This window comes from Aedes albopictus, chromosome 1 (assembly GCF_035046485.1).
Source record: "Aedes albopictus strain Foshan chromosome 1, AalbF5, whole genome shotgun sequence".
In the NCBI taxonomy this organism is placed as follows: Eukaryota; Metazoa; Arthropoda; class Insecta; order Diptera; family Culicidae; genus Aedes; species Aedes albopictus.
The window spans coordinates 154,095,786-154,167,874 of record NC_085136.1 but is presented as its reverse complement, the minus strand read 5'-3'; the positions used below and the strand labels follow the sequence as shown (position 1 = coordinate 154,167,874).

The window sequence follows — 72,089 nt, the reverse complement described above, 5'->3', positions numbered from 1 at the left end:
TGGGACTATTAAATTACTATCACAGATTCCTCCCTAATCTGTCGATAGAACTGCGTCCGCTGTATAATCTTCTAAGGAAGAACAGTCGATTTGTTTGGTCGCCAAACTGCCAGGTGGCGTTTGAGAAAACTAAGACAATATTGTCAGAAAATGATTTACTCGAGCCTTACGATCCTGCGAAACCGATCGTATTGGCAGTCGATGCAAGTCCTTATGGCCTAGGGGCTGTCCTGTCTCATGTGGTCAATGGCGAGGAAAAGCCTGTGTGCTTCGCTTCCTCGACCTTATCTCCGGCTCAGGAAAATTATGCACAAGTGCATAAAGAAGCCTTGGCTGTAATTTTTGGAATAACAGTGATAACAGTGCGATTAAAGAAATTTTCAATCCAGTTAAAGGGACGTCTGCTATCGCAGCTGCAAGATTGCAAAGGTGGGCTGTGATGTTGTCTAATTATGACTACTCCATTGAACACCGACCAGGGAAGTTCATGAGCCATGCTGACGCCCTTTCCCGTCTTCCATTAAATGAGCCCACAGATGTGGAGCACATCGGCCTTGGTCTCAAAAATTTGACCGGTTCTGTAGACATCGTAAATTTAGAACTGGTGCAGAAACACCAGAAATCTGATCCAGTTTTGGTTAAAGTTCGTGAATACGTCTTGCACGGTACATGGTACATGGTACATGGTACAAGAGCTGCAACAAAACACGCGAGTTGGGAACAGCTTTCATCGTGATGGGTGATATGCAGAGGCGCGTGATCGGTTGGTGGCCAACCGACGAAAGAATGTGCAGGTTGAGGATCAAGGGCCGATTTTTCAACATCAGCAAAATAAACTTGCACAGCCCACACTCCAGAGGCATTGATGATGAAAAGGACGCATTTACGCGCAGCTCGAACGCGAGTACGACCACTGCACAAGCCACGACGTCAAGATCACCATAGGAGATTTAAACGCTCAGGTAGGCCAGGAGGAGGAACTCAGGCCAACGATTGGAAAGTTCAACACCCACCAGCAGACAAACGAAAACGGCCTACGACTTATTGATTTCGCCGCCTCGAAAAACATGCCCAGTCAACCAGTGATCGTATAAGATTGTAGAGCCGTGCGGTCACGGCACTGGTCTTTTTTCGGATTCACCGCACGGCTCTACAAGATGTTGCATAAGACGATAAAGTGGAGGCGATATACGTACATTTTACATGCGCCTAAATGGAGGCATGCACGCATATGGCCTCCACTTTATCATCTTATGCAACATCTTATACGATTACTGGTTGTCTGGGTGGCCATACGTAACACCTTTTTCCAACTCAGCCTCCCTTATCGTTACACCTGCAGATCACTACAGCAGACGGTATCGCAAATCGACCACGTTCTGATTGACGGACGGCACTTCTCCGATATTATTGACGTCAGGACGTATCGTGGCGCTAACATCGACTTCGACCACTAGGTATCTGGTGATAGTCAAACTGCACCCAAAACTCTCCATCATCCACAATGTACGGTACCGGCGACCGCCATGGTACAACCTAGAGCGACTGAAACAACCGGATGTCGTTTCAGCATACGTGTAGAATCTCGAATCTGCGTTGCCAGATGAGAGCTTGATCGATGAGACACCTCTGCTCGAGTAAAATAGAGAGCACCGTCGGGTATGTAGAAAGGAATCGACAGAACGAATGGTTCGACGAAGAGTGCATAACGGTTTTGGAGCAGAAGAATACAGAGCGGGCGGTAATACTGCAGCAAGGGACCCGACAGAACGTTGGACGTTACAAACAGAAGCGGAAACAATAGACCCGCCTCTTTCGGGAGAAAAAGCGCCACCTAGAAGAAGCGGAGTACAAAGAAATGGAATTGCTGTGCCGTTCCCAAGAAACACGGAAGTTCAACCAGAAGCTTAACGCATCTCGCAAAGGCTTCGTGCCGCGAGCCGAAATATACAAGGATCAGGACGGAGGCCGCTTGACGGACGGACGAGAGGTGATTGAAAGGTGGAATCAGCACTTCGAACAGCATTTGAATGGCGTGGATAACGTAGGCCTGGGAAGCCACGGCAACGGAGGAAACGACGACACCAGTCCGGCGAAGGATGGAAATTAACCAACTCCCACGCTGAGGATGCCATTCATCAGCTCGAAACCAAAAAAGTAGCTGGTAAGGATGGTATCTCTGCTGAATTCATTCAGATAGGCCCAGAAAAGTAGGCAACCAGTCTGCACCGGTTGATAGTCAGGATCTGGGAAACCGAACAGCTACCGGGAAAGTGAAAGGAAGAGGTAATCTACCCCATTCACAAGAAAGGCGACCATTTGGAATGTGAAAACTTCAGAGCGATCACTATTTTGAATGCTGCCTACAAAGTGCTATCCCAGTTCATCTTCCGTCGTATGTCACCTAAAACGACTGATTTCGTGAGAAATTATCTACCCAGCTTCATCGACGACCGGTCGACAACGGACCAGATCTTTACCATACGACAAATCCTCCAGAAATGTCGTGAATACCAGGTCCCAACGCATCACTTGTTCATCGACTTCAAAGCAGCTTACGACAGTATCTCGTTGGTGTATTCGACTGTGTTACGAAACTGTTTCGTGGGGACTTGTCAGTCTTGACAAAAATAAAACACTACAGTCAGGTTTTTTTTTACGCGGGGGATACATACCGCGTAAAAAAAACCGCGTAAAAATAAACCGCGGTTATTCAAAAATCCGCGTAAAAATAAACCGCGTTAATTCAAAAATCCGCGTAAAAATAAACCGCGTTAATTCAAAAATCCGCGTAAAAATAAAACGCGTTAATTCAAAAATCCGCGTAAATGAAAACCATGTTTTATAAATTTAACTCAATAATTTCCTTCTTAATTTTATATTAAAAAATTAACTCAACGAATTATTTTAAGACAACATTTTAAGATTTTTGCCTGTCACTCAAAATTTCTACAAGTTACACAAACTGCCAAGCTATTGTTTAAAGGTTTAAAGCTTTTAGAGCACCTTTAACGGTGCGCTTCTATACCCCGTTTGGCAGCCCTCCATCATTGCAGCAAACTTTACCGGTCGCTGCTGGATGCGCTCGCAAAATAGTAGCGCTATGGGTGGGTGACCAAATATAGTAGCGGGACAGTTGCGCTGCTAAAAATTCTATGGAAATATGACAGCCCTGCCGATACGAATCAGAGTGACTAATTTGATTGCTACCGGTGTGGAAAAGGGTGGTTAAGTCAAAATGGTAGCGCTGCGCAGGTTGCTCGAATAGTAGCCGCCGTTAATGTTGCTCTTACAATCATTGATGACGTCAAACCCGACATCAACCTATCATTCACCTATTTTTATTTTGGCCACCAAACCCAACATGGACCCAATACTTGGTCGATGTTGGTCCAACAGTGGCTCAACATTCGATAAAAATTGACCCAATTTTGACCCGACATTCGATATTTTTTCAGTCTGGCGGAATTTTGCAGGGTTTTCTCGTGTTTCGTGCCCAGCTACTCATTCGAGTGACAATGTATTCAATTGACAAGGATTCGCTTCTCATTTGATAGGTGTCCTGATTGAATGAAATCGTTTTGAACATGAATAGAAGGAACAATGTTTGAAAAGATTTGTTGGTTAATGTTCAAATGAATGAGATGAAGTTTTGCAACACTGGTTGTCAAGACTCCATCTCACAGTTGTCGCATAAGTGTCGAAGTACAGGCAGTAAATTATGTTCACTTAACCTTCCGTATCTCGCGCGGTTGCCCACCACCGTCAACACCACGCTAATTACTGAATACGAAAAGCGAGATTATTTCAACATGTTGTACAAAATACAACAGCGCGATTGCTCGAGGGTTGATAGTTAAAGGTCACAAAGCATTCTTAGAAAAAATTGGGATATTCCAGGTAATCCTAAGTGTTCTGGAACTCAGTTTTTAAAGTCTATGGCTATGATAGTAGTTTCTCAAGCTAAAAATAGTAACTATACATTATTAGACAGGGAAATCAATAATTATTCCAAAATAGCTTTAAAATATTTCAAATCAGCCAATTGAACAGCCAGAAATAGACATAATAGACATAATTATCTGATAGATAGATACAATATTAGATATAATAATAATCTCTGGACATAACAGATTACAAATCGTAGATTTGTACAATGAAAAAAGTTCATGTAATCTCAAGAACGGTTTGGATGTCCTTAGACATCTCAACAGATCTGATGCTGTCTATTAAACTTTGAGATGTTCAGTAAGTCATGAAAGATTACAAGTCGTAGCTTTGTATTATGAATGAAGTTACCGGTACACCCGTAGACTTTAGGATCTAATCTCCAGAATATTTTGGATGACCTAGGATATCCCGACTGATTTGAAACTGTATATTGAACTTTCAAAAGACTTACTGAGCATAATAGATTACAAATCGTTGATTTGTATGATGCAAGAAGCTACCGCTGCACCCGTAGACATTAGGATCTAAACTCCAGAATAGTTTGGATGACCTAGGATATCCCGACTGATCTGAAACTGTCTATTGAACTTTCAAAAGACTTACTGGGCATAATAGATTACAAATCGTTGCTTTGTATAATGCAAGAAGTTACCGTTACAGACGTAGACTTTAGGATCTAAACTCAGAACAGTTTGGATGTCCTTGGATATCCAGAAAATTATCCTGCATCATATTCTACCTTTTTAATGCTGCTTAGCACCAAAACTACAGAAATATGTAGAAAAAACTCTATAATAATGCTTGGAAAAAATCCGGCTTAAAATTAAAAATCCACGTAAATGAAAACCGCGTTAATTCAAAAAACCGCGTAAAAATAAACCGCGTTAATTCAAAAATCCGCGTAAAAAAACCGCGTTAATTCAAAAATCCGCGTTAAAAAAACCTCGTAAATGAAAACCGGGTAAAAAAAAAACCGCGTAAAAAAAAACCTGACTGTATTTAATTTATTCGGTCCCAAACGGACCGAAACGTCGAACAAAATAAATTAGTGTTTCATTTTTGTTAAGACTGACAAGCCACCACGAAACAGGTACGGCAGTATCGACCACACAGAGCTATGGCGAATCATGGATTAAAACGGCTTTTCTGGGATGCTGCCTAGACTGATTAAAGCAACGATGGACGGTGTGCAAAACTGCGTAAAGGTCTCGGGTGAATTTTCCAGTTCATTCGAATCTCGCCGGGGACTGAGACAAGGTGATGGACTCTCATGCCTACTTTTCAACATCACTCTGGAAGGTGTGATGCGACGAGCCGGGCTCAACTGCCTGGGAACGATTTTCACAAAATCCGGTCAATTTGTGTGGTTTGCGGACGACCTAGAAATTATTGCCAGAACATTTGGAACGGTGGCAGAACTGTACACCCGCCTGAAACGTGACGCAGCAAAGGTCGGACTGGTGGTGCATGCCTCAAAAACAAAGTACATGCTGGTAGGCGGAACCGAACACGACCGGATCCGTCTGGGTAGTAATGTTACGATAGACGGGGATACTTTCGAGGTGGTGGAGGAATTCGTCTACCTCGGATCCTTACTGACGGCTGACAATAACGTGAGTCGTGAAATTCGGAGGCGCATCATCAGCGGAAGCCGGGCCTTTTACGGGCTCCAGAAGAAACTGCGGTCTTAAAAGATTCACCCACGCATCAAGTGCACCATGTACAAAACGCCAATCAAACCGGTGGTCTTCTACGGACACGAGACATGGGCAATGCTCGAGGAGGACCTGCAAACACTCGGAGTTTTCGAGCGAGGCGTGTTATGGACGATCCCAGCATTCAGAAGGTTTCCAAAGCCGGAAGATACGGTGGACAGGTGATGTTGCAAGAATGCCGGACAACAACCCTGAAAAGCTGGTGTTCGCTACTGATCTGGTTGGCACAAAAAGGCGTGGAGCGCATAGAGCACGATGGGTGGTACGTGACCTGGCGAGCATTGAGCGCGACCGAGGATGGAGAGCGGCAGCCACAAACCGAGTTTTGTCTTAAATGTGATGTTGATTACACAAATATATGTATGTATGAATGAACGTGTAATTTTATGACTGTGGATTCTACACTTGATAGGAATTTCTTGGCTCTGGCAGTCTGAGTGGGTGGCGAAAGGCTGTTTTGCTCCTACATCTGACGTTTCGGTTATATTTGTTTAACCTTCTTCAGGGAATCTAAAATATTTTCAAAAATAATTTCCTAATTTACAAAACCTATTTTTGAACTTTTCTCCCATAGTGCTACTTACAGGAGTTAGCTTTTTTGTTAAGTGGTGTGAAGCTCTACATTTGTTTGTTCTGTAAATGTCATGGCGGCCACTTTTGCTATGGCTATGAGGGTACAAACGAGAGATTAACATTTATGATTTATAAAATAATGTGCAAAAAATCTTACTACATAGGTGTCAAGTAGCTTGAGCGGCACTGTAGTTTGCTGGTGCTTTTATAGCAGCAGTTTTTTGAAAGCTCGTTTTAGTTGCTTTTGAAGCTAATGCCGCTCGAGCTACTTGACACCTATGCAGTAAGATTTTTTGCACAATATATAGAGAGTCAGCCCTGTTTCGCTTTTTTTCCCTCGAATGACAAATGATTCTTCATTTGTCCTTCGAGGGAAAAAAGCGAAACAGGGCTGACTCTCGGTTGACTATCAGCTGGGGAGGATATTCTCGTAAAATCAGCGAAACAACATATCAACATAACAAGCGTTAGAGCCCATTTTACCGCCAGCTTTGAAATTCCAGTACAGCTTGTTCATCGACGACTACGACGACTGCCCTAGGACACTGCCCCGAGATCATCGATGATTGCGATGCACCGGGTCATCTCTGGTACTACATGCCCCATAATGCGGCATTTCGTTCATCGAGCTCCAGTACAAATCTTCGTGTGGTGTTCGATGCATCAGCCAAGGCTCTGCCATCTGACGTTGCTCTAAATCAAGCTCTTCTGGTGGGAGCAACAGTGCGATTCTACTTCTTGGAACGATTGTTTGTCAGAGATCCAGATACGCTCGGCATGTACCAGAAGTTCGTTTACGAATACCAAGCTTCCAGACACATGGGGCAAATTGATCTCAACGAGTAAGACAGCAAACCTCGAAAGAACAGCGATACCCGCTCCGTTACGTATTTAGCTTTACATTTATACATATAGAATATAACTTGGAGATTTGTCGAACACCAAAAAGCAGAAAATGCAATGTTTGCTACGAGTTGATAAGTAACGTGATTTCAAGGACGCCATTGAGGCGGTCTGTTCCCTAACAACTTCTTCTTTAATATGATGCTGAAATCGCGGTTTTTTTATATGCACATTCGCACACACTTTATATGTATATTTTTCATTCCCAGTCATACTGGTTCTTGATTACCTTCTCGAATAGCGTTGTAACTATAGCAACCAGTAGTACGAGTACGATAAAGCCTGATAACACCCAAACGGTCCAAAGAATTAACCGAGCGAATGTAGATTTCTCAATGTTCCTGATGTAGAGTTCTGCATTATTATCTTGGGGCATCATCGTGTCTTCTTACGTACGTTCACAACGTATAATCAATCTGTAGCACGAATATTTCCGCGAAATGAAAATCTCTTGTTTATATTACGAGATCACAGCAATAAATCACTAATCTGTGCACTTTATTCACCACGCGGAATCGGACGCGATAAGGGGCACGAAGGTATAGTTGTTTACATTTGGAAGAAAGAAAGATTGACGACTATTCGGAACCCGTCCGAGTGAGTCTAAGGAGCGTAATCGACTGATTAAAGCCTGAGGCTGTTTGTGAGAGAAAGCCTGTTTAGTGGCGCTCAGTCTTGTGAGATTTTTATTTGTCAAAATTGAAGAAAGCATAGGGCAAATGTTGAATGATTTATTGTACAAAACAATTTGAGCATCATGTTTTGGGAGCCTTCTTCTTCACAACGGAAAAATGCCCAGAAATAGGGGTGACTTTCACTGACAGCTTTTGGCAAATGCATGTTTGTATGTACGAAATCTTGTAACATTACGCTAAAAAATATGAAACTTTTTGCACATGAAGATGCCCGTGCATAAAAAAGGCGACAAGGGAGGGTTTTTTCTTAATGTTGGCAAACGGCGGAGAGGCGCCCAGTGTATGGAACATCGGTAATGGGAGTGGACGAACCATCTTCTGAATGTCTTGGTTCGTTGTAGAGTGCAGCGAGCTCGTGGTTCATCCTTCCCGCCACATACCGTTCTCCTGCACACCGCCGAAGGTACACAGAAAGAAAATCTTAAAATTAGGCTGACCCGAAACTCGGATATCATGGAAAGCTGCTTCGCTTAATCGAAAATCTAACGTAAAAATTTGCGAATGTTCATGTACACGAATCAAAACGAAGAACTTCTTGAAACTTCCACGGTTTTCTGAAGTATTTGTGTGGTTTCGCTGAAGCTCCATGCTGCGCTTAGAACAGTAAGCGAGAGATGTCTGAATTTTACACGAATTACCTACGTGTACATAATCACTCTTGGCGGCGGCACAGGCTCAGCAGCAGCAGTCAGCCATATTGGCAAGTGTTTATTTTGTGTTCGCGGGGGGGTTGATGGGGGGGTATTGTTCGGCTAGGGTTTGTGAAACAAATATATAACGCGCTTTGCGACGAAACAATTTTTCGGTTATTGGCTTTCTTTTCGTTTCTATGGGAACAAATTTACTGTCTATTGTTTATTTACTTTGGTTATATATTCAAAGCTTATATTCACACCCTGTTCTTATCTTCTATTTCATGATGTTTGCACTTGCTAAATCCTGACCACTTCTTCTCATTACTTTCAAGAGCTCCACTACGTGCGACACCACGATACCTCGCTTAAGAACACTTTTCCACAGAACCTTATCAAGAAGAGAAGAACCCCGCTCCAAATAAGTAACAGCTTCCGTACTGTCATCTACCGGCTGAAAATGAAATGCTCCCCACCGGAAAATGATGGTAGTTTCATCAAGGTGTAAGGCACCCTACAGACCACTCAAATGGTTTGACCAACATTGACTCCGCCCCCAGGTTGGTGGTTGAGTTGGTGCTGTGTTTGACCGTGTGTGATGCTGTTTGACGAACCGATTTGGCAGTTCGTCAAACCGATTTGACGGTTGACGGTTTGGTCGGCAAAAATCAAACCAGTTTGATTTTACTCAAACCAACGGTGGGCGGAGCCAATGTTTGACGAACCGATCGTACCGTGTGTAGTGTTGTTGCACAAACATAGTGCGATTTCAAATGGGGGATGATGTTGGTGCAACCAAAGTGACATGTTGGTGCAACACGATTTGGCAGTTCGTCATACGGTTGCAGAAACATTCGTTGGTTCGACCAACCTGGGGGCGGTGGCAATGTTGGTCAAACCGTTTGACTGGTGTGTAGGGTGCCTTAGGCCTTAGGTTGGTGGTTGAGTTGGTGCTGTGTTTGACCGTGTGTGATGCTGTTTGACGAACCGATCTGGCAGTTCGTAAAACCGATTTGACGGTTGACGGTTTGGTCGGCAAAAATCAAACCAGTTTGATTTTACTCAAACCAACGGTGGGCGGAGCCAATGTTTGACGAACCGATCGTACCGTGTGTAGTGTTGTTGCACAAACATAGTGCGATTTCAAATGGGGGATGATGTTGGTGCAACCAAAGTGACATGTTGGTGCAACACGATTTGGCAGTTCGTCATACGGTTGCAGAAACATTCGCTGGTTGGACCAACCTGGGGGCGGTGGCAATGTTGGTCAAACGGTTTGAGTGGTGTGCAGGGTGCCTAACGCTAGCTCAGCAACAGCAAGACAAGGAATCTAACTGCCTCCTCTACGATAGCTCACGACGCCTGTGTGGAGCAAGAATAATTCCAAGGATGCCAGTGAAAGAAGCTACTGGACAGTTATTTACGGACCTAACTGACCAGCTAAAACGTTGGTTTGAGCACTTCAAACAAGTTTCGACGTCCGACCAACCATCAACGTCTCAGCTACGATTGGTGCTGAACTGTCAATCGTCGTTCGAGAAAGATCTTTTTATTTGCACGACCGCTTCCCACTCTGTTTCGCACGGTATATAAGTGTACTGTACTGTACATGTGTTCGTACTTGTGTTTGAAACGAACTTTGAACATAAATACACGTTTGAGTACAAATTTGTGTGTTGTGGTTCAAACACCAAGGCAGAGTATAAATACAGCAGTACTTAGCGAGTTTGGTGTTCATTTGGGAACACTGTTACAACGTTGTTCTTCTAAGAGAGCTGGTTGACAAACTCCCTTTAGCATTTAAGCTTGATTGGGCAAAGCATCGACGAATTTTTCCGACTGTTCATCTTTCCGCGTTTGCTGATTGGCTCTACGACCTCGCTGAAACTGTGTGTCCAATCGCATAACTTTCTGGTTCACGAACCGGCAAAAAGTGAACAGGCATTTCTAAATGCAGTGTGTGGATTTGTATCGCGAACCACTGAGTGGTCCATACTCAGCAAGTGATACATTCGCGAATACTTATAACATTTCGTGAACCGACATGCTCGGAAACGCTCCTCGAAATGCTGTTCATCCTCTTGTCCGGTTCAATACGAGAGCGCAATCAAGAGAGAAGATGCTCGATGACGCTAATGAAAACGATGCATTCGGTAAGAATATTTTATTGTCATAATTCTTTTTTATTGTGACTACACAACCTGCAACGTCATGAATACAGTTAAATTAAATAGTAGTTCACGTTTTTAAAGCGAAAACGCAATAAATACTGATAAAAATAACGATTATTCACAGTTGACCCAAGCCAACGATGAGAGATCATCGGTAAGTTACATTTAGCGATGCCCGCTCATCGCCGCAGCTTGTCTGTATCGGAGTATCTTCTTTATGTTCCTTCGTGAACCATGCGACTCGACGAGAGAACATACACCGCTTGGTAGTTGAAACAGCACCAACAGAAGGGAAGAAGGACTGCCGAGTGGTTCACTTATCACTTTTTCGTCCAAACACTGTCTAAATGCGCACAGCGCAGAACCTGGCTCCGTCCCTACGCCAAATTGTAGATCCAACACGTCTATTATTTCTACGAAAACGTGTCCAGCATGTAAAGGTAACTGCTCGAACCTCGAAATGTGTCAACGTTTCCTGGATTTTGGAGACAATGCTAGGTGGGTAACGATTAAAGAATCCGGGCATGCCGAAAATGTTTGAAAACACATAAGGGATCGTGCAAACTTCAACAACCTTGTGGGACAAGTGACTGCACGTTCAAACACCACCCACTACTCCACAATAGTCAACGCGGTGGAGCAGCGTCCTCTCAACACCAGAAGCGAGGAGAGAGCTCAAAACCAAAAACTGCAGATGAAAAAAACTGCAATGCTCATCACAGCTCCAGCTCCATTACAAGGACGTTGTTCCGCGTCGTTCCAGTTATGTTGTACAGTCGCAATAAAGTCCTCAAGACGCACACCTTTCTGGATGACGGATCGTCATGGACTCTAATGGAGGCAGGACTCGCCATTGAACTGGGAAACCTAGAACCAATTTGTTTGAGATGGATCGGAGAAAATACTTCTACGGTATGAAAATACTTCTACAATACAGGAGGAACAAGTGAAAACTCCAAATGGTACACCTTGCGAGAAGTTCACACGGTTCTGAACGTCGGTCTCTTCCACCAACCACTCTGTATGGATCATCTAGTTTGCTAGTACCGTCACCTCAAAATGAATTCCTGCTGAATCGTAGGACAATGTACAACCACGTTTGCTCATCGGGGTGAATAACGCTAATCTCGGGCATCCACAAAAAAGGTGAGAAGAAGGCATGGGCGATTGGATCATCCATGGTGGTTCAGATGGCAGCGAGTTTACAGGACATCATAGTAGAACTGTAAGTGCATGTAACGAAGATAGTAATGAAAACCTGCAGAATACTTCTCATTGGACGACAGTCTAGGTATAGACAAACTAGAGCGTCTTATCATGTCTGCGGAGGATCAATGAGCATAAGACGTTCTTCGTACGATGTTCTGGACAGAGAGCGGTCGAGTCATTACACGCTTGTTGTGGAGATTTGATGAATTTTGGCTTCCTTATATTTTGGGCATGTGGCGGTGCAAACTCAAGTGTCAAAATTGTGCCTCAGAGTGCCTCGGTGTGCCACACAGCGTATAAGACGGTGTGCTTGACACCTCTTGGCACAATGTTCCAAGCGACTAGCCCCTTGGTAAAAATACTACACTGCTATCGGGCTATAATCCGCTACGGGAAGACACCAGTGTTCAGCTTCACACCTTTGTAGACGCTAGTGAGTTCGGGTATGCAGCTGCCATATATCTACGTTACGGGTGGAATGTGTGATTGTTTCTGTCAAAGCAATTCTTTATAGGGCACTGCACTGTTTTGAATTTGTATGGTATTTTGACGTTTCTTGGCCTTGTTGTTTACCAAATTTCTGTAAGAGTGAAAGATAGAAGGGGAGAATTTCATGCAGTTCCCTATTGCACCAACGAACCTAACCTCAAAACGACTGACAATTCTCAGGTCATTTTGACAGATGTAACATGAGCATGAAAAGGACGACAACAAGATCGATAAAGTAGAATATATGTAAGATTCGTCCTTTTCGTGCATGTGTGTGGTCTGTCAAAATGACCTGAGAATTGTCAAGCATTTTCATGACTAGCTTTGTTGGTGTAATGAAGAATAGTCGCACCGCTGCGGTTTATCTCCATTCCACGGCTAGAACTACAGGCTGCTATGATTGGGTCGAGGCTGGCGGACACCATTGTAGGTTCACTTTCTTTCAAAACCGACAAACGCTTTGTTCTACCGGACAGAGTCACGTGATGTTCTGTGTTGGATCCGATCCGAACATAGACGTTACCCTCAGTTGGTTGCATTCAACGTAAGCGAACTTCTCGAAACTACAACGGTTTTCAGCTGGCGCGCCATGGCGGTGGGACTGGAGTTTCTCTATCCAAATTCCAAAAACTGGCCAACAAAGCCTTCGCATGACAGAACGACAAAAGGGGAACTACGCTTACATCTATTTCATCCCGGTATGGGGCCGATATCCGTAATCGACTTCAACTACTACGATATATGGGAAAAACTCCTTCGTGTGAATGCTATATTGTTCAGGTATGTGCATAATCTCCGCCAAACTGTTGTCGGGCAAGACCGTAAAGGTGCCCAAGACTATCAAGGTCAGAACTACAACGCGCTTCGCACTGCTTCTACCGTCAAATACAGAAAGAAGTGCATGCAGAGGAGATAGATTTTCTGGCGAGTTCTGAACAGTATTAACAAACTTCCTTAAACCAGACCTATCTACCCGTTTACGCCGTTCATAGATGATCACGGCATAAAATTAGAATGCGAGGTAGAATCGGAAACTTCGAGTTTGCTACGATGGATGCTAAAAACCATATAAATAATTCTACCAAAAAAAAAAAAACATTGGGAAGCTGAACTACTCGTGTTTAGAGAAAATTTTCCGTTTTCCGGAAGAACGAAAAGCTACCGCAGCTACTGAAGCTACTGATTTTCTCTGAGGCATCATTGATTAGCCCAAGTGACGCCTTAGATACGACGCCGATGATTATTGTTTGTTGTTGGTTTTCAGTGCAATAATAAAATTTTCACCTTGCTAGCACACTTTGATTTGACCATCTTTTTCAATGATGGGATGATTTTTATGGCTGCGGTAGGACTTTGACAGCTGCGGTAGAACTCGGCGGCTACTGCAGAGTGAAAATTTTTCAAAAAATCATCAATATCATCATAGCAATCACGAAACGGTAGCTACGTCAGGAATAGGGCACTGCACTGTTTTGATTTTGTATGGAATTTTGACATTTCCTGGTCTTGTTGTTCACAAAATCTCAATAAGAGCGAAAGAGAGGGAGAGAATTTCGTGCAGAGCCCTATTGTACACTGCTTACTCTCATAGAAAATTTGGCGTTTGAGAGGTGCCGACACCGCCGTGCAGTAATCCATAGGGCATTGCATGAAATTCTCTCCTTCTCTTTCACTCTTACAGATACTTTGTAAACAACAAGGCCAAGAAACGTCAGAATCCCACACAAAACAAAACAATGCAGTGCCCTATACCGTATTCCACAGATAAGAGTCTTATACAAAAGCGTGACTCTGGCTGCCAAGTATGTATTGTTCGTGCAGTTGAAAATCGGACGTATGTCGGACGTACGCCGGGCAATGTGCGCTGGATAGAGTTCCAGATCCGCTGCCCAGCGCACTACGTCCGACGTAAGGTTTTACGTATGGATTATTAGAAATTTCGATTGTAGGGTGTCGGGAATCTTCGGGTTTGAACCGCGATGACTGTAAAAACCTAAAGGCTATTCCATCAATGCAGTTCTATCAACGATGCCATTAGAAACCGATATCAACAGGAATTTGAGAACGTGAGAAGTGGGTCAGTAACTCACTTCAAAATAATGGGGACGTAATCTGCAAACAATCGTTGGACTGCAATCCAGCAGGGCACGCAGCAGAGGCAAACCCAGGAGCTCGTGGAGACGAAGATTCAATAAGCAAATTAAGGAAGTCGATAGGAAGCTGACCTTGACCCTGGTCAAGGCTAAAGCGAGCAGACGCCCAGGATGGAAATCTTTTACGTTGTACCCCCAGGGGTATCAGGTATCAGAAGGCCGGCTCCAGAGGCACGTTATCCTCCATTTGGGACATTTGTGCCATCGCCATACATATGAGCCTATTTCATCACCCCCAGGGGTGCTCAGGATACATGAATGAGTGAAATTTCTTTCAGTAAACCGGATGGACTTTATGGCATACAAATTTTATTGCAGAATTACACTTAGCAAATACAATCATATGTTTAATTGTATATACATACATATAACAAGAGTTTCAAATAATTTCTTTGGCGGACTCTAGCTTATCAATGACGTACAAATGATTGAGTAATTTTTATTCAAAATCCTTTATAGCGGATTACCATACATTTGCAACATGAAGGTATCATGATTTTTGCCTTGTAAATTTTAAAGCTAGTTTCATTGAGGGCATATAGAGTTTTTTCGTGGGATATTTGTCTGCATTCTGTTTTCATGAATTGGCTTTCTAAATCCAGACAAGCACAATCCTTGTTTCTGAAAAATAAAATAAAATAAATGAAACGTAATCGTTCTGTAGTACAACGAGTAAATGTAACAGTGCGTTACCTCACCTGCAACGTTCAGTATCAACACGTTGTTTGTGCTTTTTGGTATTGACGATCTTGGTCAGCTGGTTATCAACGGTGTATCCCTCTTGTGGATAATCCGGTTGTTGAATGATCTCACAGAGGGCCTCAAAGTCATCATCGAAGCTCATCCTGTTATGAAACACCAACCTGTCATCTTCCTCATCATCGGGGTGACTGTAGAATTCGTCGGCATAACCTTGCTGGACTACTAAAGCATCTATAAGCTCATTAGGATAGTTTTCAATGTTGCTACGAATGGGATACTCGAACGTGATTCTATTGTGTGCTGTAAATCAATAAATCAGAAAATTAGGATCTCTTAATTTGTTACACCACTTGGGATCTTTAAATTTGTGACCCACGCTTCAGCATCGAATTCAGTCCATTTTAACTGTAAGCCAAATGATCCCCGACAGCTAGTAAGCAGTGCAACCAACAATCAATGTTGTCAAGCCTATACAGACGCCATTAAATAAGCACATTCAATAGCAGACGGAAGGAAATTTATGAAACGCAGTGTTTGATTACTTCAAAAAACGTTTGAATTAGTTAATGAGTCACTATTTGCAAGAGCCTTAGGGTAACTATCTGATAATTTCATGCATTAAACGTCAGAGTTGTTTCAGATTTTTATGCAATTCACTATCATAATTTCTATTTAAATAACCCATTTTGGTATCATAATAGCTATTTTTCAAATCTGGTTCATTATGCAACTGAAACGAGTTGCATAATGAAAAATAGTTGCATAATATTCATAATGTAACGTAACTCATTTGAGTTGCATTATGAACTTTCTACAACTCAAATGAGTTGTATTATAAAACATTATTGCATAAAATTTTGAATGGAACTCGTCGCAAAACTCGATTTGTTCGGCACTCTCGTATTTATCCAACTCAGCAAGCCTCGTTGGATAAATGTATGACTCGTGCTGAAAAATCTACTTTTTGCAACTCGTTACATAAATAACTATTATACACATTTTGTGCATTTTATTAAATTAAAAAAAAAACAATTCAACGTCAAAACTTATTATTCAACTCATAAAAGTAATCTGATAATAGCAAACTTAGTTCTAAAAGCATCCATCATCAACTATGTACGGAACTCACGCCCCAATCTTGAATGGCTGAAGCTCGTTAACGCTTCCAACGAACTCAAAACGCAGAACAGATTATTTTAATTTCAAATTATTTGTAATTCAACAAAATCTAACATCGACATTACATGGCTTTCAGGTTTATAAATTGTACTTATTGTATAACAATTTTTATCAAAGAAAAAACTTATTCTATGATTTCCAATCACTTCCTGAGTGAATCATTGTTTCGGTTTCACGATATCTACATCTTTCTTTCGATCGCAATCCTAACTAATATTTTACTGTATCACAATCCTTCCTTCGTTTCTCTCTTTTTGCGATAAGCAGATCCATCGAGGGGAATTATCACACATTTGCAACAGGACGGTAGTTTGAACTTCTCCTTGTACGGCTGATTGGTTTTGGGATCGATTGCTAGTAGCGTTCGGTAATGGAAAAGCTGCCGGCATTCCGTTTTCCCGAACAGGGGATTAAGCTTTTCGCACGGTTGTCCTTGAGTGCTGAAACTACAAGCAATTAATATCTCCTCCACTTGGGGCGAACGCCACTACCATACCTGCACGTCTCTATTCGAACACCCTGCATGTAATCGTTGGTGTTAACAATCATGATGGATTTATTATCCGCATTGAATCCACTCCTCGGATGTATCAACCTCTCACGGCTTTCGCATATGAACTCGAACGAGTTGCCATTCTCATCTACGTCAAACCGTTGCACCAGCTTATCACCATCGGTCAACACGATGTCATTGCCAAACACTTCGGCATAGCGGTCCTTCTGTCGTCCCACGATCTCGTTTATAAGCTCTTGCGGATAATCGATGACGTTGCTACAAACGGGATAATCCGGTGTACACTCTGTCCGGTCAATTCGTGGTTCTAAGTCACTCGGGAAAACAAAACGGGAGCCTACGGTTGAAGAGAATAATTATTATTGCTACAATTTTGAAGGGAATTGGAATACTTGTCAAAACTGATTACATTAGTTTTAACTTTATACCAAATGATCCCCGAGTAAGGTAGAAGGAAAAATCTAAAGTTTTAATTGGAAATTTTATCTGTTGATCTAATTGTAATATTTGCTATAATCTGTTTAATTTATAAAATTCTTCTGAATATAATGAAGATTATGAAGGTAGAGATCTATGATAGAAGGAATTCATATTCTAAGTAAAATATTTTAATTTAAACTTACACATGACGAAAGACCTGCCAGAATTACGTAGAGGCATAAACGCATTTTCTTGTAAAGATAATATGCTCTATTCTGTAATTCTGAAGCAGTAAGTTTGATTCTGACAATTCTGCTAAGAAATGCATTTCTGCCGTACACCGAGAAGAGTTTTAAGTATCCCTCAAATTTATCAAAGCTTTATGCAGTTTCCTTTTGAATGGACAGAACGAATGTCATTTTTTTAGTTACTGCAGACTTTTCAATAACATTTATCTATACTTTTAAAGGATTATCCCATACACAATTATAAAAAGAAGAAGTTCGCCACGCGTCCACTTATTCTCAATAAGGGTCGAGCTCGACTACAGGGTATCGGTACCCAAGTAACAAAACTAATTTTATAATGCTTTTGAAGTATTTTTCTACACCTGTGCTTTAAAACCATGCATAAATCAAATCGCTCTGCAAAACAACATCAACTCAACCATAAACCCGCCATAAGACCAAAGAGGCCAATCCTAAGATGCTCTCGGAGAGTTGTTTTTAAATTTCTCTTAAAACTTGTTGTGCTTCCCAAGTTGTCCTCAAGGCGAATTGCTCTCTCCTTGTAGAATTCTTCAAGTGCACGATAAAACGATAATAAACTTGTCAGTGTTATTGCTGATGCAGCTTTTATGTCGACAGAAAAGTTTGGTGAATTAAATTGAAATTAAAAACACAATGGAAATGACACATTATTGTAATCGGGATTAATTTATTGCACAAATTGGAAATATTTCCGTGGTGTAACAAGGATGTCAAATGCCAAGTAAAATTCATCGTATATATGTTGCAAGATACTTCCAAAAATTGCAACGCGCTTCCATTATAACGCACTAATGAAATATTTAAAAATATTATTCCTGGACATGCGAACATTGCACATGAGTTTTCTCAACATGGCTTCCATTGAAATCTAGACCGGCGGTCGGTCCATCATCGATGGTTTTAATCAACATCACCATAAGATCGTCTTAAATATCTTTCAACTCATGCCAGGGCGAAAAGCATAAATCAAGAATACTAGGATTTATAACGTTCTCAAATCAGCCTGGTTGGCCTCCATCAAGAACGTCTTAAATTTATTTCGTCTTCTGCAAGGGTAAGATGTATTACTCAAGAGTTCTCAGGTTTATAACGTTCTTGATGTAGGTTTATGCAAACTCCGCCGAGAATGTCATAAATCATGTACGCAAAATTGTAAACAAACAATAAATTATCCCACCGAGGTGGATTTTGTGAATCTCGTCCGATTAATTTTATCATCAGCCCGGTACCGTTGCCAACCAGGCAGACCTTTTTCGATAACCGGCCTACATGCGGTACAGTGCCTCATTCCTCCGGTCAGTATTTCCAACAGGTAAGTAGTTGTTGATTTTAAAGATCGATGATTGGAACCCGAATTGCACGGGAATCGACGTCCTGGATGACCAAACCCACCTCATTTCGGATGCTGCAACCGGAGGAACTTGGCACTGCACCGCACCGCGTCGTGGTTGGGTTTCCGGGTAGGTGTTCTTGATTGACAGCAATAATGGAACGATGATTAAAATCAAAATCTGATATTTGAGTTTTTTATTGTATTTTTCATGTCCAAACTGTTCTTATGCGAGAACAGTTGCTCTTGATCAAGAACGAATGATTGAAGATAACTACAAGAACCTTATAAAACTGAAAATAAGTTCAACAGTTCTTATTGTGTTTATGGTTTTATGAACTGAACCTCAAGTATTCTTGAAGGTGTTTTTAAAACCACATATTGACGAAGAATAGTTGTGCTCAGCTGAAACTCCGATAAGATCAACTAGAATATGCAATGTACCGATAAAACTATCATAAAAACAAATAAAACAAAATATAATAAATATTGTTACTAGGGTATGGCCTATGTAGCCAACGCCAACGCTTACACCACCTCTATAGCGTCTGAGCTAGCCACTCCTCGAGTCCACGCGCTACCGGATGCCGCGCATTTTGAAGGACTCAATGTTCTACCCGATAGAGATACCATTAGGCACTATATAATAGTGATGACGCAGAGCGCGTCGTGTGACACAGTACAGTACGCGCTCGCAACTCTCTTACCACGGTAGCCTTTAATACTTAACACCTTGTCCCATACCGGGCTGCCATACCTTAGTATGAACGAGGTGACACTAGCCAGAAGCTTGCGCTTACTGCCACTCAACGCAGAGCTATTGGACATCATCCAGGACAGTGTCACTATAGCTGTGGAGACTTACTTGCAGGCATAATCAACGTGGCAACCAAAGGTAAGCTTGACGTCGATCATAACCCTCCAGTGTTTGACGGTGCGTTTCGAAATGATAGTGCATCCACACTTTCGATCGAGCAAGCAGTAGTCTACTCCACTTCTTCGTTCGATTCACCGTAGACTTCCAGCGTCATGTCGTCAGCGAAGCTGACAATCTCTACCCCCACCGGGAGCTCTAACCTCAACACCTCGTCGTACATGACAATCCATAACACCGGAGTCAGAGTTAGAGGTCAGAGTCAGAGTTACTACTGCACAGTAACGAATCCCCCTTCTCTTACGCTGTCACGCTATCTCGGTGTTTCTTGCAACCGACCGGATATCTTCTACAGTCGACCTCCCATTCCAGAAGCCGAACTGGTTACTCGACAGACCATTCAGACCCTCGGTGTGCCTCAACGATCTATCGAGGATGATCTATTCGAGAACCTTCCCCGTCGTGTCAATCAAGCATATTGGTCTATTTGCCGACGAGTCTCCGTGTGGTTTTCCCGTTTTTGACAATAGAACCAGGCTCTGCCGCTTCCAAACCTCTGGGAAAACTCCCTCGTCCAGGCATTTATGCATAGCCCTGAACATCTCGGGAGCCTCTGCAATAGCTACTTTTAAGGTCAGGTTCGGAACTCCGTCCGGACCTGGGGGCTTACTTACGCTAGGACTTTGCTATCCCCGCAAGTTCCACATCGGTGACCCTCTCCTCATCGCCAGCCCCAGTCCCCGGCTGTCCTACGAAAGGGAGGCAAAAGACTAGGATCATGGCACCAAAAAAGCTCCTCGATGATCCCCTCCAATATCTCTGGAGATTGCTCTGTAGGAGCTATTGCACCTCTCGTCTTGGCCATCACGATCCTGTTGGCATTACCACACGGATTAGCATTGGCACTCTGACAGAGGCCCTCAAAACAGGCCTTTTTGCTTGCCCTTATCTCAGTCTTCAGCGTGTTTTTTTTTTGCAGCGGCGAATACCACCCGTCGTTCGTTTCGCTCTTCCTCAGATCGTGCTCGTTGCATCCTAGCTCCTAGCCGCCTAGCCCGTAGGCAGGCGCGGCACAGGTCCGCAATTGCTTGAATCCACCAGTAAGCCAGTGGTTTTCCAATTCTGTGGTGAACTCGCCTAGGCATGGTCGCATCGCACGCGCACGAGAACACCGCTAGCAGCTACTACGGTGGAATGCGTCCCGAAATGTGTCGTCGGCGTAGTATAGGCAATAACCTAACCGCCTCTTCCTCTACCCGCTGCCTGCTGTTGTTGTGGTCGATACTGTAGCGAACTGCCAGGCGGTTACTGTGAGTGTAGGCCAGGACTACAAAAGATAACGTCAATATTCGACTCCGCATCATTCCGACTGAAGGTATGCACATTAGTCAGGTCAACATCTAGTTTGACCAGGATCTGACCCCGCTGGTTCATGAAACCGATTCCGCATTCCAAGGCCCAAGCATTGAAGTCATCCGCTAAATCCACTGGCCTTTACTCTGTCAGCACGGTTGTCATACAGCCCAGCATAACAGCTACAGAAGAAGACTCCGATTACGATTTGCCGTTGCGGCGGGTACTCGGTATGGGTCCGCTATAATGGCAATACCCGTCCCCACTCAGAAACCGCCTGACAAAGCAGTTGCTGATCTGCGTCACAGTGGTTCATGTTCAGCTGCGCTACCTGCACTGTGATTTGTTCACTGCGGCTTTCTTGAAGACCAGGCATCTTGGACCACTCGTTGGATACCTGTTGTTTACGGATTTCTCGGTAGAAATCAGACAGTTGGGTGGGCTCGGGCAGGTTTGTGCCTTATAGTCTTCAGCGCCGCATGTCCTACATCGTTTGCTCCTGCCAGGGCCTTTGCAGTCCCATGACTTGTTCCAGACGCCTGAAACAAACCTCTGGTGGCTCGTGGAAGGTGAGATGACATACGCACCAGCCTACCTTTATTTTCTCTGAATGGACTTTTTTTACGTCCGCCACAAGTAGCTGTACTAAGTCTAGCTGTGCCCCTGCCGGCCGCTTCCGTAGCCGAATGGCTATGATGCTCGCCTGCACGTCGCACTGTTGCCGCAGTGCCGTGACGAGCTCTTCCGCTTCGGTGACCTTGTCTAGGTTTTTTATCTTCAGTGTCGCCTCTGTTGTAAGAGCGCTAACCTCTACCCCTTCGCCAAGGGCCTCTTCCGCCAAACTTTTGTAGGCGGCGCCTTTGCGTTCCTTGTCGCGCTTCAGTTCAAGAATCATTTCACCCGTACAAGTACGTCTGATACTGCGCACGTCGGCTCCCAGATCCACGAGCTTAACTACGCTTCGCATCGCCTTCAAGACGTCCGAGTACTCCTACTGCTCGGTCTTTATGACGAGTGCGATGCCTTTTTCCCGCTTGGTACCTACTCTTTTACGCCTTCTTGGTTTGGCGTCCCTGTTCTCCTCGATCTGTGGTTTTTCTTCTTCCTCTTCCGCTCGACTTTCTTCCCAGTGGTGTCCTCCCCTTGGGTCCCCTTTCTCTGTGGTTGCTGAGAGCCTAACAACGGTCGCAACCCGTCCATCCGGGACGGGCCAGCCTTTTCAGGGCCACCATTCCCAGCTTTCCGGAACGCCTAGCTGGGGTCCGATTTGTCCACTGCTGCAGTTTTCACGAGTCTCTCGTGATCTTGCAACATGGCGTGAAGTCGCTACATGTCCGTTTCAAGGTTCTGGCTTATGTTGGACTTCGTGGACGTAAAGTCGATGATCTTGCCAAGCTACTGCTCAGCCACTTCTATTGCAGATAGCCCATTTCTTTTCTGATTGATGGCCCTCATCAACCACGCTGTGTACAATCATGTCTCCTCGGCAGGCTAGCCGGGGTATGAATCGGAGCTCCCATGCTGGAGCTTAGAGATGCGTGCGCAGCTTTTTGCTCCTGATTTTTCATTTCTTCATTTCTTGCGAAAGGGTTAGCCTCGCCGTTACCGACTCTGCTCGAATTCTAGTTTTTGTTTAATTGTCTCATTTTGAATCCCGCGAGGAGCACGGAAAAGGAGGTTCACCACACCAGAGCCGCGGTAAGGGACGAAATACTGTGGGGGTTGCCCATGTACTCCACAGGCTCCGTGAACGATCGAGCGTCGTTTTTTCCCTTTCAATCACTTATTCCTCGGCACCCGTGCACAGTGGTTGAAATCGCGAAAAACACGATCGAGGGCATTTTGAATGTGAAAATGTGGACATAATATAATGTGATGTTCTGCACCGTTGTTATATATTTTTAGGAGCAACTTTTGATAAGATTTGTTTTCAGATTAGCTTACACAAAAGTTAGATAAAAAATATGCTTTCTACATAAGCCACGATAACTAAGTAAATGGTGTCTTCGTAAATGTAAATGGTGTTGTAGATAATATCATGCAAAAAAATGTTAGCGAAGACTCTTTTGCTCTATCTTTTGAAAAAAAGGGATATGTAATAAATTTAGTATGAACAACCCCTTCAAACTTTGAACATCTTTTATATCTTTTTTGGATTTCATATTGTTTCTAAATGATTTTCTAGTTTTCTTATGAAGACCATTTTTTATAATGAGATATCTCGCAAAGTTGCAAATAAATCAAAGTATAATGAAAAGTTGAATAAAAATGTTATCTTTTATAGGTCAACTAATTAATTTTGAGGTTGAAATAAACACTAGGTTAGTTAAATTTCCTTTAAAATGGTTTTTGTTGCTTGGGATGTTCGTGTGACTGTGGCAGAAAAAATTGTTATCCGTCTATCTAATGGATTTTTAGTTTTCCGAATTTTTTTGAGGCTTTTCGAGGTATCGTAAATATAAAAAACGACTCTTTAACATAAAAAAGCTAAACTAAAAATGGGAATATGGCATCACTGTCTCAAGCCAAAAGATATATTTTGAGATAGGTACTAAGAACCACATATGAGCAGCCCAAGCAACAAAAATAAAAAAAACTTTACAGAAATTAGTGCTTATTTCAAAAGTGAGAAAATAACAATTTTCAAAGACAATTCAAGTATCGAAGTGACAAAGAGCAACTTATCAGATAACCTGTATAAGACGGCATTTTTATTCAACTTGACATTGTGTGTAAACTTATCTAAAAACAAAACAAAATCAAATTATCAAAAAATGCCACTAAAAATATGTAACAACTTTGCGAAACATCACATTATATTTTTTACACATTTTCATATTCAAAATGCCCACACGATTTTCGCGAAAGTTCTACGAGAAGCTGAACCGCTCGCGCAGAGGCTTTGTGCCACAAGCCGACATGTGCCGAGATAATCACGGGAATATTCTCACGAGCGAGCGTGAGGTGGTCGAGAGGTGGCGGCAGCATTACGATGAGCACCTCAATGGCGACGTTGCAAGTACCGAAGGTGGCGTGGTAACAGATCTAGGAGTATGTGCACAGGACGAAAGACTTCCGGCCCCTGACCTTCAAGAGATTGAGGAGGAGGTTGGCCGGTTGAAAAACAACAAAGCCGCTGGAGCAGATCAACTACCAAGCGAGCTTCTAAAATACGGTGGAGAAGCACTGGTGAAAGCACTACACTGGGTCATTACCAAGATTTGGGAGGAGGAAGTATTACCGGAGGAATGGATGGAAGGTATCGTGTGTCCCATCTACAAAAAGGGCGACAAGTTGGATTGCGGAAACTACCGCGCGATCACACTACTGAGCGCTGCCTACAAGATACTCTCCCAAATTTTATGCCGCCGTCTATCACCGATTGCAAGAGAGTTCGTGGGGCAATATCAGGCTGGATTCATGGGTGAACGCGCTACAACGGACCAGATGTTCGCCATCCGCCAGGTGTTGCAGAAATGCCGCGAATACAACGTGCCCACACATCACTTGTTCATCGATTTCAAATCGGCGTATGATACAATCGATCGAGAACAGCTATGGCAGATTATGCACGAATACGGATTCCCGGATAAACTGATACGCTTGATCAAGGCGACGATGGATCGAGTGATGTGCGTAGTTCGAGTATCAGGGACACTCTCGAGTCCCTTCGAATCTCGCAGAGGGTTACGGCAAGGTGATGGTCTTTCGTGCTTGCTGTTCAACATTGCTTTGGAGGGTGTAATAAGAAGAGCGGGGATAAACACGAGTGGGACGATTTTCACGAAGTCCGTTCAGCTGCTTGGTTTCGCCGATGATATTGATATTATTGCTCGTAAATTTGAGAAGATGGCGGAAACGTACATCCGACTAAAGAGTGAAGCCAGGCGAATCGGATTAGTCATTAATGTGTCGAAGACAAAGTACATGATGGCAAAGGGCTCCAGGGAGGAATCACCGCGCCCGCCACCCCGAATTCATATCGACGGTGATGAAATCGAGGCGGTTGAAGAATTCGTGTACTTGGGCTCACTGGTGACCGACGACAACGACACCAGCAGAGAAATTCAGAGGCGCATTGTGGCAGGAAATCGTGCCTACTTTGGACTCCGCAGAACTCTACGATCGAATAAAGTTCGCCGTAACACGAAGTTAACCATCTACAAAACGTTGATTAGACCGGTCGTCCTCTATGGGCACGAAACATGGACCCTACGTGCAGAGGACCAACGCGCCCTTGGAGTTTTCGAACGGAAGGTGTTGCGTACCATCTACGGCGGAGTGCAGATGGAAGACGGGACTTGGAGAAGGCGAATGAACCACGAGCTGCATCAGCTGCTGGGAGAACCAACCATCGTCCATACCGCGAAAATCGGGAGGCTACGGTGGGCGGGTCACGTCATCAGGATGTCGGATAGCAACCCGACTAAAATGGTTCTCGAGAGTCATCCGACCGGTACAAGAAGACGTGGAGCGCAGCGAGCTAGGTGGGTCGACCAAGTGGAGGACGATCTGCGGACCCTACGCAGAGTGCGGAACTGGAGACAAACAGCCATGGACCGAGTGGAATGGAGGCGGCTACTATGTACAGCAGAGGCCACCCCGGCCTTAGCCTGACCGGTAAGGTAAGTAACACGATTTTCGCGAATTCAACCACTGTGCACGGGTCGCTTGACACCTTGAATTGAGGTTTGTCGTTCTATTCTTAGCCGGCGACTACGCGACTAACTCACAAACGAGGGGTTCGCCAGCCCCCGGGACTGTAATCCATACTGCCAAAAAGTTACAAGAATCTGCGCAATTGGATGTGACCAATTCCATCGGTGCTGGCCCAGATCACTTAAGGAGAAACATCAGAGGATATAAATATTGCTGCCATAATGGCCGACTTGAACCCCTACTCACGCATCAATCTTAGAAATTCGTAAACAAATGCGCTCAATTTGGAAAAGCTGCCGCTTCTTGCAAGTGAGCAAAGCCAGGATAAACAAGTGCGGCTTGGTTCGATGCTTCATTCACCAGATTTGTGCCTCTAAAGTTTGTATGCAAAATTACAATGGAATTTCTTAATGTTTCACCTTATATGACCATAATTCCGTAACGCTTTGACCGATATGGATCATTTAAAATAGCAAAAAATGCGGTAAAATTCTGGTTCGATTCGTGCTAAAAACCGTAAAATCTGCCAATGGGGAATTGCTAAAAAGTGAGTTTTTTTTTTTTTTGCACACAGACATACATACATACACAAATACAAATCGTTTTTGAAGTAAACATATAGCCTTTCCATTATACTCAGTGTACGAGGAAGGCAAAACAAGATAAGTCATTTTGAAAAGTTATGCTTGAAATGCCCCGTGCACAGTGGGTGAAAGGGACCATTCACAAACTGTAGACCAAATTTTAGCCATCTCAGAAAGCCCCTGCTGCCACCCTTCTCCGTGAACTTTTTCAGATATAAAAATTTAAAAATTCGCATGAAGCGTAGACTTTTTCCAGCCCCTCCCACCAAAAAGTCTTCGTGGTTTATGAAAGGTCCCAAATAAGGGCAACAGGGAAGGTTAATCTCCAAAACCCACCCTTGGACATAGGCTTGCTTGAAATTGACAAAAACTGCAGAGATAGCGTGCGACCAAAAAGCATAACATGTACTACCATCAAACAATGTGTCCATCAAAAGATGTGTTTAATTGTTTAATCAAATGGAGTAAACCCACACCAATGAAAAATAAGCCAAATTAATAAGTTTCTCATGCAATTTCAGATTCCTTGTGTATCTCTGTGCCGTATCTGGTGGTATGTAGCTTCAATTAATTTTCATGCATAAAAATGTTAAAGTTTGTTTTAATGTTGACATCACGTCTAGCATAACAAAAAGAAGTGTTGTTTGTAGTAAACGAGAAGTTAAATTTACTCTACGGAGGCCCGAGTAGATCAGTTCAATGGCAATGTTATGTTGATTAAATTATACTAAATTTAAAAGGTAACACCATGCGTTTACAACACAAGCTGTGTATCAAACAGATATACTAGTCGACGACGGATTGGGATTCAAAGCAAACAAATTTCACTGAACAGACCTAATCGTGCCCTCAAAAGCAGTGTTTTAATTTTGTTTAAAGCGCGCCTACTTCTTAACTTGTCACTATCGCTCGTACTTGCTTCGCTCATCTTGTCGACGAGCTCGTTGGGATTGCCTTGGGCAGGAGTGGCCGTAGTCCCAGTAGTGCTAACGGTACCACTGAGATCAACATCCTTGGGCGGTACGTAGGTGATGGTTCCGTTAGGGTGCTTGATGACGTACGATTTTCTTGGATCGAAATTTTCATCAATTTTCCACAGTGGACGCTTACGTCGCCTCGCCGGTGCACCATCCTGGAGAAAACATGCTCTTTTGTAACTAACAACCATCCTTGACTTGATGACGTCACAGTGACGCCCTAGAGGAAGTATGTAAGCTGAAAAGGAAGTTCGCGCCATTGGCGACTGTTCTACCTACAATTCTCACTGCTACTTTGTCAGGCTGTGCTTCGAGGGAATCATTTGGACTAGGATCTGGGTTTGAGTATCCCTTACGGTTAAAAACTTCCTGTATGCGCTTCTGCACATCAGCATCAGAAATAGACGATTCATTACCGTTGGAAGCATTGGAATCCGTTCTTTGTCGTATTAGCGGGACGGCCGATGAGGATTCTGTGGGCTGGAAAGATAAGAATAAAATTTGATTGAAAAATTGTTGTAAACTTTTAATCAGTTTCATTTAAATGGATAACATTAGTTTTATTTGGCAATTCAATAACATTAAAATAAAGAAGAATCAAATGAATACATTGAAAATGCCGAAGAATAATTAAGGAAACAATTTCTTTAGAATGAGAAATACTGTATGTTTTATACCATGTAAATCTTAAAAAGGATTTATTTTAAAATAGATAAGACAGTAAAACTGGATTCCAGACCACAAAGAATGTTTTTCCTCACATAGAATTTCCTAACCCGCAACATCAGCTGATAATTTAATATAACTGCAGACAGAGAATTGCACTCCAGCTCATCCCATTCCATTATTGCCCGGGCCAGACCTCGGAGATTGCACTCTAACAAGCCATCCGTATCCGATGACGACATTCCGGATCCATATTAATGACCATTAAAACATGCACCTCTCTCTCTTGGCAAACCGAACCGGAGCAGCAGGCGAATATGAGATTTACGATCTTTTTCTCGCTGCATTTCTTTTGCAGACGTCCAAGCAGGGAACGAACGGTAAGTATGCAAATATCGCTACTGTAGGCACGGTATGGTGCGCCGTTAACTCGCAAGAAAACTAGTCAGCTGGAAGACAACGCGCCGGCATTGGCGGCAAATTTAATGGCACACGTTGAGGCGGAAATAAATTTCCCGGTCCCATATGTGAGTTTGCCGTATACTGCTATTGTTGGGGGAAGCGAGACTTACCGGTAGAGAAACTTTCCGAACGCGATGCACAATGGAAGCTGATGCTGGTGACTTTGCAGATGTACTGTGCATACACAGACATACACATACGGAATAATTTAGCACGGAAGGTGCGAAAAGAGAATCATCCCGTTCTTTAATGAATATTAAAACTTACCTTACCGAAGTTAAATGATGTCAAAGCATTTCAGTTGGGAAAATTTTCGCGAGGCTTCATATTTTTTTTGGGTTTCGAGAATAGTAGGTTGTTTGCCTAAGGTCCCCTATCCAGCTGAGTTCCGAACAGACGCTGATTGAGCTGTACCTCCTTGGTGAACAGACGCTCGGTACGTATTTGTTCAATCTAGCTGAAGTCAGAAGGCGCGTTGGTCATCTGCACGTAGGGTCCATGTGTCATGCCAATAGAGGACTACCGGTCTAATCAGCGTTCTGTAGACAGTTAACTTGGGACGGCGAACACTATTCAATCGTAGAGTTCTGCGGAGTCCAAAGTACGCACGATTATCTGCCACAATGTGCCTCTTAATTTCTCTGCTGGTGTCGTTGTCGGCGGTCACCAGTGAGCCCAAGTACACGAATTCTTCAACCGCCTCGATTTCATCACCGTCGATATAAATTCGGGGTGGCGGGCACGGTAATTCCACCCTGGAGCCCTTTGTACTTTGTCTGCGACACATAAATGCCTAATCCGATTCGCCTGGCTTCACTCTTCAGTCGGATGTACGTTTCCGCCATCGCCTCAAATTTACGAGCAATAAAATCAATATCATCAGTGAAACCAACGGACTTCGTGAAAATCGCCCCACTCGTGTTTATCCCCGCTCTCCTAATTACACCCTCTAACTAAAGCAATGTTGAACAGCAAGCACGAAAGACCATCACCTTGCCGTAACCCTCTACGAGATTCGAAGGGACTCGAGAGTGTCCCTGATACTCGAACTACGCACATCACTCGATCCATCGTCGCCTTGATCAATCGTATAAGTTTATTCGGGAATCCGTATTCGTGCATAATCTACCATAGCTGTTCTCGATCGATTGTATCATACGTCGATTTGAAATCGATGAACAAGTGATGTGTGGGCACGTTGTATTCGCGGCATTTCTGCAACACCTGGCGGATGGCAAGCATATGGTCCGTAGTAGCGCGTTCACAAATAAATCCAGCCTGATATTGCCCCACGAACTCTCTTGCAATCGGTGATAGACTGCGGCATAAAATTTGAGAGAGTACCTTGTAGGCAGCGCTCAGTAGTGTGATCACGCGATTGTTCCCGCAACACAAATTGTCGCCCTTTTTGTAGATGGGACACACGATACCTTCCATCCATTCCTCCAGTTATGCTTCCTCCTCCCAAATCTTTTTTTCTCTTCTAAACCATAGGGGGATAATCTGCAAACAGACACCCTAACAGGAAGGTTAGGATAGTGTGGGGCTGAGGCCGTCTTTTACTACAATAGTAGAAGCCAGGACTACTCTCTCCTCAACCCACAAAACACATTCCTATGGTCGCCAAACCCAACGTCTCTCCGGAACCACCAAGAAGGTATTGCTTCAGAGAGGAGCTAGCGCACATTGCACCCTCAAGGTTAGCTGCGTAGCCTGCAGCAACGAACATCGATGACTCGCTTTGGAGAGTCTATCACGGTAACATGCTGGCGCTTAGCCAGTTTCCCGAGTGGTCCTCACCACTTTCTTTTTCCTAGGAAGGCGGGCAGGATCAACCCCGCCCGCGCCCAACTGCTTGGCAGACATCAAGAACTGATGCCCACGTGCAACTCGATCTGACCTGCCCGTAAGGAAGGGTATCACTACCCTTCAAGCCCTATCAGATGCACCCGAAGGTTGCAGACAGCAGGGTCGCACCTACCCCGACCCTTGCCGGGACCCCTTTCTAACCGCGGGCTCGGATCCAACCCAGTAGACCGACGCCACGACAGCACCGCTACCGGGACTTCCTCTCCGCGGCCACTTAATCGCTGTAAGGGTCGATCTCGACCGCAGGGCACCGGTATGACCTACGAAGCCGACTCCGAATCCCTGGATCACCTCTTGTTTTGCCTCTGGACTAGCCATTCTCCGAGTCCACGCGCCACCTCCTCTGTAGCTCCCAGACGATATGGGTGATAGCCGTTGAAACGGCGTTCCAGCCAAAATCATCACTACACATCCTCTGGACCAAATTGTCCGGAGTTGTGTCCTCCCCGCATGTGGCAAGCATGCGGTCACGCATTGTGCGAAAACGCGGGCACACGAACAAAGCGTGTTCCGCTGTTTCCTCTAAACCATTGCACATTGTCATTCGGGAGAATCCGCATGCCCGAAACGGTGTAGATACTGTCGGAAGCAACCATGACCTGTAAGGACCTGTGTCAGGTGGAATGTAACTTCCCCATGGCGCCTATTTATCCAAATATCTACCCTCGGTATCAACCTATGGATGGGTCCACCTTCCTTTGGTGGAACTGTCCCACGCGCGCTGCCATTCGACCATAGAGGCCATCCTGGCAGTCCTGCGTATGCCTCTTGTGCCGCGCATTTCGAAGCACTCCATGTCCTCACTGATAAGAATGCTGATAGGCACCATACCAGTAATGACGCAGAGAGCGTCGTGTGACACGGTACGGTACGCGCTCGCAACCCGCAGGCACATAATCCTGTAAGTACTTTCCAGCTTCCGTCGGTAGCATTTAGTACTTAGCGCGGTGCCCCACGCCGGGCCGCCATACCTAAGTATGGACGTAGCAACACTAGCCAGAAGTTTGCGCTTACTGGCGTACACCGCAGAGCTATTGGACATCATCCGGGACAGTGCCGCAATAGCTGTGGAGGCTCTTTTACAGGCATAAACGACGTGGCTACCGAAGGTAAGCTTATCGTCGATCATCACGCTCAAGTGTTTGACAGAGCGTTTGACTCTCCTACACTGATCTCCGTCTGCTGCGCCGACTGCATGTTGTTAACAACCGTCACCTCTGTCTTGTGGTGAGCCAGCTCCAGTTTCCTGGACCGCATCCACGCCTCCACAACCTTGATCGAGTGGTTGGTAGTCAACTTTACCTCGTCGATCGTTTCACCGTAGACTTCGAGCGTAATATCGTCGGCAAATCCGACAATCACCACTCCTACTGGGTACTCTAACCTCAACACCTCGTCGTACATGACATTCCATAACACCGGATCCAGGATGGAACCTTGCGGGACTCCTGAGGTTATGTGAAAGCACTTCCGACCCACCTCCGTGTCGTAAACTAGTACGCGATTCTGAAAGTAGCTTCTGAGAATCTTGTACAAGTACTCCGGTATCCCCAGACGCAAGAGCGCATCGGCAATAGCAGCCCAACTGGCGCTATTAAATGTATTCCTTACATCCAGAGTCACTACCACGCAGAAGCGAATTCCCCTCCTCTTAGGCTCGAGTGCTTTCTTGGCGGTTTTTGTAACCGACAAGATAGCGTCTACGGTTGACCTCCCCTTCCGGAAGCCATACTGGTTGCTCGAAAGACCATTTACGCCCTCAGTGAACCTCAACATTCTATTGAGGATGATCTTTTCGAGCACCTTCCCCGCCATGTCAATCAAGCATATTGGTCTATTATATGCCGACGGGTCTCCGGGTGGTTTCCCCGCCTTTGGCAATAGTACCAGGCTCTGCCTCTTCCAAGCTTCTGGGAAAACTCCCTCGTCCAGGCATTTCTGCATAGCAGACCTGAACATCTCGGAGGCCTCTGCAATAGCTACTTTAAAGGCCAGGTTCGGAACTCCGTCCGGGCCTGGGGCCTTACCTACGCTAACGGACTTAGCTATCCCCGCAAGTTCCACATCGGTGACCCTTTCCTCATCGCCAGCCCCAGTCCCCGGCTGTCCTACGAAAGGAGGCCAAGGACTAGGCTCATGACGCGGAAAAAGTCCTCCAATGATCCCCTTTAACATCTCTGGAGATTGCTCTGTAGGAGCCATCACACATCTCGTCTTGGCCATATCGATCCTGTAGGCGTCACTCTGACAGAGACCCTCGAAGCAGGCCTTTTTGCTTGCTCTTATCTCGGCCTTGAGCGCGGCTTTTGCAGTGGCGAACACCACCCGATGTTCGTTTCGCTGTTCCTCTGATCGTGCTCGCTGCATCCGCCGCCTAGCCCGTAGGCAGGCGCGGCGCAGGTCCGCAATCGCGTCGGTCCACCAGTAAGCCGGTGGCCTCCCATTTCTAGGGTGGACTCGCCTAGGCATGGTCGCATCACACGCACGTGAGAGCACCGCTACCAGCTCGTCGCCGTCTAAACCGATTAAGTTTCGCTCACGGCGGAGCGCTTCCCTTAATACCTCTTCGTCGAAGTATGATGTCTTCCACCTGCGAGGGCTTGGCCTTGGCCTAGCTGCCTCTCCATCTATCCGCTGTCTGCAGTTGTTGTAGTCGATACTGTAGCGAACCGCCAGGTGGTCGTTGTGAGTGTAGCCATCATCTACTCTCCAGTTCGAACTACTTGTTAGGCCAGGACTACAAAAGGTCACGTCAATAATTGACTCCGCTCCGTTTCGACTATAGGTACTCTTGGTACCGACGTTAGCCAAGTCGACATCTAAGATGGCCAGTGTTTCTAGCAGGATCTGACCCCGCTGGTTCGTGAAACGGCTTCCCCATTCCACAGCCCAGGCATTAAAGTCACCCGCTATTACCACCGACCTTCGCCCTGTTAGCACGGTCGTTAAGCGGTCCAGCATTTGCGTGAACTGCTCGATCGGCCACCGCGGAGGCGCATAACAGCTACAGAAGAAGACCCCGTTTACTTTGGCGACCACGAAGCCCAGATGTACTACCTATGAGGGCTTCGTGGTCGCCAAAGTAAACGGGGTCTTCTTCTACTACACCAACTCCTGCACGGGGTATTTACCCGTCGTCCATATTGCCGCCATTTTCCTGGTCTCATCCGAGGCCCAGTTGCCGTTGCCGGCGGGTACTCGGTATGGGTCCGAAATGATGGCGATATCCGTCTCCCACTCAGAAACCACCTGGTAAAGCAGTTGCTAAGCCGCATCCGGTGATCTCGTCAATGTCTTTGACCTTCAGAGTCGCCTCATGTGTCAGAGCCCTCACCTGCACACCCTCACCAAGGACCTCTTCTGCAAGCCTCTTATAGGCGGCGCCCTTGTGTTCCTTCTGGCGCTTCAGCTCCAGGATCATCTAGCCCGTACGAGTACGTCTAATACTGCGTACGTCGGCTCCAAGACCCTCAAGCTTGGCGTCGCTTCGCATCGTCTTCAAGACGTCCGAGTACTTGGACTGTTCTGTCTTGATGACGATAGCGTCGCCTTTCTCGCGCCTGGCACCTGCCCTTCTACCTGCCGATTTGCCTTCTTCTTCCTCTTCCGCTCTACCTTCGTCCAAGGGGGGGTCCTCCCCTTGGATCGCCCTGCTCTGTGGCTGTTGAGGGCCCACTAGCGGTCGCAACCCCTTGTTCCCATCGTTCCGGGACGGGCCAGCCTTTTCAGGCCCACCCTTCCCAGCTTTCCGGGAACTCTGGCTGGGGTCCGACCTTCCGGCATTATTACCGACTTTCGGGGTAATGATTCGCCTGGCCTTGCGGGCACCGCCAGACAGCTCCTCGCCTAACGGCTGCCTCGCCCGCTTCTGCGATTGCTTACTCCGTTTGTCGCTTCCACCTTGTTCGGACTTCCTGCGAAGGAGAAGGCTTCCGTTTGGGTAAACTTCGGCACTTTCTCAATTGCAGGCTCCGCTGCTTTAGCAGTCAGCAACGCGAGTGCCGCGTGCTCCTGCTTGGCATCGTCGATCGACACCCTAAGTCGAAGCAAGGCCGTTTTCAGGTCCTTGCTTATGTTCGACTTAGTGGACGCAAAGTCGATGATGTTGCCAAGCTGCTGCTCAGTCACCTGTATTGCGGACCGTCCATTGGGTACTTGGTTGACGGCCCTCAACAACCACGCTCAAGCAATAGTCCATAACCTCCACCGGCTGGCTTGCCGGGAAGTGGACTGGAGCCCCCACGCTTGAGCTGCGTACGCAACTCAACCTCCTCCCAAATCTTGGTAATGACCCAGTGTAGTGCTTTCACCAGTGCTTCTCCACCGTATTTCAGAAGCTCGCTTGGTAGTTGATCTGCTCCAGCGGCTTTGTTGTTTTTCAACCGGCCAACCTCCTCCTCAATCTCTTGGAGGTCAGGGGGCCGGAAGTCTTTCATCCTGTGCGCATACTCCTAGATGTTATCACGCCACCTTCGGTACTTGCAACGTCGCCATTGAGGTGCTCATCGAAATGCTGCCGCTACCTCTCGACCACCTCACGCTCGCTCGTGAGAATATTCTCGTAATTATCTCCACACATGCCATGCTGGCTATGCCCATGCCAAGACCTACTGCATACAAATCTGAACCAGTAGCTGATAGACCACCAAGCCTGTCTACGCTAATGATCATAAAAATGATGAGATTAACATCCTTGAAATAGGTGCTGAAATGGTTGCACAAAAAATACGGTGAGGAAACCTACCACGGGAACCTAAGAATAAGGCTTGGCGATCATATTTAAAAACGTGGTTAAACAAAACCATAACAAAATTCGAAGAAATCTAAATTAAAACAGGATTGTAACAGCGCAAAAACCTCTCATGATTCGACAAGGCAATTACAGTGTCAATCAAGTCAGCTTGAAAATTCTACCCACGCATGAAGAACAGAGATTAAAATGTTGTCTACGCGCTCGTGCTAGCTTTAAATGATGCGGCTTTCGAGATCATAAAATAGAACAATGATGTGGAACTAGCGTGGACGATCAGAATAAGTCAGAAGCGACGACACAACAACTCCGATGGGATTCCCTCAACCCCCCACCGCCACACCGGTGTTGAAATAATTGAACGTAGTACTGCAAACAAAAGCAAGATGATAATGACCTGATTGTTGTGTTTCGCCTGGAACAGGTTTATTTCCGGTTCCCGCCAAGTGGCTAGCTGAGGGATTTTTTACTTTGAGTTTAAGTGCAATTCTGCCGCTGTATAGGCCAAAGAAGCAAACATTGTAAAACAGTAATGGCGGAAACAGATGGCAATTTGTAACACTGATATACTTCTCGTAATTACCAATTTCATGCTCATTTATGCGACATTACTTTGCGCAGAAAATATTATTCACCACAACAACGTTGTAAACATTTAAAATGTTTCTGAATTTGCATCATAAGTACCAGAGCTACCAGCATTATTAATATGATTGGATGAATTACAAATACAATTATCACTCATAATCCCACAGGAGATGATTGCTTCCAACCAGCGGAGAAACTTTCCGCAAGCGCTGGTTTTCCACCGATCTGTTTAATTCCCCGTCCGAAAAACATTCGCGAGCTTATTGACGTTTGAACATCCGTGAGCTACCATCGCGTCGGTCGGTGAGAGCAAAGCCACACCGGCTGAATTATTTATGAACGAGCCTCTTGGCGACCAACATTGGCGTAACTAGGTCATAGCTCTAGGGGGGGCCAAGGCCATGTCGATATAGATTTTTTATACTGAAAAGATACTTTTCGCCTGAATTGCGTGATTTTTTTCCGAAATGGATTATTCTGGAGGGGGCCAGGCCCCCCCTGGCCACCCCCTATTTACGCCAATGGCGACCAACAATGAAACCTACCCTACATGTATACTGATGTAGGTATACATATTATGATGCCGTGTCGTGCAACTGCAACCGGCAATCAGTTTATTTCGTCTCATCGTTCCTCAGCTCATCTTCAGTCGAGCCAAGTTTGACTCTAACTTGTGTATGTCTATATAAATATTGCAATGAATGGGAGAATTTTACAATGACAAAACAAAACCAAGAAGAATGCTGTTTCGTTTCTTAGTTCAGCAGGAATCAGTAGCTTACACACATAGATATGTTAATGAAACGAATGTAAATTTTCGAAACTGTTTCAAAAAGATTTTAATACTCCGTTCCTCTGCACTTTCGAATAGCTTAAGTGAATGAAGCAGGTTTTACACGATGCGTTGTTTCTACATTTTGCACCCAACGAAAGGTACACGACGCCGATAAATCCGGAAATTGGGGAATACCCTTGGTAAGTGCTCTAGCCTAAAGTTGTGATTAAGCGCTCAAACCGGCATATGTATGTTTCCATTGCAGTTTAAAAAATGATTCCGAAACATGTGAAAACAAGTAAATTTGAATTACAAATTGCTTTGAGGTGTGTGTTGCAGATGATTAAATTACTCAAAGGTGTTATATATTGATTATATTTGATAGAGCAGTGGTGCTCATCCTGCGGCCCACGGGCCGCATGCGGCCCTCCAAGCCTTAAGATGCGGCCCGCGGAGTACTTTAAGACGAATCGAAATTTTTGAACGATTATTTGAAATAACTCGTTATAGTTATTTATGCAACAAGTTGCAAAATGAGGATTTTTTCAGCACGAGTCGTACATTTATCCAACGAGGCTTGCCGAGTTGGATAAATACGACAAGTGCTGAAAAAATCGAGTTTTGCAACGCGTTGCATACAACATTTTTTTGCAATTATGAAAAATACCCTTAAGTACCATCATTTCTGACTGCCCAGGCAGGTCTCAGCTAAAACCACGTGCGAGTATCCATGCGCACAAGCCACATTTTTTTCAATCAGGTAGGCTATGTTAATAAGTGTCACAACTACTCGGAGTCGCGTCGTCATCGAGCGTTTTTTGTGCTTCTGCTTCTAACTTTACGTCTGTTTGGCTGATCAAATCAGAATTAGAATTGCTTTTATTCAGGTGCGATCTGCCGAACAGACATAGGAGCAGCCATCGAATAGACAAATGTATACGAAAGAACATTAGTGCTTCAGGAAACTTGTGAAAAGTGTACCATTGCAAAGGTACCGAAAAGTAGTACTTTTCGGCACTCTTAAAAGTGCTGAAAAGTACTACTTTTCGGCACTCTTGAGCTAGTCAAGAAAAGTAGGCCATTTCTGCACAGTTTCGACAATTGAAAAGTGCAATCTTATGGCACGTAATTGCAAAAAAATTATTAAGAAATCAAACAAAGAAAATGCTGATCAATTTTCATAGTGTTGAACACAAACTAAATGATAAATAAACAACAAATGATAAATAAACGCAACTCCGAAATATTTCGGCATTTCAGCTAAATCACGAAGCCAGCTTATAGTTATTTATGAGTGGTACGAATCAAATGAAAGTTTGTTAAAAATGTAATCTTGAATCATTTAAAAATTTGTTGCAGTTTCTAAGCGCAGTCAATGCAACGTTGAGCAAATATTTCACATTTCGCCTTTCCCAAGAACATAAAAACACAAAGCCCGAAGTTTTTGACAAAATTCTCAACAAATCTCAACTAGGTTACCAATATTGTTTAATTTTCACTGTTTGTTTAAATTTTTATTATAAGACTCACACATTTTTCGAAACAAAACTTGCGAATCCAATTTGAATTGGATTCCTGTGCCCTTTTGGAAAAAAAAACTTTTGGATACATTTTTATTTTCTCCAGGAAACATTATTGGAGAAAAATTTGTGTAATATATATATATATATATATATATATATATATATATATATATATATATATACAGGGTGACTGGTAATTCGTGTTACACCCGAAAGGAGGTGAAACTAGACCATATTTGCAGCAAAAAATTGTTCTACAGGTAGGTCCGAAAATCACTGCTAAGTGAGTTATTCAAAAATTAGTGTAATTAAATTACCCCATCTTTCAACATCTCTAACTCAGAAACTACGAACCTTATAATCAATCTTAGCGCATGGATAGAAAGCCTAAAGCTTTGTCTTTTAATGCTCTTTGGACAGGTAATTGATAAAAAGTCGTTTAAGTGCTGAAATTTTGACTTTTATGTAAAAAGTGCCTAAAAATGTACCCCTTTTTCACCTTTTTTGATAGTTTACTCGTGAAAAACGTGATAAATGCGAGAAATGTTCTTCTACAAAACATTCATTTTTTGATACGCTACCAAACTGTCTTTTGGTGCAACATTGTATCTTTCATAGTTTTGTCACAATCTTGAATTCAAAATGTTGTGAAATAAATCAATGTTTTTATTGCAATACTGTCTGGCAACCCTACACGTTTGCTTGCTGTTGGTCGTCGTGCGCATGGCAACGAAGTCCAGCGTCGCGGCGGCGGTCATCGTTTGACAGAGGCAACAGTGAACGGCAAATTGCGCGCAATGTTTATGAATCAATCTCAAGGCATCCTTTTCTTTGGGTGGGTGAAGATTCAATTCGCCTAGATGCCATACACCCAAACCCACTCACTGGTGGAATTTAGCGAGATCATACCGCTGGGTGGCACCGTTTTAAGGGATATTCAAACCTACGGGCCGGGACTGGGTTCGGACCGGGGCCGCGACCAAGACTCGATAAGGTTTTTGTCGCTTCGTTCTCACTGCACACAATGCTCACCGGACTATAGCGCCTGCAATTTATGTTGCGCGAACGCACGCACATTATAAACGATTGTCATTTATTTTTGTTTTTGTTCCTGCGCACTGTCTCCAGTGTGTTTGATGTACATTCATCCAGAACATTCTTTTGTAATTTCTACAGGAATCTGGGATTCCTCCAGCTTTTTTTATGATTTCCCTTGGAGTGCTTTCTGGGACTCTCCCGTAGTTCTTTCTGGAAAACCTCTAATGAGATTCTTCTAGGAGTCCTTCCTGGTATTTCTCCAGCTACTCCGTCTGGGGTTTTGTCCTGAAGTTCTACTAAAATTTGGTTTAGAATTTTTCTCCAGAAATTCCTCCAGCAGTAGCTTCCCACAGTTTTTTTTTTATTTTCAGTTCAACGGGAAGCCCTCCTGAAGTTCCTGAGAGTGAGTCCAGGAGCTCGGAATTTCTTTAGAAGTAGCCCAAGAATTCCTCCAGCATGTGTCGTAGAATCCCCCTTAGATTTTACTGGGAATTTCTCCATTATAACTCTGGAAGTTAATGCAGGAGCTATTGATCAGCTCTCCAGCAATAATGCATGCTTCTCTTCAGGATTTTTTCCGAAAATTACTGAAGGACTCAAAGGATTTCTCCAGAAATTCCTGCATTAATACCACCAGGACTTCCTCAAGGAATTCCTCCAAAAAATCCTCCACGATTTCAACTAAAAATTCTTCCAGTAGTTCTTCCAGGAATAACTCCAGAAATTCATCTTGAAATTCCTACAGGAATTTCTCTTCAAAAATTGTAGAAGGGATTCCATCAGGAATTCTTCCAGGGATTCCACAAGACAATTTTTCAATAAATTGCTCCAAGACTTTCTCTAGGAATTCCTGCAGGGATTCATCTAGGAATTCTTCTGACGATTCCTCTAGATTTTTTTCCACGGTGTCCACGGTGTCCTCGGTGAATTCTTCCAGTTATACCTCCATGAGTTCCTGCAGGAATTCATCCCAAAATTCTACCAGGAAATCCTGCAGAGATTCCTCCAAGAATTCCTCCAGAAAATCCTCATGGGATTTCTTCAGGAATTCCTTCAAGGAATTCTCCCGTAAATCATCCAGACATGCCTCCAGGGATTCCTTCAAGGGTTCATTCAGGAATTCCTCCTGGGATTCCACCATAAATTCCTCCTGTAATTGCTGCAGGAGATTCTGTAGAGGTTCCTCCAAGGATTCCTCTCGAATTCCTTCCAGAATTTATCCCAGAATATTCCTCTAGGAATTTCTACAGGGAGTTCTTCAAAAATTCCTCCAGAAAGTACTTCAGGCACTTCTCCAAGAATGACTTCATGAATTTCTCCATAAATTATTCCAGGAATTCCTCCAGAAATTACTTCAGGTACTAAATTTTCTAGGGTTTCCTCCAGGAATTTCTACGCAGTATCCACCAGAAATTCCTCCAGGCATTCCTCCAGGAATTCCTACAGAAAATACTGCAGGTACTACTCCAGGAGTTCCTCCAGGAATTTCTCCGGAAATTCCTCAAGGAATACCTCCAAAAATTCCATCAGGCATTTTTCCAGGAAGTCTTCTTGGAAATTCTCCAGGCATAACTCCAAGAATTTCTCCGCGAGTTACTCCAGGTGTTCCTACAGGATTCTTATAGGTGTTTATCCAGGAACTACTGCAAGATGTCCTCCAATTTTTTCCAGGAATTCCTCCAGTGATTCCTTCATAAATTCCTCCAGGAAATCGTCTAGAAATTTCGCCAGTCATTCCTTTAATCAATCTTCTATGGATTCCTCCAGGAATTCCTACAGAATATCCACCAGAAATTCCTCCAGGCACTCCTCCAGAAAACACTCCAGGAGTTCCTCTAAGAATTTGGCCAGTGATTCCTTTAATAAATCTTCTAGGATTTCCTCCAGGAATTCCTACAGAATATCCACCAGAAATTCATCCAGGCATTCCTCCAGGAATTTCTCCAGAAAATACTCCACGAATTCCTCCAGGAATTCCACAAGGAATAACTCCAGGAAGGCCTCTTAGGAAAAATGTGAATCCCTGGAGTAACTTTTTAAGGAATACCTGTACCTGAGATCATTCCGGGAGGAATTCTTGGAAGATTAATCGAAGGAATTCTTGGAGGAAATTCTAGAGACATTTCTTGAGGAATTCCTGGAGTAATTCCCAGAGTAGGTTCTGGAATAATTTTTGGAGTAAGCCTTGAAGTAATTCATGGAGAAATTCTTAGAGTATTCCTGAGAGGAATGTCTGGAGGCCTTCCTGGAAAAATTCTTGAGGAATTTCTAAAATAAAACTATAAGAAATTTCTGGAAGAATTGCAGGACGAATTCCTGGAGATATTCGTATGCAATATCTGGAGGAATCCCTGAAATAATTCGTGAAGGAATTCCTAAAAGATTGGAGCCACTTCTGGAGCAGCTCTTTAAAGAATTTCTGAAGAAATTCTTGAAGCATTTCCTTGGGGTATTTCTAAAAGGAATTCTGGGAGGAATTCTGGAGAAATTCCAGAAGAATTTTTTTTGACGAATTCTTGGAGTAATTCAAAGAGAAATTATGGTAGATTTTTTGAATTGTTTCCGGGAGGAATTCCTTGGATCATTCTTGGAGGAATCCCGTAAGTATTTCCTTGTAGAATTCATGGAGGATTTTTTTGAGGAATTCTAAAGTAGTTTCTGGAAAAATTCCCGTAGGAATCCCTGAAGTGATTCCTGGAGCAATTCCTGGAGGATTTCCTTGAATTATTCCTGATGCAATTCTTGGAGTACTTAATGAAGTATTTCCTGGAAGACTTTATGGAAGAATTCCTGAAGGAATTCTTGGAGGAATTGTTGGAGGAATTTCTGGAGAAGTTCGTGGATGAATTCCTGGAGTTATTCCTTGTGGAATTCCTGGAGGAATTCGTGGAGTATTTTCTGGAGAAATTCCTGGAGGAATGCCTGGATGAATTTCTGGTGGATATTCTGTAGGAATTCCTGGAGGAAATCCTAGAAGATTTATTTAAGGAATCACTGACCAAATTCTTAGAGGAACTCCTGGAGTGTTTTCTGGAGGAGTGCCTGGAGGAATTTCTGGTGGATATTCTGTAGGAATTCCTGGAGGAATCCGTAGAAGATTGATTAAAGGAATGACTGGCGAAATTTCTAGACGATTTCCTGGAGGAATTTATGAAGGAATCACTGGAGGAATTCCTGGAAAAAATTGGAGGACATCTTGCAGTAGTTCCTGGATAAACACCTATAAGAATCCTGTAGGAATACCTGGAGTAACTCACGGAGAAATTCTTGGAGTTATGCCTGGAGAATTTCCAAGAAGACTTCCTGGAAAAATGCCTGATGGAATTTCTGGAGGTATTCCTTGAGGAATTTCCGGAGAAATTCCTGGAGGAACTCCTGGAGTAGTACCTGAAGTATTTTCTGTAGGAATTCCTGGAGGAATGCCTGGAGGAATTTCTGGTGGATACTGCGTAGAAATTCCTGGAGGAAACCCTAGAAGATTTAATGAAGCAATCACTGGCGAAATTCTTAGGGGAATTCCTGGAGTGTTTTCTGGAGGAATGCCTTGAGAAATTTCTGGTGGATATTCTGTAGGAATTCCTGGAGGAATCCCTAGAAGATTTATTAAAGGAATCACTGGCGAAATTTCCAGACAATTTCCTGAAGGTAATTCATGAAGGAATTCTGAAGGAATCTCTAAAGAATTTTCTGAAGCATTTACTGGAGAAATTTATGAAGGAATCACTGGAGGAATTCCTGGAAAAAAATTGGAGGACATCTTGCAGTAGTTTCTGGATAAACACCTGTAATAATCCTGTAGGAATACCTGGAGTAACTCACGGAGAAATTCTTGGAGTTATGCCTGGAGTATTTCCAAGAAGACTTCCTGGAAAAATACCTGATGGAATTTCTTGAGGTATTCCTTGAGGAATTTCCGGAGAAATTTCTGAAGGAACTCCTGGAGTAGTACCTGAAGTAATTTCTGGAGGAATTCCTGGAATAATTTATGGAGAAATTCATGAAGCAATTCTTGGAGAAATGCCTGAAGTACTTTCTGGAGGAATTTTCTGGGATAAATTCTGGAAGGAATTCGAGAGGAATCCTTGGAGGAACCTCTAGAGAATCTCCTACAGCAATTACAGGAGGAATTTATGGTGGAATCCCAGGAGGAATTCCTGAATGAACCCTTGAAGGAATCCCTGGAGGCATGTCTGGATGATTTACGGGAGAATTCCTTGAAGGAATTCCTGAAGGAATCCCATGAGGATTTTCTGGAGGAATTCTTGGAGGAATCTCTGCAGGATTTCCTGGTAGAATTTTGGGATGAATTCCTGCAGGAGCTCATGGAGGTATAACTGGAAGAATTCACCGAGGACACCGTGGACACCGTGGAAAAAAATCTAGAGGAATCGTCAGAAGAACTCCTAGATGAATCCCTGCAGGAATTCCTAGAGAAAGTCTTGGAGCAATTTATTGAAAAATTGTCTTGTGGAATCCCTGGAAGAATTCCTGATGGAATCCCTTCTACAATTTTTGAAGAGAAATTCCTGGAAAAATTCCTGTAGGAATTTCAAGATGAATTTCTGGAGTTATTCCTGGAAGAACTACTGGAAGAATTTTTAGTTGAAATCGTGGAGGATTTTTTGGAGGAATTCCTTGAGGAAGTCGTGGTGGTATTAATGCAGGAATTTCTGGAGAAATCCTTTGAGTCCTTCAGTAATTTTCGGAAAAAATCCTGAAGAGAAGCATGCATTATTGCTGGAGAGCTGATCAATAGCTCCTGCATTAACTTCCAGAGTTATAATGGAGAAATTCCCAGTAAAATCTAAGGGGGATTCTACGACAAATGCTGGAGGAATTCTTGGGCTACTTCTAAAGAAATTCCGTTGGTATTTTTTGGGGGTGCCCTGGAGGAATGCCTGGGGAGCTCCTGGACTCACTCTCAGGAACTTCAGGAGGGCTTCCCGTTGAACTGAAAATAAAAAAAAACTGTGGGAAGCTACTGCTGGAGGAATTTCTGGAGAAAAATTCTAAACCAAATTTTAGTAGAACTTCAGGACAAAACCCCAGACGGAGTAGCTGGAGAAATACCAGGAAGGACTCCTAGAAGAATCTCATTAGAGGTTTTCCAGAAAGAACTACGGGAGAGTCCCAGAAAGCACTCCAAGGGAAATCATAAAAAAAGCTGGAGGAATCCCAGATTCCTGTAGAAATTACAAAAGAATGTTCTGGATGAATGTACATCAAACACACTGGAGACAGTGCGCAGGAACAAAAACAAAAATAAATGACAATCGTTTATAATGTGCGTGCGTTCGCGCAACATAAATTGCAGGCGCTATAGCCCGGTGAGCATTGTGTGCAGTGAGAACGAAGCGACAAAAGCCTTATCGAGTCTTGGTCGCGGCCCCGGTCCGAACCCAGTCCCGGCCCGTAGGTTTGAATATCCCTTAAAACGGTGCCACCCAGCGGTATGATCTCGCTAAATTCCACCAGTGAGTGGGTTTGGGTGTATGGCATCTAGGCGAATTGAATCTTCACCCACCCAAAGAAAAGGATGCCTTGAGATTGATTCATAAACATTGCGCGCAATTTGCCGTTCACTGTTGCCTCTGTCAAACGATGACCGCCGCCGCGACGCTGGACTTCGTTGCCATGCGCACGACGACCAACAGCAAGCAAACGTGTAGGGTTGCCAGACAGTATTGCAATAAAAACATTGATTTATTTCACAACATTTTGAATTCAAGATTGTGGCAAAACTATGAAAGATACAATGTTGCACCAAAAGACAGTTTGGTAGCGTATCAAAAAATGAATGTTTTGTAGAAGAACATTTCTCGCATTTATCACGTTTTTCACGAGTAAACTATCAAAAAAAGGTGAAAAAGGGGTACATTTTTAGGCACTTTTTACATAAAAGTCAAAATTTCAGCACTTAAATGACTTTTTATCAATTACCTGTCCAAAGAGCATTAAAAGACAAAGCTTTAGTCTTTCTATCCATGCGCTAAGATTGATTATAAGGTTCGTAGTTTCTGAGTTAGAGATGTTGAAAGATGGGGTAATTTAATTACACTAATTTTTGAATAACTCACTTAGCAGTGATTTTCGGACCTACCTGTAGAACAATTTTTTGCTGCAAATATGGTCTACTTTCACCTCCTTTCGGGTGTAACACGAATTACCAGTCACCCTGTATATATATATATATATATATATATATATATATATATATATATATATATATATATATATATATATATATATATATATATATATATATATATATATATATATATATATATATATATATATATATATATATATATATATATATATATATATATATATATATATATATATATATATATATAATGGAATAATGGAAATATATGGAGAAACTCAAATCATCCTGCAGAAAATAAGCCAGCAGAAACTCAATGAGAAAGTTGTGGTGATACTGCATGGAAATTATATGAGCATTTCCTAGAAAAATGATCCGGTGCCACTCTAACGGAAATTTCTTAAACAACTTTAGAATAAATTCCTCGAAGAACAAAAAAAGAATTTTTGCACCAAGACACAAAAGATGCCTAGAACGCCTGAGGCAAATTTGAATAATAAATTTGAAGCAACTTATGCAGCAGCTTTAGAAGATAATGTTGAAGAAATTTCTGGGAACAATTGTTGAAAATCTAATGTTAGAAGAAATTTAATGATGAAATATTTCATCAACTTTAGAAGAGACTTATGGAAAGAATTTACTAAAATCTTCAAGAAACTCCTGGAAAATTTTCGGAAAATTCCGCAAGCTATTCTAGGAGAAATTCTTGGAAACGATTAATGAGGAATTCCTGAAGTAACTCCAGGGCAGTTCCAAAGCCAAATCTAAGAGGAGTTCATGGAGGTGTTCCAAGAGAATTCTAGAAAAACTAAACAAAACTTCAAGAAATTTCTCGAAATCCTTCTGGAGCAACTCCACAAGAAATTTCAGGAGAAAATCCAGCAAACCTTGTTGGAGCGATTCAAAAGAAATTCTTGTAAAAGCTGCTTGACAAGTTCTTGAAGTGGCTTCAAGGCAATTCTAGGGGCAACTGCAAAAATGTTTGTTTGAATTTCAATTTGAAGCTCAAACGTTTTTCTCAACCAAACTTATGAATCTAAATTGAACAGTTTAGATTTTTAATAAATATGCTTTAGAATTGTTCTTTTTGTTGTTTTTGTGCATCTATGGTTTATGCGATCCCGAATTGCAAATTTGGCCCGCGGTATCCTCCAGCCTGAGCACCACTGTGATAGAGTGACTTTGATGCAAAACAGTACTGTTACACTGTATTTCATCGCTTACGGACATGTTGAAAACAAATGCATTACAGTTGTCATGGATGGACGTAACAGACGTAACACTCTTCAAAACGGCTTGACACATGCTTTTAACGATCAATTTAAATTTCATTTGATTTGCGCGATCGTTGCACCAGAGAAGCTAGTGTTCGATCGCTTTGACGTTTGCCAGTGTACACGTTGCTGAATGATGCAAATGCAAATTACAGGCAATTTGTGTAGTGGTGTGCGTGTCAGCAAAACGTCAAATCGAAATCCATCATGGCCGACAGTGTCGCGCGCGGTTCTACCAACAGGTGGAAGTGTGCTCATGAAAATGACACCGTGCAAAAGTTTTAGATGAATTTCCTCTAAGAGTTACGTCTGTTTGTCTGTGGATGGAGCGTGTTTGATTAGCCGAAACATCAACAAAATCAGATATAGATTTTCTGCCATGGAGGTGGCCCCAAGTAACAGAAATAGCTGAATAACAGTTTCTTAAGCTAAAGTTTGCTTAAGAGTAGTTTGTTCCACCCTTGTCAGAAATGTTTGTTTGGGGGTGCACATCAGTTAAATTTTATCATTGAATTTGCGTCCTCGAAATCAAACACCAGTAAGGACCTTAAGTGGGCCTTGATGATACTTCGTATGTCAACGAAGATGGCTAAGTATCACCATGATAAACTCATGGCAACAGCTGCAGCAGCAGAACTCTTGAAGCTGGCTGTGCCTAAGTCTGCCTAGACGAAGGCCTTAACATTGTTACCTACAAAACTGTAACATTTAGGTTGACTTATGGTTTACAAAAGGAGGATAATTTTTTTTCCGCGAAAAAGTTCAAATTGAGCCAGTGGTGGTGGGTTGGTACTGGCGAACATCCTCAACTCGTCTAAGAAGTCGACGGCGATGATGGATCGGAAATACGAAGACGAATGAAATCGAAAAAAGACGAACGTATGGTGCGGATAAAACGACGACCGGAGCAACAATGAGGGGAGTTGAGTAAGGGTCCCCGCGCGACGTCAACGGGATCGTGCCAAGATCACGTAAACCCCCCCCCCCCCCCCCCCATTCCGAGTCAACCGCGTAGTCGCCGGCTAAGAATAGGTCTACTAGCCCCAATTCAAGGTGTCAAGCAACCCGTGCCGAGGAATGAGTGATCTCTGGGCACCCCCATAGTAAGTTGTCCCTTACCGCGTAAATGCAGGACTCTGGAGTGGTGGACCTTCTTACCCGTGCGACTCGTGGGATTTAAACATGAGTTCAAAAAATCAAAATCAGAACTTAGGTGCAGGTAGTACTGGTGCGGTTAACCCCTTTGCAAGGAGCGGGTTGGAGAGGTCTCCAGTAAGGAGAAGTGAGGAAGTAAGCGCGGGAAGCTGCGTACGCAGTTCGAGCGTGAGAAAAGAAAGGACTGTCCACAATTGAGGTGGCTGAGCATCAGCTTGGCAAAATCATCGACTTTGTGTCCACGAAGTCGAACATCAGCAAGGACCTGAAAACGGTCTTGTATCGACATCGGGTGTCGGTGGATGAAGCCAAGCAGGAACACGCGATACTGACTGTAGCAGCGACGGAACCTGTGAAGAAAAAGGTGTCGAAGTTTACCTAAACGGAGGCCTTTTCTTTCTCAGGTAGTCCTAGAAAAGTGTTGGATGCGAATGCTCGCGACAAGCACTCACAGAAGCGGGCGAAGCAGCCGTCAGGTGAGGAGTAGCCTGGCGGTGCCCGTAACGCTAGGCGTTTAATACCGTCGTGCGGGGCTACTTTTGAAATGCGGGGCTACTTTGGACACTTTAGAATATGGATTTTTTGTATTCAAAATATGGTTCAAATCTGTTCGATGTCTTTGGGACTATTAGAGATATCAAAGTGAGTCACGGTGATGCAATATTGTTACAATACTTTTTGTGAATCTATACTTATGATGGGTGGTGCATGTGCAAACAAGATAGCTTTCAAAACTGGCTAACCCTATAGGGTGGCCCACACTTATATGAAAAACAAAAATTTTGAAAAATGCCAAGTCTTACCTCCTGAATCAGTTCTTTTGGACTCCCAGAAGCTACGTTCTAAATTTGAGCAAAATCGGTTGAGCCTAAGGGGGCGCTCAAAAAGCTTGAAGTTTGTATGGGAAAACTTGGCCAAATGTATGCAGAAATTTTAAGTTTTCGAATTTTGCCGCTAGGTGGCGCTGTAAGCGTTCAATAATCAAACCCTTTGGTATTATTGTAGGTGACTATATGCCAGAGAACTTTGTCGAAGACCGCGAAGTGATTCGACGGCTGTGTTAAAAGTTATACCCTAGGCAAAGTGAGGCAAAGTATTCAGATTTTATTATTGATATTATTCCTTTACATGTATTGGAAAAATAACAATAAAGTTTACCCTCACTTTTCCTAGGTATAACTTTTTTCACAGACACTGGATCACTTTGCGGTCTTCGACAAAATTGTTTGGCATATAGTCACCTACAATAATACCAAAGGGTTTGATTATTGAACGCTTACAGCGCCACCTAGCGGCAAAATTCGAAAACTTAAAATTTCTGCATACATTTGGCCAAGTTTTCCCATACAAACTTCAAGCGTTTTGAGCGCCCCCTTAGGCTTAATTGATTTTGCTCAAATTTTGAACGTAGCTTCTGGGAGTCCAAAACAACTGATTGAGGAGGTAAGACTTGGCATTTTTCGAAGTTTTTGTTTTTCATATAAGTGAGGGCCACCTTAATGAGAGGGCTTAGGACGCATACTGTTTAATTGACGTACGATTAGCATATGAAAACGAATTGTTCTCCGTTGTAAATAGTAAATAAGAATTACTAGATTTCTGAGACAATTTTGTGGAAAATTAGATGCATATAGGCTCTTGTACCATTTGGGCAGGTGTACCTATTTCGGGCACTTGCCGCTATAACTAACCCCACTAGAAGATTATAACAAAAATATAACATAATTATAACAAACCATGATATGTATAACTCATTGTGATATAATCATGTTTAACATCTTTGGTGTTTAAAAATATTATAACTCAATTGTATCATATTGTGTTATAAATGTTGTTCAATAACTCATTGTGAAAGAATTTAGTTTTGATTCCTTGACATTCAGAACATCATTTTACACAATTGTATCAAAATATGATAGAAACTAGTTTTCTTGAAGCTAAAATTTATATCATATTGTGTTAGAATTTTGATCTGATTATAACAAAATAGGTTATTATTTTGATTGGACCGGTGTACTTTTTGTTACGATTTTAGTTATTTTAACATCATCCTGCATCTACTTTATAACATAATGAGTTATAGAAAAATTTCATAACATCATAACACAATGTGTTATAAACTTGATATATTTTTCTAGTCGGGAAGTCAATTTCAATCCGATTGATTTGAAATTTTGTGTAGAGTTAGGCACGTACAGTATCTAACTCTGTACAAAAATTCAAATTAATCGGTTTGAAATTGACTTAGTTATAGCGGCAAGTGCTCAAAATAGGTACACCTGCCCAAATGGTACAATACCCTATTGGTTGCCTTCTCGCATCCGCGCACACTTCATGAATAACTGTTTTTCTCATCTCGTGGTGGGTATAGATCACGGGTTCCCAACCCTGGGGGGCCGTGAAGCCAGTCCAGGGCGGCCGCCATGTTACCAAAAAAAATGTTAAATGTTTATTCTATGTTGTGCAAATTATACCAATTTTCAATTTTGTATACTGCCACCCCCAAAAGCCACAATTTGAGGAATAAACTTTTAGTATAAAACGCCTCCAGAAGAAAAAAAATTTCGGCTGCGCCGCTATTTTTCAGCTACGACTTAAAATAAAAGTATCATTGATCGTCGAAAATTCCACTCTCAGTAGATTTCAGTAGATGGCTACGTCACTGTACCCTAAAAAACTCGTTTTTATTTACTTATGCCTTCCACGGGCGCCACATGGGCATAACTGAGCCGAAATCTTTTGTTTTACATTGATTTTTCATTTTACAATTTATCACTGCCTTAATACTATGTTAGTTTGGGAAGCCGAAGTACTCGAGGCTGTTTAAAAAAAAATCGTTTTCGTTCATTTAATTCATATTTTTTCTAAAAAAATTTATTGGGCCCCACATGTTTTGACAATTCTTAAAGGGGGTTACCACCTGAAAAAGGTTGGGAGCCCCTGGTATAGATCGAAGCAGCCGCTTGCAATAAATTTTTCAGCGCAAAATGTGAGTAATTCTAAGCTGCTCGTTGTACAAAGTGTTGCTCTGTAAAGAGCTGTCATCCCCATGGTCTTGTCCCTATGTCCATATTGTGAAGTACTATAGAAATGAGATAAAAGTCTTCAAACGTTGGTGGCAAAATCTGTTGCTAACTCAAAACTGACGTCAAATAATGGGGCAGTTATTCGATAACGGGCAGTGCCCAAGAGGAGCCCCATCGAGTTTGCTCCATCCGGCCTCGATGCCTTATGCAATGGCGTCATTCGCTTACTTTAACCGTACCGAGGTGGCCGTCTGCATCGTACATTGTTAATAACAAAAAGTGTTTGGTGTCGTTTGAATATCAGTGGTTAGATTAGATGTTGGTACCACGATTTTTAAAGAAATAAATAATAAAGGCCTAAATAAAGAAGGCCTAGCAGGAAGAAAATGCTGCGACCGCTGAACTTTCAAATCGTTGTTTGAATTCCTGCTCCCGGGTTACAAACTCAACCCTTGAGCTTCATCCTTCACATTCTTTCGACGATCGGTTAACAACCAATCACGTTGCTCTGCATATTGTCCATCACAACAAAAGCTAGTCCCAGCCTGCGTGTATTGCCATAGCTCTGGTAGATAGTATGATAAACGTTCCATCTATGTATCCTTAGACTGGCCCATATACAAAAATGTCGAAAAATTCCACGGTGCACCCTCTAGAATCGTACCTTTGGATGAGTAGAGCAATCTGTGAAAATTTCAGCTAAATCGGTTTAAAACTGAGCTGGCGCAAATGAGTTGAAGGTTTGTATGGGGTCTTCAGTCCAAATACATGGGAAATTGGATGACCTCCAGTCTCTCGTTCAGCAAGCTGTTTAAAAGAGTTTGATTTGGCTCATAATTAAAAAAAAAAAATAGTAGTCGATACCGTAAGGAACAACTTTGTAGAAGACCATATAATGATAAAACTTAATTTAGTTGCGGTTTCAGCTAACGAAAGCAGGATGAGGACATCGTCCTCTGTTTACTCTTGGTTGTTACATGCAGCACGTGTTTGCTGTTCGAAACTTGCACTCTATATCATAGGCGGCTATGTTGTCCTACATTTCAATTGCTTACGCACGTGGGCGGGTATCGAAACAATGAAGAACTACATAGCTGCCTATGATGTAGCGCGCAAGCTTCGATCAACAAACACGTGTTGCATGTAACAACCGAGAGTAAACGGAGGAAGATGCCCTCATCCTGCATTCGTTGGCCGAAACTGCAACTAAATTAAGTTTAATCATGATATGGTCTTCTACAAAGTTGTTCCTTAGGGTATGAACTACCATTCTTTTAATTCTGAGCCAAATCAAACTCGCTGAACCGGCGTGCTGAGTGAGAGACTGTAGGTCATCCAATTTCCCATATATTTGGACTGAAAATCCCATACAAACCTTCAACTTATTTGCACCAGCTCAGTTTTAAACCGATTGAGCTGAATCCTTCACAGATTGTTCTTCTCATCCAGAGGCACGATTCTAGAGGGTGCTCCGTGAATTTTTCCAACTTTTGTTTCTCGCCAAACAAATGTGGGCCGGTCTTGTATCCTATCCAACACACCTCCAACAACGCTACGATACTGAGTCTGCGGAGATCAGAAGTTCTGCTTTTATTTGAACGACTGATTTAGGACTATGCTTTCTATCCCGGAAGCTACGGATTTTACATTTCCTCGAATTATGGTGTAAAAAGGTAGGTGCCGCCAGTAACTGCCAGTGATGGTGTTTTTAATGAGCGTTTGGAAAATAGAATTTCACCTGAGCTTCCACCTGAAGAAACTGCTGTTGAAATCGTACACCTCGGCAAGGTATGTTTCTTACATACGAGAAATGCACATAAAACATCAAGTGTAGATATACGATGACAAATATTTAACTAGATACGCGTGAATAAACATACAGAATAATATTTGACATTGCCATGATACTGCCAGAACTGATACATATGCTTATCTGTTCACACAAACGTTACACGATTGACAAATAATGTTCTCGTTCTATTGTTATATCCAACCGATCCAGTGCGTACAAGAAAGTAGATACCAGATGTTATGTATGCCAAACGGTTGGGACTACTGGACTATTCGCTGTTTCGAACGCAAATCCAGATCAGTAAAATAACTAACCTGCCCGAATTTTATAAAATGAATCCAAGTCAAGCCGAACGTCCACAAATAAATTCTTCACTATATTGAGAACTAGCTGAATGACCCGGCTTTGCTCGGGTTTATTTATTGTGCATGATTGAAGCAAAAGCGAAGTCCTATTTAACCGAATGGGTGCCGGTTTTCCGCAAGACCATGCTGAAGATGAAGAGATTCCAGGTGACATAAAAGCCATATAAGGAACTGTCAAAAACCTAGAATTTCGAAACATACTAAGTATACTAAACTTTAAATTTACTGATACGATTCTACGGCATAGTGTTCCATTGTGTTGGCCGCACAATATACAAATTTATGGAATGGAAATCAAAGAAGTCATTCAATTAAAAACAGTAAAAAATAACATTAAGCTGAAAAGAGATAGGCTAAGTTCAATACCATAACTTGAATTTTATTTTCGTTTCTGCCAACAGTGCACATTGTATTTATTAGTTTCATAGCTTTCAATATAAATTATGACTGTTCATGTTTTGCTCTGTCAACAAACAGTTCAAAATGAATTAAAGCTAAATCATGTGTTCTCACCATTTTTAACGGCACTTTGAGGAAGTGTTATATGTATATAATCTCACGTTTCATAGAGAAATATAACGAAAATAATATATGGGCGTTTCAGTAAGTTTTCGTTGCGTGCTCTGTGTCCTATCGAATTGCGAAGCCGTGGTTTCAAATCTCAATCAATAGACATATGATTGCGTTACAACGTGTAAACGCTTGCTGTCCGACTCGCTCACGCTCGTCGGACTTAAAAAAGGGATAACACCTATGTTCGCATTGGGCTGCAAAACGGTGAGTCGATAAGGAGAGCGTCCAATATAGCTCTGGTCCTCACAAGTTCCTACCTCATGCTTCCACGGGTCAAGCGATGACAAAGACCGCCAGCTAAGAGTTGTGTGCTTAGCTGGTAGCGCAGCCTGGGCACTGTTGTCCTTCTGACATCAGCTAGATTGAGGAGGTACGATCCGAGTGTCTGTTCACCAAGGAGGTGCGGCTCAAACAGCGTCTGTTCTGGCATCCAGCGGCTGAGTAAGAAACGCTGCACCACGCCCAGCTAGATCCAAGGTGGTAGCCCCATCAGCGTGGTCGTCCCAGTGTTGGTTGGGACGTTAAACAGAACTGGCACGATGGCCCTCCGGCGAGACAGGAGTGTTGGCGTAGGCCCAATAAGCCACCCGTAAAAATCCCCATTGCGAATAACATAGGAGAAAATACGACTCGATACAATCGGCAAAGACCCACGCGACGAAATAAGGACTACGATTGGAAACTTGGAACATGGAATTGCAAGTCACTAGGTTTCGCAGGATGTGACAGGATAATCTACGACGAACTAAATCCCCGCAACTTCGACATCGTGGCGTTGCAGGAACTTTGTTGGACTGGACAGAAAGTGTGGAAAAGCGGGCATCGAGCGGCTACTTTCTACCAAAGCTGTGGCACCACCAATGAACTGGGAACAGGATTTATAGTGTTGGGCAAGATGCGACAACGTGTGATCGGGTGGCAGCCGATCAACGCAAGGATGTGCATGTTGAGAGTTAAGGGCCGTTTCTTCAACTACAGCATCATCAACGTCCACTGCCCACACGAAGGGAGACCCGATGACGAGAAAGAAGCGTTCTACGCGCAGTTAGAGCAAACATACGATGGGTGCTCGCCGCGTGACGTGAAAATCGTTGTCGGCGACATGAACGCGCAGGTAGGAAGGGAGGAAATGTACAGACCGGTAATCGGGCGAAATAGCCTGCACGCCGTATCGAATGATAACGGCCAGCGATGCGTAAACTTTGCAGCCTCCCGTGGTATGGTAGTCCGAAGCACCTTCTTCCCCCGCAAAGATATCCACAAAGCCACCTGGAGATCACCCGACCAACAAACAGAAAATCAAATCGACCACGTTCTAATCGACGGTAAATTCTTCTCGGATATAACCAACGTCCGCACATACCGCAGTGCGAATATAGATTCGGATCACTACTTAGTCGCTGTATGCATGCGCTCAAAACTTTCGACAGTTATCACCACGCGTCGAAGTCGAACGCCGCGGCTCAACATCGAGCAACTTCGTAACGTAGAAGTGGCTCAAGACTACGCGCAGCAGTTAGCAGTGGCCCTACCAACGGAAGAGCAGCTTGGCGCAGCTACACTTGAAGATGGCTGGAGGGACATCCGATCCGCCATAGGTAGTACCTCGGCTACAGCACTAGGCTTCGCGACTCCGAATCACAGAAACGACTGGTACGACGGCGAATGTGAACAGTTGAAAAACGAGAAGAATGCAGCATGGGCGAGAATGCTGCAACACCGTACGAGAGCGAATGAGGCACGTTACAAACAGGCGCGGAACAGGCAGAACTCAGTCTTCCGGATGAAGAAGCGCCAGCAGGAAGAACGAGATCGCGAAGCGATGGAAGAGCTGTACCGCGCTAAGGACACACGAAAGTTCTACGAGAAGCTGAACCGCTCGCGCAGAGGCTTTGTGCCACAAGCCGACATGTGCCGAGATAATCACGGGAATATTCTCACGAGCGAGCGTGAGGTGGTCGAGAGGTGGCGGCAGCATTACGATGAGCACCTCAATGGCGACGTTGCAAGTACCGAAGGTGGTGTGGTAACAGATCTAGGAGTATGTGCACAGGACGAAAGACTTCCGGCCCCTGACCTTCAAGAGATTGAGGAGGAGGTTGGCCGGTTGAAAAACAACAAAGCCGCTGGAGCAGATCAACTACCAAGCGAGCTTCTAAAATACGGTGGAGAAGCACTGGTGAGAGCACTACACTGGGTCATTACCAAGATTTGGGAGGAGGAAGTATTACCGGAGGAATGGATGGAAGGTATCGTGTGTCCCATCTACAAAAAGGGCGACAAGTTGGATTGCGGGAATTACCGCGCGATCACACTACTGAGCGCTGCCTACAAGATACTCTCTCAAATCTTATGCCGCCGTCTATCACCGATTGCAAGAGAGTTCGTGGGGCAATATCAGGCTGGATTTATGGGTGAACGCGCTACAACGGACCAGATGTTCGCCATCCGCTAGGTGTTGCAGAAATGCCGCGAATACAACGTGCCCACACATCACTTGTTCATCGATTTCAAATCGGCGTATGATACAATCGATCGAGAACAGCTATGGCAGATTATGCACGAATACGGATTCCCGGATAAACTGATACGGTTGATCAAGGCGACGATGGATCGAGTGATGTGCGTAGTTCGAGTATCAGGGACACTCTCGAGTCCCTTCGAATCTCGCAGAGGGCTACGGCAAGGTGATGGTCTTTCGTGCTTGCTGTTCAACATTGCTTTGGAGGGTGTAATAAGAAGAGCGGGGATAAACACGAGTGGGACGATTTTCACGAAATCCGTTCAGCTGCTTGGTTTCGCCGATGATATTGATATTATTGCTCGTAAATTTGAGACGATGGCGGAAACGTACATCCGACTAAAGAGTGAAGCCAGGCGAATCGGACTAGTCATTAATGTGTCGAAGACAAAGTACATGCTGGCAAAGGGCTCCAGGGAGGAATCACCGCGCCCGCCACCCCGAATTCATATCGACGGTGATGAAATCGAGGCGGTTGAAGAATTCGTGTACTTGGGCTCACTGGTGACCGCCGACAACGACACCAGCAGAGAAATTCAGAGGCGCATTGTGGCAGGAAATCGTTCTTACTTTGGACTCCGCAGAACTCTACGATCGAATAAAGTTCGCCGTAACACGAAGTTAACCATCTACAAAACGCTGATTAGACCGGTCGTCCTCTATGGGCACGAAACATGGACCCTACGTGCAGAGGACCAACGCGCCCTTGGAGTTTTCGAACGGAAGGTGTTGCGTACCATCTACGGCGGAGTGCAGATGGAAGACGGGACTTGGAGAAGGCGAATGAACCACGAGCTGCATCAGCTGCTGAGAGAACCAACCATCGTCCATACCGCGAAAATCGGGAGGCTACGGTGGGCGGGTCACGTCATCAGGATGTCGGATAGCAACCCGATTAAAATGGTTCTCGAGAGTCATCCGACCGGTACAAGAAGACGTGGAGCGCAGCGAGCTAGGTGGATCGACCAAGTGGAGGACGATCTGCGGACCCTACGCAGAGTGCGGAACTGGAGACAAGCAACCATGGACCGAGTGGAATGGAGGCGGCTACTATGTACAGCAGAGGCCACCCCGGCCTTAGCCTGACCGGTAAGGTAAGGTAACCTATGTTCGCATTGTACCAGGCAAATGCTTGGATATGCTGTTCGCCTAGAAGTGAATCGACGCAAACACGGCGCATCGGACTTTCGGAACATCGGCGGCTTTCTGCCGCCGATGTTCCTCAGTCCTCCATACAGTTGCAACGCAAAAAGCTGCCGAAGGCTGTTAATTTTTTTTATGGTAAACGAATGTTTTTCGGTCCGCTATCTTGATTTCCAAAATGGCGTTCGATATCGATTTGTAATTTCTATTCATCAAGCCCGATCGATTGATACACATATTGCAAGGTATCATGGCTTAAACTACCATTCCATGGCCGATATCTTGGATTATGATCCACCATCTGGAATTTATAGTGGGGCATCTTGGAATCCAAAAATGGCATCAACTATCGATTTTTGACTTCTACTCATCAAGCCCGATCGACTGATATCCATATTGCTTGGTATCATGGCACAAACCACCATTACATGCTCGCCGTCTAAAATTATGGTCCACCATCTTTACATATCAATTTTTGACTTCTACTCATCAAGCCCGATCGATAGATACCCATAAGGTATGGTGTCATGCTCAAACCACCATTCCATGGCCGCCATCTTGGATTATGGTCCGCCATCTTGGATTCCAAAATGACGTCGGCAATTGATTTTTGACTTCTACTCATCAAGCCCAATAAATAGATACCCATATTGCATGGTATCATAGCCCGAACCACCATTACATGTCCACCATCTTGAATTATGGTCCACTATCTTGGATTTATAGTCAGGAATCTTAGATTAAATATCAATTTTTGTCTTCTACTCATGAAGCCCGATCGGAGGATACGCATATTGCATGGTGTCATAGCTCAAATGACCATTCCATGGCCGCCATCTTGGAATATGGTCCGCCATCTTGGATTATGATCTGCCATCTTGGATTTCAAAATAGCGTCGGGTACTGATTTTTGACTTCTATCCATCAAGCCCGATCGATAGAAACACATATTGCATGGTGTCATGGATCAAACCACCATTCCATGGCCGCCATCTTGAATTATGGACCGCCATCTTGGATTCCAAAATGGCGTCGGATATTGATTTTTGACTTCTACTCATCAAGCCCGATCGATAGATACCCATATTGCATGGTACCATAGCTCAATCTATCATTTCAAGGCTATTGGAATATGGTCTGCCATCTTGGATTATAATCCGTCATCTTGGATTCCAACATGGCGCCGGATATTGATTTTTGACTTATGCTCATCAAACCCGATCGATAGTTACCCATATTGCATGGTGTCATAGCTCAAACCACCATTCCATGGCCGCCATCTTGGAATATGGTCCGCCATCTTGGATTGTGGTCCGCCATCTTGGATTCCAAAATGGCGTCGGATATTGATTTTTGACTTCTACTCATCAAGCCCGATCGATAGATACCCATATTGCATGCTATCATAGCTCAATCTACCATTCGATGGCCGCCATCTTATATTATGGTCCGCCATCTTTGATTCCAAAATAACGTCGGATATTGATTTTTGACTTCTACTCATCAAGCCCGATCGATGGATACCCATATTGCATGGTATCATAGCTCAATCTATCATTTCATGGCTGCCATTTTGGATTATGAACCGCCATCTTGGATTATGGTCCACCATCTCTGATTCCAAAATGGCGTCGGATATTGATTTTTGGCTTCTACTCATCAAGCCCGATCGATAGATACTCATATTGCATGGTGTCATAGCTCAAACCACCATTCCATGGCCGCCATTTTGGAATATGGTCCACCATCTTGGAATATGGTCTGCCATCTTGGATTCCAAAATGGCGTCGGGTATTGATTTTTACTTCTATTCATCAAGCCCGATCGATACAAACACATACTGCATGGTGTCATGACTCAAACCACCATTCCATTGCCGCCATCTTGGAATATGGTCCGCCATCTTGGATCCCAAAATGGCGTCGGATATTGATTTTTGACTTCTACTCATCAAGCCCGACCGATAGATACTCATTTTGCATGGTATCATAACTCAATCTATCATTCCATGACTCTTGGAATATGGTCCGCCATCATGGATTATAATTCGCCATCTTGGATTCCAATATGGCGCTGGATATTGATTTTTCACTTCTACTCATCAAGCCCGATCGATAGATACCCATATTGCATGGTGTAATAGCTCAAACCACCATTCCATGGCCGCCATCTTGGAATATGGTCCGCCATCTTGAATTGTGGTCCGCCATCTTGGATTCATAAATGGCGTCAGATTTTAATTTGTGACTTCTACTCATCAAGCCCGATCGATAGATACCCGTATTGCATGGTGTCAGCTCAAACCACCATTCCATGGCCGCCATCTTGGAATATGATCGGCCATCTTGGATTTATAGTCCGCCATCTTGGATTCCGAAATGGCGTCGGATATTGATTTTTGATTTCTACTCATCAAGCCCGATCGATAGATACCCATATTGCATGGTATCATAGCTCAATCTATCATTTCATGGCTTTTGGAATATGGTCCGCCATCTTGGATTATAATCCGCCATCTTGGATTCCAACATGGCGCCGGATATTGATTTTTGACTTCTACTCATCAAGCCCGATCGATAGATACCCATATTGCATAGTGTCATAGCTCAAACCACCATTCCATGGCCGCCATCTTGAAATATGGTCCGCCATCTTGGATTATGATCTGCCATCTTGGATTTCAAAATAGCGTCGGGTATTGATTTTTGACTTCTATCCATCAAGCCCGATCGATAGAAACACATATCGCATGGTGTCATGGATCAAACCACCATTCCATGGCCGCCATCTTGAATTATGGACCGCCATCTTGAATTCCAAAATGGCGTCGGATATTGATTTTTGACTTCTACTCATCAAGCCCGTTCGATAGATACCCATATTGCATGCTATCATAGCTCAATCTACCATTCGATGGCCGCCGTCTTAGATTATGGTCCGCCATCTTTGATTCCAAAATAACGTCGGATATTGATTTTTGACTTCTACTCATCAAGCCCGATCGATAGATACCCATATTGCATGGTATCATAGCTCAATCTACCATTCAATGGCTGCCATTTTGGATTATGAACCGCCATCTTGGATTATGGTCCACCATCTCTCATTCCAAAATGGCGTCGGATATTGATTTTTGGCTTCTACTCATCAAGCCCGATCGATAGATACTCATATTGCATGGTGTCATAGCTCAAACCACCATTCCATGGCCGCCATTTTGGAATATGGTCCGCCATCTTGGATTATGGTCTGCCATCTTGGATTCCAAAATGGCGTCGGGTATTGATTTTTACTTCTATTCATCAAGCCCGATCGATACAAACACATACTGCATGGTGTCATGACTCAAACCACCATTCCATTGCCGCCATCTTGGAATATGGTCCGCCATCTTGGATCCCAAAATGGCGTCGGATATTGATTTTTTACTTCTACTCATCAAGCCCGACCGATAGATACTCATTTTGCATGGTATCATAACTCAACCTATCATTCCATGACTCTTGGAATATGGTCCGCCATCATGAATTATAATTCGCCATCTTGGATTCCAATATAGACGATCTGCGGACCCTACGCAGAGTGCGGAACTGGAGACAAGCAACCATGGACCGAGTGGAATGGAGGCGGCTACTATGTACAGCAGAGGCCACCCCGGCCTTAGCCTGACCGGTAAGGTAAGGTAACCTATGTTCGCATTGTACCAGGCAAATGCTTGGATATGCTGTTCGCCTAGAAGTGAATCGACGCAAACACGGCGCATCGGACTTTCGGAACATCGGCGGCTTTCTGCCGCCGATGTTCCTCAGTCCTCCATACAGTTGCAACGCAAAAAGCTGCCGAAGGCTGTTAATTTTTTTTATGGTAAACGAATGTTTTTCGGTCCGCTATCTTGATTTCCAAAATGGCGTTCGATATCGATTTGTAATTTCTATTCATCAAGCCCGATCGATTGATACACATATTGCAAGGTATCATGGCTTAAACTACCATTCCATGGCCGATATCTTGGATTATGATCCACCATCTGGAATTTATAGTGGGGCATCTTGGAATCCAAAAATGGCATCAACTATCGATTTTTGACTTCTACTCATCAAGCCCGATCGACTGATATCCATATTGCTTGGTATCATGGCACAAACCACCATTACATGCTCGCCGTCTAAAATTATGGTCCACCATCTTTACATATCAATTTTTGACTTCTACTCATCAAGCCCGATCGATAGATACCCATAAGGTATGGTGTCATGCTCAAACCACCATTCCATGGCCGCCATCTTGGATTATGGTCCGCCATCTTGGATTCCAAAATGACGTCGGCAATTGATTTTTGACTTCTACTCATCAAGCCCAATAAATAGATACCCATATTGCATGGTATCATAGCCCGAACCACCATTACATGTCCACCATCTTGAATTATGGTCCACTATCTTGGATTTATAGTCAGGAATCTTAGATTAAATATCAATTTTTGTCTACTACTCATGAAGCCCGATCGGAGGATACGCATATTGCATGGTGTCATAGCTCAAATGACCATTCCATGGCCGCCATCTTGGAATATGGTCCGCCATCTTGGATTATGATCTGCCATCTTGGATTTCAAAATAGCGTCGGGTACTGATTTTTGACTTCTATCCATCAAGCCCGATCGATAGAAACACATATTGCATGGTGTCATGGATCAAACCACCATTCCATGGCCGCCATCTTGAATTATGGACCGCCATCTTGGATTCCAAAATGGCGTCGGATATTGATTTTTGACTTCTACTCATCAAGCCCGATCGATAGATACCCATATTGCATGGTACCATAGCTCAATCTATCATTTCAAGGCTATTGGAATATGGTCTGCCATCTTGGATTATAATCCGTCATCTTGGATTCCAACATGGCGCCGGATATTGATTTTTGACTTATGCTCATCAAACCCGATCGATAGTTACCCATATTGCATGGTGTCATAGCTCAAACCACCATTCCATGGCCGCCATCTTGGAATATGGTCCGCCATCTTGGATTGTGGTCCGCCATCTTGGATTCCAAAATGGCGTCGGATATTGATTTTTGACTTCTACTCATCAAGCCCGATCGATAGATACCCATATTGCATGCTATCATAGCTCAATCTACCATTCGATGGCCGCCATCTTATATTATGGTCCGCCATCTTTGATTCCAAAATAACGTCGGATATTGATTTTTGACTTCTACTCATCAAGCCCGATCGATGGATACCCATATTGCATGGTATCATAGCTCAATCTATCATTTCATGGCTGCCATTTTGGATTATGAACCGCCATCTTGGATTATGGTCCACCATCTCTGATTCCAAAATGGCGTCGGATATTGATTTTTGGCTTCTACTCATCAAGCCCGATCGATAGATACTCATATTGCATGGTGTCATAGCTCAAACCACCATTCCATGGCCGCCATTTTGGAATATGGTCCACCATCTTGGAATATGGTCTGCCATCTTGGATTCCAAAATGGCGTCGGGTATTGATTTTTACTTCTATTCATCAAGCCCGATCGATACAAACACATACTGCATGGTGTCATGACTCAAACCACCATTCCATTGCCGCCATCTTGGAATATGGTCCGCCATCTTGGATCCCAAAATGGCGTCGGATATTGATTTTTGACTTCTACTCATCAAGCCCGACCGATAGATACTCATTTTGCATGGTATCATAACTCAATCTATCATTCCATGACTCTTGGAATATGGTCCGCCATCATGGATTATAATTCGCCATCTTGGATTCCAATATGGCGCTGGATATTGATTTTTCACTTCTACTCATCAAGCCCGATCGATAGATACCCATATTGCATGGTGTAATAGCTCAAACCACCATTCCATGGCCGCCATCTTGGAATATGGTCCGCCATCTTGAATTGTGGTCCGCCATCTTGGATTCATAAATGGCGTCAGATTTTAATTTGTGACTTCTACTCATCAAGCCCGATCGATAGATACCCGTATTGCATGGTGTCAGCTCAAACCACCATTCCATGGCCGCCATCTTGGAATATGATCGGCCATCTTGGATTTATAGTCCGCCATCTTGGATTCCGAAATGGCGTCGGATATTGATTTTTGATTTCTACTCATCAAGCCCGATCGATAGATACCCATATTGCATGGTATCATAGCTCAATCTATCATTTCATGGCTTTTGGAATATGGTCCGCCATCTTGGATTATAATCCGCCATCTTGGATTCCAACATGGCGCCGGATATTGATTTTTGACTTCTACTCATCAAGCCCGATCGATAGATACCCATATTGCATAGTGTCATAGCTCAAACCACCATTCCATGGCCGCCATCTTGAAATATGGTCCGCCATCTTGGATTATGATCTGCCATCTTGGATTTCAAAATAGCGTCGGGTATTGATTTTTGACTTCTATCCATCAAGCCCGATCGATAGAAACACATATCGCATGGTGTCATGGATCAAACCACCATTCCATGGCCGCCATCTTGAATTATGGACCGCCATCTTGAATTCCAAAATGGCGTCGGATATTGATTTTTGACTTCTACTCATCAAGCCCGTTCGATAGATACCCATATTGCATGCTATCATAGCTCAATCTACCATTCGATGGCCGCCGTCTTAGATTATGGTCCGCCATCTTTGATTCCAAAATAACGTCGGATATTGATTTTTGACTTCTACTCATCAAGCCCGATCGATAGATACCCATATTGCATGGTATCATAGCTCAATCTACCATTCAATGGCTGCCATTTTGGATTATGAACCGCCATCTTGGATTATGGTCCACCATCTCTCATTCCAAAATGGCGTCGGATATTGATTTTTGGCTTCTACTCATCAAGCCCGATCGATAGATACTCATATTGCATGGTGTCATAGCTCAAACCACCATTCCATGGCCGCCATTTTGGAATATGGTCCGCCATCTTGGATTATGGTCTGCCATCTTGGATTCCAAAATGGCGTCGGGTATTGATTTTTACTTCTATTCATCAAGCCCGATCGATACAAACACATACTGCATGGTGTCATGACTCAAACCACCATTCCATTGCCGCCATCTTGGAATATGGTCCGCCATCTTGGATCCCAAAATGGCGTCGGATATTGATTTTTTACTTCTACTCATCAAGCCCGACCGATAGATACTCATTTTGCATGGTATCATAACTCAACCTATCATTCCATGACTCTTGGAATATGGTCCGCCATCATGAATTATAATTCGCCATCTTGGATTCCAATATAGCGCTGGATATTGAGTTTTGACTTCTACTCATCAAGCCCGATCGATAGATACCCATATTGCATGGTGTAATGGCTCAAACCACCATTCCATGGCCGCCATCTTGGAATATGGTCCGCCATCTTGGATTGTGGTCCGCCATCTTGGATTCCAAAATGGCGTCGGATTTTAATTTTTGACTTCTACTCATCAAGCCCGATCGATAGATACCCGTATTGCATGGTGTCAGCTCAAAACAACATTCCATGGCCGCCATCTTGGAATATGATCGGCTATCTTGGATTTATAGTCCGCCATCTTGGATTCCGATATGGCGTCGGATATTGATTTTTGATTTCTACTCATCAAGCCCGATCGATAGATACCCTTATTGCATGGTATCATAGCTCAATCTATAATTTCATGGCTTTTGGAATATGGTCCGCCATCTTGGATTATAATCCACCATCTTGGATTCCAACATGGCGCCGGATATTGATTTTTGACTTCTACTCATCAAGCCCGATCGATAGATACCCATATTGCATAGTGTCATAGCTCAAACCACCATTCCACGGCCGCCATCTTGGAATATGGTCCGCCATCTTGGATTGTGGTCCGCCATCTGAGATTACAAAATGACGTCGAATATTGATTTTTGACTTCTACTCATCAAGCCCGGTCAATAGATACTCATATTGCATGGTGTCATAGCTCAAACCACCATTCCATGGCCGCCATCTTTGATTATTGTCTGCCTTCTTGGATTTCAAAATGGCGTCAAGTATCTATTTTTGACTTCTTCTCATCAAGCCCGATCGATAGATACCCATATTGCATGGTATCATAGCTCAAACCACCATTCCATGGCCGCCATATTGGATTCCAAAATGGCGTCAAACATCTATTTTTAACTTCTACTCGTCAAGCCCGATTGATAGATACCCATATTGCATGGGATCATAGCTCAAACCACCATTCCATGGCCGCCATCTTGAATTATAGTCCGCCATCTTGGATTTCAAAATGGCGTCGGATATTGATTTTTGACTTCTACTCAATACGCCCGATCGATAGATACCTATATTGCATGGGATCATAGCTCAAACCACCATTCCATGGCCGCCATCTTGGATTATGGTCCGCCATCTTGGATTCCAAAATGGCATACTGTATCTATTTTTGACTTCTACTCATCAAGCCCGATCGATAGATACCCATATTGCATGGTATCATAGCTCAAACCACCATTCCATGGCCGCCATCTTGAATTATAGTCCGCCATCTTGGATTTCAAAATGGCGTCGGATATTGATTTTTGACTTCTACTCAATACGCCCGATCGATAGATACCTATATTGCATGGTATCATAGCTCAAACCACCATTCCATGGCCGCCATCTTGGAGTATGGTCCGCCATATTGGATTTATAGTCCGCCATATTGGATTTCAAAATGGCGTCGGATATTGATTTTTGACTTCCACTCATCAAGCCCGATCGATAGATACCCATATTGCATGGTATCATAGCTCAAACCACCATTCCATGGCCGCCATCTTGGATTATGGTCCGCCATATTGGATTTATAGTCCACCATATTGGATTCCAAAATGGCATTATATATCTATTTTTGACTTCTACTCATCAAGCCCGATCGATAGATACTCATATTGCATGGTATCATAGCTCAAACCACCATTCCATGGCCGCCATCTTGGAGTATGGTCCGCCATTTTGGATTTATAGTCCGCCATATTGGATTCCAATATGGCATCATATATCTATTTTTGACTTCTACTCATCAAGCCCGATCGATAGATACCCATATTGCATGGTATCATAGCTCAAACCACCATTCCATGGCCGCCATCTTGGATTATTGTCCGCCATCTTGGATTAAGGGCCGCCATTTTGGATTCCAAAATGGCGTCGGATATGAATTTTTGACTTCTACTCATCAAGCCCGGTCGATAGATACCAATATTGCATGGTATTCGTAAAAGATTTACCGATAAATAGCATGCCTTCTGACGTTTTGGTCGCCATCTTGAAACCCAAGCCGCCATCTTGAATTCCAAAACCCTTATAACCACCTCCTTAATTTAACAAATGTGTATACCAAATGGTCGGCGTTAAGTCAGAGGGGACCAAGTAACAAAATTGACTAAAATGAGATTTTTAAGGCATTTCATTGAGAATTACTTTAGCTACTTGGAACATTCACCCGATTTTCTTAATGTTACTATTAACGAGAGTTATAGCACAATTCTCTTTTGATTGAACTGCGAAAATTGATAATAGTGTGCAGTCAAAGTGAACCAAATGCTTGATGTTAAGAGAATTGAAAAAATATGTATCGGTTAAAATCCAATAATCCAAATAGTTTCTCATCAAAATATAATACGTTTCAAAATCGTATGGCTCTCTAACGTATTTTCTGATGATTATTGATCAAGAAAGCACGTGAAAATCCATTTTATTATGGTCAATATCGTATTTTACAGATCATCGTGTTGAAGCAAATTGTGGCAATTCGCGTGCAGACAGAGTGGACCATGTGTATCTAAGTAAAATAGTGGAAATTACCTTATTCTTCGTAATCCTTTCCAAATCAAAATATGTTTGTTTAGTAGCTGTTGGGCATCATATTGAAATGAACCAATACCCGTTTCATGAAGAAATTGATTTTACCGGTTATTTGAGAATTGTGTACTTGGTTCACTCTGTCTGAACGAATTTTTTAAAAACGCCAGTCCTCTGAATAAATTATTATGAACTGTGTAACTACAATATTTCAAAAACGTACCGAACTTCGAAAATACGTTCAAAAGTTGTTAGCTATTAACTGTTCAATTTAAGAATTCTTAAATAGCTCATTATTTGACTACCTTTTATGTGATATTGAACTGTTGTATTTGGTCCACTCTGACTGAACATAAAAATTGAAAATGGTAATCAACAGCGTAATAACAGAAATACCAAATTTCAAACTTCTTGCTCACATTATACATCAATCCTATTGACTTTTGTCGTACTTGTGCATTATTTTTTCATCAAAGAAGTACAAACTTGAGTATGAACTGTAGTTGATTGTAGATTTTCCAAAAATCGTTCAGTCAGAGTGGACTAAGTACAATCAATTACTTGGCAATTTCTCGGTTTCAAGATTTTTTTTACGTTTTTTCGCGATCAATACAGAGCGATGCTTTGATGAATAGTTAATAAGGTTTGTGGCAAATATGCAAGAACATTTGTTGAAAAACTCAAAACTTATAGAGTTGCAAACTTTAAAGTCGTTTTTCTAGAAATTAGGTAAAAGACACATGGTCCTCTCTGACTTAACGCCGACCAAATTTGGTTGAAAATGGTTGAGGCATTCCGGAGTTATGCTGGAACATACATACATACATACAAACAAATAAACATACGAACATACAAACATACAAACATACAAACATACAAACTTACATTGACTTTTATATATATAGATTTGGTTGCTTTCGGTTCTGATCGCTATTTGCTATTTTGTTGTGAGCCACATTGGGCGGGTGTTGCTGAGACTGTCATTAGACACGTTTCAGTCCACTTGTTTTTAGCGAAATTCTTCTCAATCATCACTGTTTTCAACCGACCAGTCGTCAAAGTGGTGGGTTTTGTAAATCTTACTAAATAAAGCGATACCGTGAGCAATAGATTCCGCAAAACTATTGTTGATGGATTTGTCACGCTGCAAGCTAAGTGTTCAAATTATCGAAACAGGATTTATTACTTATTACTAAATTTGATGAAAGGCTACTTCAGGTTTCCATCCCATAATGAAATCAGTTTTTTTCAATACAACCATAGCATTTTTCTCAATTTCAGCGAGCAGTATTTGCTGCATCTACGATACGCGGCGAGTGAACGCAAATTCCTGGAAATACCCCCTCCAAAGCGAAACAAGCTTTCAGATCACGTGTTGCCGTTTTGAATTTAGTTTGGCCATCAAAACTATATTAGATTGAGTAGCCTTAACTTCAATCCAAGCCTACCAATTACTGAACAGCGCAGACTTGTACGGGAATAATGGAGATCGATCATACGCGATGCCTTATTTTGGCGCTATACGTAGCGAAACCGTCCTGACGGCATAAGCGTGGGGAATCCCCACTTTGGAACTGCTTCAAGATTGTCGCATTCACTTACCGTTATCAAAACCGTGACGCTACAGAAAATCATCAGGATAAGCACCAGTCCGTATGGTAGCCAAATAGTACACGAAATTTGTTGAGCCATGGCTAACTATTACTTATAATACCCTTTCACCTATTCTTCTTCTTAACTCCTGCGTAGGCTCGGACGGGTTTCTGGTATGACTAGATTTTCACGTTGATCAAGAGCACTGCACCTGCTAGGCGAAATCGTTTCACATTTCGATTCTGGCACCTGAATACGTAATGTTTATTTCATGTAGCCATTTTTACATATTTCGATCCTCAATCTGCGCACTTTGTTTAGCACCAATACCGAAGCACACTACTGATCACAGTGATGATGATGTGTTGCCGTAGTCACAATTCACTCTGCTATTAGTATGAACCGCTGAAAACGACTGGATGACCGCACCGACTGGATACACGTTCGCTAATAGGGCTGCTCGTCTTTCCAGTTTGTGAACCCGGTAAATCGTAAGTAGTCGTGATGATTGCGCGCTGCTCGTACACGGAACCCAACCACACCGCACGGCTGCCGGAGCGAATCACTAAAACTTATCCATCGGTATCGGCTGGAGACACTTGTTAGCTGTTTGCGCATCGACGGCTAGCTGGGCGAATACCCGTTACACTTGACACACACGTCCGATCGAAAGCATGGAAACAGATCGACTAACTGATCGGGTGCGGGTGCTTGCGCGAGCGCGAGAGAGAATCAGCCTAGTCCGACCGCTTTGAATGCGTTTGAGAAGTTAATTGGGGGAGAAACTTTGTTAATCGCATTTGCATAGCATCGTGGGGTGAAATGAAGTCAGCCAGCGGTAAGCTGCCAGACCTGTTTTGATAAGGGGATGATTTTTTTTTCTAAGAATTTCGAAATTGGTGTGTTTGTGATAGTAATTGACACTTTTTGACCTGCATTGCAGCACATCGCGTGTAGAAGACTAAGTAGTTGGAGACGCTCAATCATTTAGTATTATGACGGCTTTTTTTTATCAATCATTCATTAGTCATACCGAAAGTTTTAGCCATCTCGGTTAATTTACTTCTAATAATTGATTTGACTATCTCGTATGGATTAGAATAGTTAATATACAACTTGACGAGACAAATACGACAATTTGAAGGATACCGCATCATTCATGTATCACCAGCGGATGGTTTGAGTTAAGACGGACTGAAAGATAATAGTATGGATGTGTTATAGACTGGTTCAAAACTTTTGAAATTATGCCATCAGTGACAACAATGCAGCAGTTAGAAGTCATTCCAATTTCGTATGCAGAAAGTCATGGGTGCTTCCTCTAAAGATTCATCCAGAAAATTTTCCTTGTATTCCTACAGGAGTACCCAAGTAACCACAAGCATTATATCATTGCACGAATTAGAACTGAATATCAACCTTTGCAATGCGAAATGCAGTAATTCCACACTTCTCATGCAATATACCTTTAGATTGGCATTATCAATGTATTGATGCATTACATTTTTTCTTTACATTAGGGTGCATTAAAAGGTGATATACGATAATTCAATAATTCAACACTGCAAAAACTGTATAAATGCAATGTACAAACTATAGATAGTAGAGTAAACATAGATCCGCTAAGATGAATCAACCCCCTGAAGAAAGCGTTAGTTCTTGAAGCCGCCGCCTTTGGTGGGGCGCCACGGGTTTGTTTACGAAATTTCAGTCTGCTGACCAATCTGCTACGTGCGGAAGCGAACTTTGTCGTGCGAAGATAAATTCGTGATCGAAATACGATCATTTCCACATATTGTTCAATGGGTTCAGCGTTCTTTGTTAAATTTACAAGATGCACAAGTATGAAAATATATTTGGCCCATTGAAAACAATACTTAAGTCAATTAAATTTGAATGTCGCACCTGCTCCAACAGAAAAAATCACTATGTTTTCAGCCTTATGCAACTGGCCATTCAAATTAGCACCACGTCTAGCACCATATTTTTGGCTTCAATCCAGTTGTATGTGGATGACAGCCGTTTCATGGGGTTGAGATGAATCCGTTGTATCCAAACGAACTGTCAAAATCTGTATCCAAACGAGCATGACGTCACGATTTGGACAACATCAATGGAACGCATGACGTCATATTCAATCGTCGCACTTTTGAAAATTACTACTTACACGCTTGAAACAATTTAGTCAGCGGTGTCCGCGGATCTTTGTTTACTCTACTATCTATAGTACAAACTAGCAAAGGTTGCTCTAACAATACAATTATAAAAGCTTATCAAGAAAAGTTAACAACTTCATGGTCAACTATAGTGGTCTTCCACACTTCTGGTTCTAATCCCGACCAACTTAATCCTCGTTTGAACCACCGATCGACGACTTTCTTCAGAAAACCCTTTTCTTTTTTCTGTTGACTGCTATCGCATGCCAATTATGATGGAAACCACAATTAGCATAATATTATGAGCATTGTACGAAAGGTTTTTTATTTTTCTTATATTGATTGAATATCTTCTATAGAATGCATTATGCATTTATCAGCGATTTATCAGAATGTGATTACGAATCCCTGTAATTACATTTGTCATAGTCGTTTTGCCCTCTACTGAAATGGTTGAGGCAGAAGAACAGTTTTCTTCTAGTTAATGAAATATCGGCTGTTATCACAGCAGCAGAAACGGTCCACAGCACCAGCGCGAATGGAACTCATCAAGCGGTCTTCAACACTTCTGGTTCGACTCCCGACCTGGCAACAAAAAAAATGGTTAAAACATTCATGTGGGGGGCATTAGTACCGTCGATAACGAAACGGTGCTAAAAATAGATTTTTGTTTTGGTTTTTCGTGTTGCACGTATTAAGCATGTGCAAATGCAAATGTACAGCACATGCATTTATGTCACTTTAGCAATGGCTGTCAACGTGCAGCAATATGTGGCACTAATTTAATTTTAGTGGGGCCCTTTTCGACTTTAATATTGCTTCAATGAGGTATTTAAAGTAATGCAGCATTATTTACACAATTTTAAATATAAATATACGGCAAAATTGATGCACTTATATACGGCTTCGTGGTTACTTGGGTACTTCCAGCGATACCTCCAGAAATTCATCCTAGTATTTCTTCTCCAGGGATTCCTCTAGCGATCCATAAATCCCACCAGACATTCCTCCAGGAACTCCTCTGGAGATACTTCCAGGAATTGCTTTAGGGTTTCCTACAAGAGTTCGTCCAAGAATTCCTCCTTAAATTTATCCAGGAATGCCTTCAAGGATTCCTCCAGGATTTCCTCCAGAGATTCCTCCAGGAATTGCCTCAGCAATTTCGCCAGAGATTCTTCCTGAAATTGTGTCAGGGATTCCTCCAGAGATACCCCCAGCATTTTTTTTTCCAAGAATTCCTCCAGTGTAGAATTTGCAAATGTTAAAATACACGTTAATATAAACAAGGATTCCTCCAAAAAATCTACAATACCTCCAGGGTGGAGTGTAGAATTTGCAAATGTTAAAATACACGTTAATATAAACAAAAAAAAAAAGAAATTCACGTATTTCTTAAGAAATTTCTTCAGGAGTTCCTCTGGGAATTCAATCAGAGATTCCTCCAGATTGTTCTAAGAATTCCTCTAGTGATTCACACAGAAATTCCTCTCAGGATCTCTTTAAAAATGTATTCAGG

At 43.1% G+C, this 72,089-nt stretch overlaps 1 protein-coding gene across 6 annotated transcripts; it reads right to left on the bottom strand.

Moving 5' to 3' along the window:
- Positions 1-14,780: 14,780 nt before the first annotated feature.
- LOC109424643 (uncharacterized) lies at positions 14,781-69,211 on the bottom strand. 6 transcript variants are annotated; one of them, XM_062845612.1, is made up of 5 exons: positions 68,427-69,211; positions 27,632-27,832; positions 27,264-27,507; positions 15,190-15,493; positions 14,781-15,112 (listed from the first exon to the last, which is right to left on the bottom strand). In XM_062845612.1, exons 1-5 carry the CDS (start codon positions 68,514-68,516, stop codon positions 14,935-14,937), a joined length of 1,017 nt encoding a protein of 338 aa, XP_062701596.1. In that variant the 5' UTR covers positions 68,517-69,211; the 3' UTR covers positions 14,781-14,934. The 6 variants fall into 6 exon arrangements, with proteins under 6 accessions (XP_062701596.1, XP_029717670.1, XP_019555354.1 ...); XM_029861810.2 differs by having other exon boundaries at positions 27,291-27,507; positions 68,427-69,208; XM_019699809.3 differs by lacking the exons at positions 14,781-15,112; positions 15,190-15,493 and adding exons at positions 16,385-16,818; positions 16,869-17,223 and having other exon boundaries at positions 68,427-69,180.
- Positions 69,212-72,089: the final 2,878 nt, after the last annotated feature.

What these genes read in the sequence shown, in the direction of transcription:
- LOC109424643 (XM_019699809.3), bottom strand. Translation starts at nt 68,516, where the DNA reads ATGGCTCAACAAATTTCGTGTACTATTTGGCTACCATACGGACTGGTG. An exon ending in CGATAGTGACAAGTTAAGAA is followed by an intron (nt 17,224 to 27,263) that starts GTAGGCGCGCTT and finishes CTTCAACCGTAG; the next exon opens with GCTCCCGTTTTGTTTTCCCG. An exon ending in GTTCGAATAGAGACGTGCAG is followed by an intron (nt 16,819 to 16,868) that starts GTATGGTAGTGG and finishes AATTGCTTGTAG; the next exon opens with TTTCAGCACTCAAGGACAAC.